Source organism: Macrotis lagotis, chromosome 6 (genome assembly GCF_037893015.1).
Source record: "Macrotis lagotis isolate mMagLag1 chromosome 6, bilby.v1.9.chrom.fasta, whole genome shotgun sequence".
Classification (NCBI taxonomy): Eukaryota; Metazoa; Chordata; class Mammalia; order Peramelemorphia; family Peramelidae; genus Macrotis; species Macrotis lagotis.
In genome coordinates, this window is record NC_133663.1 from 229873407 (window position 1) to 229945495 (window position 72089).

Consider the following 72089-nt stretch of genomic DNA (forward strand, 5'->3'; position numbering starts at 1 on the left):
CTCAACAATCACCTCCAGGTTCAAGTAAAAATCTTCAAGTTCAAAGTCCTTCCTTTTTTTTTCAGGGTTCTTACTTGGCCTCTTGGCTGTTCCATGAACACATTTTTGTCTTGGCTTCAGGTGTTCTTGCTGGTTGTCTCATCTCTGCCAGTTTTCTTCCCTGCTTTCCTTAAAGGCCGAACTCAAATCTCATTTTCTGTGTGTTCTCTCAACCACTCTTAATTCTAGTGCCTTCCCTCTTTTCATTTTTCTATATATCCTATATTTAACTTGTTTGTGCATTTTTGCTTATTGTCTTCCCCATTATATAAGGAGCTGCTTGAGGGACTAACCCATGGGCCCTTAATACTTGTTTAATGACTGACTGAAGGGGTATAAAGTGTAAGTAGACTGGGAAAGTAGTTTTCTAAGTCCATATGTTGTTCATGGGAACCCTTAAGTATGGATTAATGGCCCTTTGGTTTGACACTGCTGCCCTATAGTGACACCTATAGATGATTGGAGTTCAAGCTAATATGGAAATATTTTGCATGATTATAACATGTATAACCTATATCAAACTGCTTATTGTCTTGAGGAGGGAAGGGAGAGAGGGAGATAACTTGATCCAAAAAATTTTTTTAAGTTATTTTTACATGCAATTGGAAAAAAAGCTATTAAAAAACAAAACATGGAAATCTATGCTGGCAATAATAGTAGAAAATTCCAATTATAGGCAATTATAGGCATAAAAAGTACCGAATATATCCTGAATGAGTAATCAAGAACAAAAGAAAAGATCATTTGAGGATTTGGGGCATTATATGTAATGGTCAAGAGTTTTAGTAACCTAAATGTGGGCAGGTAAAACCTCAGGTCTGCAATCAGGATTTCCTTACACTTCAGATGTGACCAGCTCCTAAACTCCTGTGCTTCTTTATGCTTCATCCATTGTCTTCCAATCTTACTCCAGCATGATCCCAGTCCAAACTTGGCTACCTTTGATACTTCATCTCTCACACTTGGAACACTCTTGATCTATTTTTTGGCTCTATTCTTCTCAAAATTCAGTTTGTGTCACTTTTTTACACGAACCTCAGCTTCTATTGGTCGGTCTTATGATTCCCTTAACTTTTATTTATCTTGTTTATACTTATTTATGGACATTATTTCCTGAAATAGGGCATAAGTTTCTCAAGGGCAAAGATTTTTTCACTGTAGTCTTTTTACTTCTAGAGCCTGGCATAGCAGTCGCTTAAAAAATGCCTACTGAATTCTGATCACAATAGCCAAACAAATAGTAACTATCTTTATGAGAAACGATGATTTATATATTTTCTCTCATCAGGACACATTTTTCAGACCACAAGGGGTATCTTAAAATGATGAACGATCAGTATTAAACACAGAATACAAATTTAATCTGATTTAGCAAAATTCATATGCCTGGGAAAAAAACCATCTATTTAATCATTCAAATTTATGGTATTTAAAAACATTTTTTGATCACAAACTAAAACTGAACACAATGTAATTATAGTGACTGAGCTTGGCTTTTAAGATGAGCAAATCTCATTTTCAGAGATGGGATATTATAAGTGTGGAATAGTGTGTGTGTGTGTTTGAACTTGTTTGATGTGTGTTGGTAAATTTTGCTGAATTTTTTTCCCTTAAATACAAAGGAAAAGTTTAGTGGTTAGAAAAGGCAAACAATGATATATTCAGAAATTAAAGTGATTAAAAGAGATCAATTCATAATATTTTTTATTTGGCATGATAATCACGGTTGAGTGACTTGTCCAGATCACACAGCTAAGTGTCAAGTGTCTGAGGTTGGATTTGAATTCATGTCCCCCCTGACTCCAAAGCCAGTGCTATTAAACTATCTAGCTGCCATGTTATTCTTTTTCAAGAGTTAAATTGAGACTTAAAACAAACAAATATGGTTAACGGTAGGAATTGTTTTGTTTGAATATACTTGTTAAGACTTTTTTCCCAATTGGTGAAGGGAGGTAGGAAGAAAAGGATTTTTAACTGGAAAATTTAAGGTTGAAAAATAGTGAACTATACATTTGTCTCAATAATATAAAACCTAAACTCCAAGGGGAATAAAGAGGACTCATATATATTCAAATATTTATAGCTGCTCTTTTTTGTGGTAGGCAAAGACTAGGCAGGTAACTGAGGGGATAGCTATGAATTACTGAAAAAGTTAAAGTATATGAATATAATATAATACCTGCTGTGCTTTAGGAAATACTTTTCTCCAGAAAAACTTGGAAAGACATTTATGAAGTGATCCAGAGTGAAGTATCAACCATTACTATAATACCAAGCAATATGCAAAACAATTTTGGTCAATATCATGACTAACCACAATTCCAAAAAAAACCTGTTATTACCCACTTCCTGGACAGAGGTGACAGAAAAAACAGATGGAAATATCTTTTGGCCATGGCAATGCAGGAATTTATTTTACTGAACAATAGCGGTTTTGTTTTCTTTCTAATTGGAATAATGCCTCTAAAGTCACTAAACTGTATAAAACCTTTTAACTCAGCAATTACAGACTAGTCTATATTCCAAAGATATCAAAGAAATGAGAAAGGACTCATTAAAAAAAAAGCAATTCCTTTTTTTGGGGGAAGGAAAGTACCACAAAGATAAGTGTTTCCATTAACTGGGGATTACTAAAATAGACTGCAGTATATGAATATAATGGAATATTACTGTACTATAATAAAAAGAATTGATATAAGGGATAGCCTCAAAAAATGGGGAAAAATCATATGAACTTATTTAGAATGAAATGACCATGTAAACACAATTAAAAAGCACTTTCACCCAAATACAGTCAGATTTAAATAATTGGGAAAATGTCAATTGCTCATGGTCAAATTATAATAAAAATGACAATTCTGCCCAAATTAAATTACTTACTCAGTGCCATAACAATCAAATTACCAAATAACTACTTTGTTGAGCTAGATAAAATAGTTAACAAAATTCATCTGGAGCAACAAAAGGTCAAGAATAGCAGGGGAACTGATGAAACAAAATTTACAAGAAGGTAGTCTAACTACCATATCTAAAACTATACTACAAAGCAACAGTCATCAAAACTGCCTGGTACTGTTTAAGAAATAAGAATGGATCAGGGGGCAGCTAGGTGGCACAGTGAATAGAGCACTGGCCTTGGGGTCAGAAGTACCTCGGTTCAAATCTGACCTCACACACTTAATAATTACCTAGCCGTGTAGCCTTGGGCAAGCCACTTAACCCCATTTCCTTGAAAAATCTTAAAAAGAAAAAAAAGAAAGAAGAATAGATCAGTGTATTAGTTCAAAAGAAACAGTAGTAAATGATGACAATAATCTACTGTTTGACAAACCCAAAGAAAATAGCTTCTGGGTTAAGAACTCACTATTTGAAAAAATTGTTGGGGAAAACTGGAAAATAGTATGGTAAAAACTACAGACCCACATCTCACACCCTATACCAAAATAAAATCAAAATGGGTACATGATTTAGACATAAAAGGCAACAACATTTATAAATTAATAGACCAAGTAACAGTTCTATGGAAAGGGGCCAAATTTATGACCAAACAAGAAAGAGTATATTATAAAGTACAAAATGAATGATTTTGACTATATTAAAAAGTTTCTGCTCTAATAAAATAAATGCTGCCGAAATCAGAAGGAAAGCTGAGAGCTGGGAAATAATCTTCACAACTAGTTCTGATCTCTCATTTCTAAAATAGAGAATTGTTACAAGTCATTCCTAATTGATTCCAATTCTAGACCTATATCCAGAATAATTCATAAAAAATGGGAAAGCTCTTTTTTGTAGGGGTAATGAATTGGAAATTGTAATATTATTGTTCTTAAGAAACCATAAATGGCCAGGCTCTAGAGAAGTATGGAATGAATTATAGGATCTGATGCTGAATGAAGGGAGCAGAACCAAGAGAACATTGTATACATTAACAACAATACCATAAGATGATCAACCTTGGAAGAAGCAGCTCCTCTCAGCAGTTCAAAGAGCTAAGACAACCATTTTAGATTGGCTATGGGGTTAAGTGGCTTGCCCAAGGCCACACAACTAGGTAATTATTAAGTGTCTGAGACCAGATTTGAACCCAGGTACTCCTGACTCCAGGGCTGGTGCTTTATCCACTGCGCCACCTAGCCACCCCTAAAAATGATCTCTTATGTATCTCTTTCCCTTAATCCTAATTCCTCATACCAAAAATGACTAATCTTTAAACATGTTTATCAAAAATATTTATGTACAATGTTAACCTGACTGCTGCTGAGGGCATGGGGATGGGAAGGAAGGGTGGAAGGAAATTTTGTAACTTAAAAATATACATGTGCATATGGATGAATGTTGAAAAACTTTTATAACATAAATTTGTAAAAATAAAATGTCAATTAAAAAAAGAATGAAGTGATCAGAAGCAAACAATTTAACCAATATCATTTTAAGGATAAACAGGCTTGAAAGATCAATAAGAATTTTGTGGTAACAATCAGAGGAGGAGATGGCACCCAAGATGTTGAATGACACATACATAAACAATGTGGTCATTTGTTTTGCCTGAATATTCGTATTTGCTACAAAGGTTTGGTCCTCTTCCTATAGGACCAGAAAATTTTTGTCAACGAAAAAAGTTATAAAAAGTTACCTAATCTTGACCTCTATGGTTCTTCTAGCTCTAAAGACTATGGATCTGATCAATGTATTTTCACATTTAAATGGGAGGTACAACAAACTGACTTTTAGATTTCTACAATGGAATCAGAAAAGGTTAAGTTTACAAAGTTTACAAAGATGAAAACAAATCAGTGAGAACTAAACCGAAACTAAAGCAAATAAAAGGAAGGAAAATTAAGACAATTTCAAGGATACAAACCAAGTAGAGATAATGCAGAATAACAGCTTAACTATAAAAGAAGTTGAATTTGATTGTGCTGTGGAACTAGTTCATACACTAAATAAAAAGACTCAGCAGAGGAGATTAAGTCAAACAACAGTTTAAATTCTAGAGGCATATCACCATGTCAACTTAATTATTTGCAATGATATGGCTTTTCTTGGATGATTCCAAGGATGGGGTATGGGGGGGATGACAATCTCCAATGATCCTTTTAAATAATACATCTTTGCATTACAGACTCTTGTTGAAAGGACAAGTTTAGGGTAGGGTTGGGGAAAGGACAGTGCATTTTCAAAGCTTTAAATAAGACTCCAGAATATAATAATGTCTTATAAAAGGAGCAATTTTGCAACACAATTTTATTGAAAATACTTGAGTACAATATTAGAGGAAATAACAGGAAATTCTTTTTGTAACAGTGACCTGATCAACACAAGCACCACAAACAATACAATTCTTGGATATTAACAATATCTAATAAAGGAAAGATATGGTATAAATACTTAATGATTTATATATTTTGGGGGAAGCAACTTTGGTATGATCATGGTTCCCTATTTCAAAAGTGTTCTACATGCATTTAGCAAAACTGGATGTAAATGAAAGACTTGGCTAGTTTCATTTACTATGAGCCAATCTAAATAGACCCACAGGAAACAAAAAACTTTAAAAAATACCAGTATCTCCTCTTGAGACAACCTTTATTTGATCTTTCTTGTGTATCTGATCCTACTTGTATATAAACAGCCATATTTAACATCATAAATTTATTTATAAAATAGGCAAAACAAAAATAATGTTAAATAAATGATAAAATAATGATTTCTCATCAGAGCAGGCTGGCTAATGTAGATTTCATCCTGTTGTATGCTAGAGGATAAAATCAATTCTGGACATTTTCATTTCAATGGGTTTCAAGTATTCTGAATGGTAACTATACTATTCCCACTGCACTGCAACAATACAAACATAAATAACTGCACTAAGTCTTTTGGGATACCTTGTATAAGTAGCTAAAGCAGTGTATTTGGTCCCTTCTTTTAATATATTAAATGAACTTAAAAATCAGAAAGTCAATACTATCAAGCTATCTGTTAATGAATCTGCATTTCAACTATATTGCATAGTTTCTTGCCAGATTAGCATTATCTTTTAGAAACTATTTTACTGTGTAGAAGGATGCAGTAAGACTGATGTCAACAATTAAAATGTCAGATAAATTATTCTTTTTAGTCTATTAACTTGAAGAAAGATTCAATGCTGGAACACAAAATTCTAAATAATATTTGCATAAAAAAAGATAACAAAAGCTGATTATTTTCAACTAAAAGATTGGAGAATGGCATTCCCTACCATTAAGGTTGGTTTGTATAACTGTATGTTAACCTTTTTTTTGGTCTGAATCATACAGACTTATTATCTAGCCAAAGTGCATTAAGAAACAAGACCAAATAAATCAAGTTTCCTTCGACTTCTGAATTGAAAAAAAGCTATAAACAGTTATATTTCATGTAAAAAAAATTAGTGAGTTCTTCATGGACACTTGTGGGAATAATCAGGTATCATTCTAATCAAACATTTTAATTTTACCTACAAATACTTTTCCCCAGATTTCCTTTATTACTGCCTTCTAGGTAAATGTTTTAACTTAGGGATGATTTAAATGAATCAAATGGTAAAGACTTTTAACTATTTTAGACTACAAATAACACAAGTACACTAACCACAAAAAAGAGAAAGTGGAATTACATAAACGTACATTTAATAGTCCTGATGATTCCAGACTTTACTCATGTCAGGCTTAGTGGATTTAGACCCTAAATATTGCCTTTGTTTAGTATAAGCATACATTTTATTTACTGATTTGAAAGTTCAATGATTCAGGAGTCTAATCATTAAAATGTAATTTTTCTTAGCTGAGAAAAAAAGAAAAGCAAAAGTTGCAGCTAAACACCATATAAAAGAATACTAGACAGAATGGAGTGTGCATTTTTAAAGAGTTGGGATTTTCTGTGCAATTTCCCTTTTCAATTTGTAATGCGCTACAATAGTTAGAATTTGTCAGATCAGTTAATTTAGAGATTAGAGTCTGACAGATTATATCTAGAAATTTCTAAACAATTCTAATGCCAGAAATAATTTTGGAATTTTATGACATGAAAATATATTTCAGAAATGAGCAAAAATTTACAGCAATATGACAGACAACCGAGATGTGATACATAAAACTACAATCATTTACACTATATTGTCTTTACTGATTTGTCTACAAATTTCCATCAGCATCTTGGTCACTGACCATCATTAAGCTGATTAAAACTTTGTTTAAAGTAGATAAAGTCCAAGAAATTAATCTGAACTCCAATTAACAAAAAAGGTCAACATTCAAAGTATCCTAAAATTCTCTTAAAATAATGTTTATTCTGAATAAAAGGTCTAATTCTATATAGCAGGGGTTTTACCCAAATGCCCACAGGCAATTTTATTAAATAAAATACATGAAATGCATTAATACAGGGTTACTTTTGACAAAGTCAAAAACATAAAATTAAAAAAAAACTTCTGAAATGTAATTGCACTCTTACAATTGCAGGTCCAATGTAATGTAAGAGTACAGGAAAACTACTAAAACAAAAATGCAGACATTTCTTATACAAGCCAATTCATTAAAAAAGGAAAAAAAGGAGGTAAGGAGAGGGGGTTAAGAAGAAGGCTGAAAAGAAAGGAAAAAGGAATCTCAAAAGCACACACAACTGAAGCTTTAATAAACAGTAATGATCATACTGTTGAGTCCCAATAATTAAACAAAAACAGACGGGATGTACACAGCCACCTAGAGGAACATCATGATCTGGAGTTATAGGGGAACATGACTGAACAAGTAAGACACAGATTCACCATTGTGTGTTCTCCGTATTGCTTCAGCCAATATCATTGAAATGTCAATAACCTAAATGGCAAAGAAGAAGCAGAACAAAAAAGATAAGGGAAATCAAGAATCAAAAAATCAGGTTTACTTTATTATTTTTTGCAAGGCAATGAGATCAAGTGGCTTGCCTAAGGCCACACAGCTAGGTAATTATTAAGTGTCTGAGGCCGGATTTGAACTCAGGTACTCCTTCTGACTCCAGGGCCGGTGTGCTCTATCCACAGTGTCACCTAGCCACCCCACAAAATTAGGTTTACTTTAAAACCTATAATTATTAATATAGGTATATTTAAGAGGGGCATTATGAAATTCTTTTTTTTTGCAAGTCATAATCTTAATCAACACTAAAACTAAATTTGTATGGACCATAATAATAAGAATTTACTTATATTTAATAAAAGAGGGAATATTCTTCTCTCCTAGGTCAACTCAATATTATCATGAATATAAAGGTGAAAGTGTTCTTCCCCGCATAACATAAGGTAATGCTACAATCTAATGATTTATTGCTGTAGAAATAGTAATATTTTATTATTAGGTTTAATATTTTAGGTTTTAAATTGTCATAATTTAAAATGTCTCAACAAATCAATGATTTCTTTGTAAGAAAGGCTTAAAGAACTGGAGACGGACAGGATCAATTACCTTATTAAGACTAAGAGAATAAATGACAAGTCAAGGGAAGATATTTCAGTATAGGAGTAGGAATTGAACTGAGACCTTCTGATCCCAAACCAATACCCTTCCTACTATACCTGGATTTTAGAGCAGTGCTTCATTTTGTCTTCTTGTGGAATTGTATTTGTGACTACCACAGCCTCAAATGCAGCATTATTAATCCTTGAAATAGCTGGTCCAGAGAAGATTCCATGAGTCAAAATAGCATAAACTTTGGTAGCTCCAGCAGAAAGTAACCTATAGAATGTCAGGAGTAAAAAACAAAAACATAATAAAACATACATTGCTAGGAATCAATTTTCCAGGTGGTGTTTACCTTGCCAAAATAGAAAACAAAAACCAAACCCACACACACAGACACACACAAATAAAATAAAGGGTATGTCCTAACACTAAGGGGAAAATGTGCTGATTTCTTTTCCTTCTTAAAGACAACTGTATTACTATTTGGAAGATATTTCTTAAGGAAACACACACAAAACAACAAACAAAAACATGATCTTACCAATATGGGGAGGTATTGATGAGCAAGTTCCAACCTACCTAACTCTACAACTTGTAGTCTTAGAGATTTTCCAAGAACACTGAAAGCTTAAGTGATGTGCTCAGAGTCGATCATGTTGAAAGAAGAGAAACCTGAACCCAGAGGTCTTCTTGATTCTTAAGGGCAGCTCTCTAGTACTATTAAATGGCCTTAACTAATGTCATTAATTTTTAAAAAAATTAGACATAAAATACAAGTTGAACCTTCTAAAGAGGTAACAGTCTAAGATCTTTACAAGGAAAATATACTTGGAAAATGGAAGAGAAAGAGAAGATGAATGTTAAATACTTAGAAATAATGAATGCTTTTGGCTTACCAGACTGAACCAGGTTGGCTACTGAATGATACATTAGGATGGGGATGGGGAATGTCATGGAAACTCACAAAAATCATAAACAAAAGTACAGAGGAGCAATGTGTCTACACACTGGTGGAAGAAATAAAACCACAAATCCTTGAAATGGTTCAAGATTTACTGCATTCACAATCAAGTTTTGATTTTTATTATGTTTTTGAACTTGTGTTTTCTCCATGGGAATGAATCCTTAAATTTATAAGTCAAAGGGAAAATGGGATTTAATTTACATCAGTCCTTACTATCTTATCACTTTGTACTTCATTTTATTGTCTTCTTTAAAGTGTCTTATGGGTCATATCTTTTTAATAAAAATGTAAATTCCCTGAGAAGAGCAATTTTGAATACTCGCAAAAAGTTCAGTACTCTAAGCATGAAGACAAGTACTTAAATATTTGTTGATTAGCTGATTACCTCAATTAGGCTGCTTCTATTAGAAAACACAGTCATCACCATTATGGGTTGAGAGATGTGACCACCCTGCTTTCTTCCTTGAACTGCTCTTTCCACCAACAGTTAGAGCACTGGATATACTGTAACAGTGAAAGCCTTGCATCCTCCTCCCACAAATGGACTATAACAAGGGAGAGGCCTACCAATTTGAAAGTAACTGATTAGACAGAAGGTACAGTGCCACAGCACTATCATATTAAGATCAGATGTGGAAATCCGTAAGGCTAAGGGGTGATCATTTGAGTGAAAGTAAAAAGCGTGAGAATGATAGGAGAAGAGAGGGGAATGAATAGTAAATTCCTAATGCCATTGACCCAGGGGGCAGAGTTAGAGATCAAACCAATCAATCAATAAAGATTGATGATGAAGTGGCTGTGTGCCAGGCACTGGGAAGAGATGCAAAGACAAATGAAACAATTCCTGAGATTACATTCCCAAATAAACCACTTGTATCCATATAAGTGTTGAAATAAAATATATAAATATGAGGTAATTTTCTTTTTCTTCAGGGGTGGGGAGTTAAGGAACATGTGGGGAGCTCTCATGTAGGCATTCAGCTGAACTCTGAAGGAAATCTGGGAAGTGAGGAGGAAATGCATTCCAAAGATGGGGAGATAGGGCAAGGACAAAGAAATAAGAGCCGGAATATTAAAAATAAGAAATACTTAAATTTGGTTAGAACACAGTGCAAGAAGAGGAGGGATGCATACAATAAATCTGGATACACAGAGAGGAGACAGTCAATTGGAGGGCTTTAAACGCCAAGTAAGAAAGTCTGTATTTTATCCTAGAAACAACTGGAAGTCACTGGCACAAGGTTGTGAGATGAAGACGGTGTCTACAGCAGAAAAAGGTTTTGGGAAGAGGGCTGGCGTTTAGACAAAAGCTACTGAATTGCATTTTTGAATGGGGGAGGGATTTAAGATGCTTAATAGACATCCATTTGTAAACGTCTAACAAGCAATAGGTGATTTGGGACTATAGCTCAGGGCATTAGGCCTGAATATACAGTTCTGGGAATCACCTACATAGAGATCACTGAACCCATGGAAACTGACCAAGTCAGAAAGAGACTCATAAGTTTATTTATCATATATTTAAAAATAAGGTGACCATGATAAAGATTAAATTGAAGATGAGTGACGTCAAATTATAATCCACAAACTCAATCCCACAGAGGAGATGAAACAAGACACACCTTTAGCAAAAGAAGAGTTCTTCAGGTGTGGAACACTGCATATAATGTCAGATTTTTTTTTTGATGGAACAGATTTAAGTCTCTGAAAATGAACTGGATAGTCTTGGGAAGCAATGATTTTCAAGAATAAATTGGATAAATGCTAATCAAGGCTGATAAAGAAAATTCCCATTGCTGTGGGGAGTTGAAATATATAATATTTTCCAATTTTACTTTCATATGATAAATTTGGCAAAGAGGGAAAAGAAACGGAAGAGATTCAGTCTCAACTTTCCCCATATTGTAAGTAAGCAAAATAATTGTAATTAAGATCTATTGAAAGGTTATGTGTAGGGAAAGACAAAACACATGTAACAAAAATGAAACAGCCTAATGTTTTCTGCTGATTCAACACTGTTAAGCTATCAGCAAAGGAATAGTGTAAGAAATGGAGCTTTAAAAAATGCTAACATTTAAAGCTTTCCTGTTTCCCTATTCTATATTCTCAGTTTCTAAAATTCCCTACTCACTTGTCTGCTGCATGGCATATTGTGCCACATGTATCTGCCATGTCATCCACAAGAATGGCTACACGATCCTTCACGTCACCAACCAAAACCATTCTGTCTACCTCGTTTGCCTTCTTTCTTTCTTTGTGGATCAGAGCAAACTCCACATTCAGTCTGTCAGCAATTGATGTCACTCTATAGAAAGGGGAAAAAATAGATAGTTAAGAACATCCAAATAAAGGTTCTTTTAAAAACTCAGTTCATAGCTTTATTCAAATCAAGGAAGAATGGGAAAAAATATGGGTTGTACAAATATGCTAAAAATGTGTATGGTAGCAGTGGGTGTTAGACTGAGGAGACTTGGAACAACTTAGTATCTATTTATTCAGGAGTCAAGATAAAATATCACAGGCAGGCTTTTTGCCATAATTTAATGAATGCTTTTATACCAAATGGCTTATTGATGCCTTTTTATTTTACATCATATTCATTTCTGATATATCCCCTTCTTCCTAGCTCCCCCCAAAAAATGGTTCAGGAAAACCACTGACAAACTGATCATGCTGCATATGCAACATTTTCTGCTCATCCTCTGATGAAAGAAGTTTTATTGTTGTTTTCTGACTTAAATCTATTTTCTATATTATGTCTCCTCTCCTTTTTTTTTCCATTGTTAATTTTCATTCTTGCCTCTCTTCAGTAGCATTTTCACTTTCTCAAACACACTCTCCCCACACAACCCCCCTCTCTGTGCTGTTTCTAACCTATCATGGTCTGGAAAACTATAATCAAACTTGTTAGAAAGAGATCTCAAATTTAAAGATAAACCATTTTAGTAAAAGTTTCTATTTTTGAGCAAAGTACATGAGTTTTTAGAACATGTACTTTGTGACAACTATTTCAATTATTTATTTATCTATTTAATTTATTTATTTATAGTTTTTGCAAGGCAATGGGGTTCAGTGGCTTGCCCAAGGCCACACGATTAGGTAATTATTAAGTGTCTGAGGCCGGATTTGAACTCAGGTACTCCTGATTCCAAGGCCAGTGCTCTATCCACTGTGCCACCTAGCCGCCCGACAACTATTTTAGATAATTAGAGGCTTTAAAAAATTCAACTTATTTTTCTGATCTGAGCAGTGTTCAGATTCCCAGATAAGGAAGGTGCTAGGCTGATTTTGTTTTTTTAAAGGTTTTTGCAAGGCAAACGGGGTTAAGTGGCTTGCCCAAGGCCACACAGCTAGGTAATTATTAAGTGTCTGAGACTGGATTTGAACCCAGGTACTCCTGACTACACAGGGCCAGTGCTTTATCCACTACACCACCTAGCTGCTCCCTGGAGCTCTTAATAAAATCCAAGTCTATCATTGTTCCTAAAACTCCTTATAGATAAACTGTTTCCCTTTGGCATTAGCCATCTATATAGTTTCCAAAGGAATGCAGGGACCCAAACTGAATCACACTGATTGACCTTATCCTAAGAGAGGCAAGGAAAAAAACTCCTTTAATGGGCTACAAATTTACACTTAAAGGTTTGGTCTCTCTGGCTATCCCAAGAATGAGACCTGTATATTTACACTACTCTGAGTGTTGGAGTAAGGATTCAAATTCAGGTCTTTCCAAATTTCAAGTCCCCTCCTTGTATCAATTATACTGTTTTCCATCCTTTGTGGTCTCTTGATTGACCATGGTCTACGTCTGTTTTTTTAGTTTGTTTGTTTTTAATTTTCTTTATTTAAGGCAATGGGGCTAAGTGACTTGCTTAAGGTCACACAGCTGGGCAATTATTAAGTATCTGTAGTCACATATGAACTCAGGTCTCCTGACTCCAGGGCTAGTACTCCATCCACTACATTTGTTTTTCATAATGGCAGTCATTGTGTACAGCATTATTAAACAAAGATAATAAGATAATCCTAATGAAGAATTATGGGTAACTAGGTGGTGCAGTGGATAGAGAATTGGACCTGGAGTCACTTAACCCTATTTTTTCAGGTTCCTCCTTCATAAAATGAATAGAGAAGGAAATGGAAAACCAGTAGTGTCTTTGCCAAGAAAATCCCATTGTAGAGTCAACACAACTGAAAACAACTAAGCAACAACAATGAATTAGATTTAAAAACCAACCATCTGTCACAGGCTATAACAGAACCTGACACAAATACTAAGCTATTTGAGGGCAAGAGATATATCTGTTGCCTTTATAATCTCTCAGGATATATCCAGGAATACTTAGATTCATACAACTTTAGTCCTACCAAAGACCTTGGAGATCATTAAGCTAAACTATTCATTCTGCAAAGGAAAATTAAAATCTAGAAAAGTGTGATTTGCCCAGTTCTTCTTGGTGCTCTGAGATCAGAATGAAAGTCCTTTGATTCTCAGATCAGTGTCCTTTCCAATGTCCCACATTACAGAGTGACTGAGGCAGAATCACAGAGTGGATAAAATGATTGAAGAACTTGAAGTCAGGAAACTGGTCTGAATACTGCCTTAGACACTTCTTATCTTTGGGACCTTGGTTACTCAACCTCTGAGCCTCAGTTTCCTCATCTGTAAGATGGGATGATTATGTCACCCATACCTTCAAAATCCTGCTATTGTTTATGCATGTAAAGAGTTTTTATAACCTTAACATGGTCTGAAAATGGCATCTATTACTGAGTAACGAAAATAAGTTCTATCAGTTTGCTTTCTGAAGTTCACTTTCAAGACACTTCTCTTCATTTCCAAAACTCAACTAGAACTAAAAAGGAACATCACTCAGATCATTTATGATCTGCATGTAGGTTCCTTTAGATTCCATTGTAGTTGAATTCCCTGAAATTACCAAATGAAGCAATCAATCGATCAATAGTCACCAGAGCCATCCATTAGCATTTAGATTCCATTGTTGTTCTTGAATTCTTTGAAATTACCAAATGAAGTAAACAAATCAATCAATCAATAACCAACCAATCAACATCTATTTAGTACCTACTATGTGCCAGGCCCTGTGTGCTAAGCATTGGATTTCAAATCCAACTAAGTCCTGTTTAAGTGTGATCACATATATTCTAACCCATACTATTTGTAAAATATGATCATTAGTTCCAGCCCAATGGAAATGTAGAGTATAAATTTGAGATGATCACTTAATATTCATTATTTGTACTAATGGGGACTCAATTCTTTTTTTAAATTTTATTTTTTTTGATTTATTTATTTATTCTTATTTTGTACAATTTTTTATACATTAATAAAATATTCTTGTTTAAGAGTAAACATAATACCCCCCAAAAAAATATAGACCTGCATGAGCGATAAAGTAAAGGGGAGAGAAAAAAATTAAAATTAAAATTTATAAAAAAATAATAATCATAGGTATGGCCAGGTGGCTCAATGAATGCCGCACTGGCCCTGGAGCCAGGAGCACCCAAGCCCAGATCCAGCTCCTACACCCAACAATCACCCAGCTGTATGACCCCATGCAAGCCACCCCAACCCCATTGTCCTGCAAAAACCAAAAAAAAAGACCCAAAATAAAATGAAATAGTAATAATAATAGTAGGGGTGGCTGGGTGTGGCAGACAGAGCACTGGCCCTTGAGCCAGGAGTACCCGACCCGGGTCCAAATCTGTCCTCAGACATCCAACAATCACCCAGCTATGCAGCCCGAGGCAGGCCACCCAGCCCCATTTGCCCAAGGCCACACGGCTAGGTAATTATTAAGTGTCTGAGGACGGATTTGAACCCAGGTACTCCTGACTCCAAGGCCGGTGCTCTATCCGCTGAGTCACCTAGCCGCCCCAAGGCTGGTTTTTAAAAGAAAAATTCATACCAATCATGAATTATCTAGAATTTAATTATATTTGCTTGCCTCCTTTACTAATTAAATGACTGGGGAGGTGATGCCATGATGAGCACATGAATTGTATTTGAGTGAGGGGGATGCTGCACAAAGTCACCAGTCTCATTTTCTCCTCCAGAGCCATCTGGGTCCAGTGGTCAGATATGAATTAGGATGACTGGAGAAAGTCTTGGATGTGAGGTAGTCAGAGTTAAGTGACTTGTCCAAGGTCACACATCTTGAAACTAGCAGGTGTCTAAGGGGGAGTCAAACTCCTGTCCTCCTGAATCTAAGACCAGTGCTCTATCCACTGCACCACCTATGTCTGATAAGACTATGGGGAAGGAAGAGGCTAAAATGAAAGAAATACTACTGCCTTTATGGAGATACAGTTTTGCTCTAATAGCTAAGCTAACCCTGCTTTCACTTCTTTCCCAGTTAAAAACTTTGTTAGTATAATAAAAGGACTTAGAGTAATAGCAATAGGGATCAATCAATAAACATTTATTAAACACCTACTGTGTATAGGCCTATTTGCTAAATTGTGGGATCCAAGGTCAAAAATCAAGATTTTCCTTTACCTCCGGGTGCTTATATTCAACTTGACATGTTTAAAATGGGTAAGTGCAGGTTCTATAAGTTAATTCGAAGTTTTTGAGGGATGACTGCATCAACAAATGAAGGAAGTACCTGAGGCTAAGCCATAAAAGGAATAAGAGGTTTCAAGACAGGGAGATAAGGACAAAGGATATGCCAGAAAGAGGGACTGCCTGAAGGAAGTGAAATATTAGTAAATGAGTCTGTGTGGTTGGAGTATAGAGTGGAAGGAGGGCCAGAGGGAGAATAAATTGATGGTAAAGGGCTTTACAGGACAGAGATGAGTTTTTATTTTATCTCACTGGCAACTGGGAACCACTGATGTTGGGCAGGGAAACAGAATAAGACCTATGCTTCAGGAACATCACAAAAACAGGAATTTAAGAATTGCAAGACTCTTAGAAACCATCTCTATATATCTCTTCATTATGGAGTTGAGGAACTTGGTCCTAGAAAGGATCAAGGCTGTCAAAATAGTAGCTATGTGAAAGATATATCATGTTGGATGTTAGCAGTTGTTCACTAATCTTCCTGATTTAAATGTGATGTGATTAAGCAAACAGGTGTCTTAAAGAAATATGGAAACAAAATGGCAACAGAGTATTTCCACAAAAGCAAATTGTCAAAAGAACCAAATAGCAAAAAGATACAGGATTTTTTTCCTTGCTCTCATTTCTCTTCCCAATTTTTCTTCTACCTCCCTTACTTGATTTTCAGAATCGCTTTTGAGCTCTTCCATAGCCTGAGAACAATTTATGTTTTTCTTGGAGGCTTTGGACATAGAAGCTTTTGACTCTTATCTTCTGAGTATGTACTTTGATCCTCCATAGGACCAAATTAATTGTCTACAGTCAGATTATTTTTCTTCTGTTGTTTACTTTATTTCCCCAACCTATGAGCTGATTTTAACTCTTTGTTGAAGTGGGGCTCTGCTTCCAGAATGGAGGCACTGTTCCAAGCTTTTGAGGGTTTTTGTAGCTGTTTTCAGGGATATCCCCCAGGAACCTGCAAGTTCTCACTTCTTATGAGAGGCTCTGGCTGCCCTCCTGGCCTGTGCTCTGGTCTGTGGATGACCACAAGCACTCCTTTCTGACTTGTAACTGTGAGAAGAGTCCCTGCTCCACTGCAGGCTGTAAGCGCTATGTGCTTTTTCTGTTTGCTCCTTTTCCTGAGACTGGGACTCCAGACTGTGACCTGGATATGACTATGGGCAAAATCACAGACTGCTGCCTCAGGGATGGAGAAGAGACCTCTGTCATCTTCCCTGACACCTTTACCTCAGTGGGCTGAGTGCACTGGAAGTAGCTGCCAGGTGACTCCCCAGGTCTGCTCCTGGTTTCTGGGGCCAGGTCAGTGCTGAGGCCTGCACTGGACTGGACTGCCCTCTCACTCTGGTGTGACAGAATTTATCTGCTGAGCTTCCTAAATGTCCCTGGCAATCCTCTGGCTGAGAGGTCTGGAAACCGCTTCCACTGTCATTGATCCAGGTGTGATTTATTCCTGGATGGTTGGGGATGGTTTGCTCTGGCACAGTTCAGGTTGTGCTGTGGGTCCTTTCTAATCTTGGTGCAACAGACCCTTCCTGCGGATCTTCCAAGTTGTCTTGGGCTGAAAAATTGTTTCACTTACGTCTTTTTATGGGTTCTGCCACTCTGAAAATTGGTTAAAGTCGTTAATTAATGGTTTTTGGAATGGTTTGGGGTGAGCTCATGGGAATCCCTGCCTTTATTCTGCCATCTTGGCTCTGCCCCCCCCCCCCCCAGTTAGGTTTTCTCAGGGAGCATATTATTTTTTTAATGTTATATAAATATTTTGTTACTCCAACTACACACAATGGTAGTTTTTAACAAATCACTTTTTTTAAACAAGGTTTTGAGTTTTACAATTTTTCTCTCTCCTTCCTTTCCCTTTCCTGACAGAAAGCAATCTGATATGGGCTTTACATCTGTAACCATCCTAAACAAAGATCGACACTGAACATGTTGTGAGAGAAGAATCAGATCCAATCCAAAAGAAAGCAAACATTAAGAGAAAACAAAGTGTCATAATACATAAAACAACTTTTAAAAATTGAAGGTAATAAGTTTTGGTGTTCATTTAAACTCTACAGTTCCTTCTCTGGATATGGATGTTATTTTCCATCACAAATCCTTAAAATTGTCTTTGATTATTGTACTGCTGAAATGAACAAGTCCATCATGGTTAATCATCACCCATGTTGTTGTTAATGTGTATAATGTTCTTCTGGTTCTGCACATTTCACTCAGCAACAATTTATGCAAGTCTTTCCAGGCTTTTCTGAAATCCTGTTTCTCTTGACTTCCTATAGAACAATAGTGGTCCATCACACACACACACACACACACACACACACACACACACACACACACCCATACCACAATTTGTTCAGCCATATCCCAATTGATGGGCATCCCCTCAGTTTCCAATTCTTTGCCACAACAAAAAAAAGCTGCTATGAATATTTTTGTTCATGTGGGATTTTTACTGTTTGTCATGATCTCTTCAAGCTACAGACCCAGTAGTGGAACTGCTGGATCAAAGAATATGCATATTTTTATTGTCCTTTGGGCATAATTTAAGAAAGCATATTACTATTTTTAAAGTATTCAACTGATTTGATCTCTGTGCTATGCAAAGGACTCTCAAAAGTCTTCTCCAGTAGCACAATTTGAAAACATTGGTTCTCTGGTATTCAGCTGTTCTCCTAGTCCAGCTCTCAGTCATATATTGCCACTCCACCAAAAATAGACTTATGACTTCTAAAAGTAATATTTTAATGTCTCTATCACATATATTCTAGAACAAAAAAGTTGGTTGTGTCATTTCCAACTTCCTTCATATTATGAAGTCTTTAATCAGAAAAATCAATGTTTACAGAGTCTATATGAAACTTTAAAGATTAAAAAATTTCCATTGCAAAAATTTTAAAATATGGCATAGAACAAAAAAAGCACCCCAAAACACAAACAATGCTTTTCTCCTATCTCAACACAATTGCTGAATATTTAGAAAATTGAATACTAACAAAAAGAGAAAAAAAATTGTAATTTAAAAGCAATTCATATATTTAGAAATGAAAAGTGTCCTCAGGGATCATTTAATTCAATTGCCTTATTTTATAGCTGAGGAACTGAATCCCAGAGTTTTAAAAGTCCAAGGTCTTGACTCCAAATTGAAATTTTTTTAAAGTCACCTTAAATGTGTAACTTAAGCAAGATCTTAACTAAATAATAAGAAATGTTTTCAGAGGATGGAAGTAGAAGGGGGGGAAAACAGGCAAATCCAAAAAGAAATTGAAAGTCTAAAACTAAGAAGACAAAGAATCAGCTAAGAATGAAATTTAAAATGAGCAATTACCCAATAAAGAAATAACTTTTTAAGTAAGGAACTGCAACTCAAACATCAAGAATTTCTCAAAAGAGAAACGAGGACTCTCAATTCATCCCTTCATGGTGATGAGAAGTCTACAGATATTGTATATGGTTTCAAAATTTTCCAATGTATTGGGGATCATAGTTATCTTCTTGTTCTTTTTATTGACTATAAAAAAAAAAGAGCCACCAGAATGGCTCTTTGTAAGAGATAGAAGTCACAAAAAATTATGATAAAGTAAAAAAATTCTAAACTACAGAAGTCTATTTATATATATCACAGTGATACTTAATTTGAAAAATAGTTGCAAAGTCCATTGAAGATTATAACCAAACTCCAGGAAGTTGTGCATGCCCATTTCACAGTACCTTTTAGCTCCACCAGCATCTGGGGACACAATAATACAATTCCTCCATTCTGCAATATTTTCTCGAATCCACTGCAAGACTGCAGGTTCTGCATACAAATTATCCACTGGAATATCAAAAAACCCCTATGATGACAAGTAAAAATGATTAAAGCAATTAATAAGGCCCAAGAGTCTCTATAACACAGTCTTAAAGACAGGAAGGCCTAGAGTTCAAAATACCGGACTGGCAACATGACCATGGGCAAATCACTTACACTTTTAATATCCAAAGCAATTCTCTGAGGCTATAGGAGCAGTAGGGTGCCATATTTGCGCAAGGAATTCCCACCACTGATGAAGTCACATTTTTGGATAAAAAAGATAGCTAGAATGAATCTTCCACTCTTCTAATCCTTCATCTTCAGTGGCTGCAGAAGTGGCCCTAGCTTCATGAACATTAAACACTTCTTATTGATATCTGTGCAAGGTCCTAAACAAAGTCAGAATGACTTACTCAAGTCAGTCTCATGATAAATAATGTGCCTTTAGTAGGCAGACTAACGTAGAAGTTCAAAAAGCCCTATCATCAAAAATTTGGTGATTAATTAGAGAGGCTTATAGTTTCTGGCAGAGTAAATAATACTAATAATGAAAATCACATTGGAAATTATATAGATGAACTGTGGTTCTAAGTTTGTGATTAACAAGCTATTCACATTCATCCTAACTGATGAAGATGAAAGAAGTTAACTTTCAAAGTTAAAAATTCCAATTTTCAAGAAGACTGACAGAATGTCTGAGATAAAAGGAATATTAGAGAAAAATCTCAAAGTAGAGTCCCATGCACTCATCTTCCTTATATAGCAACTATCATTTTAAAAAAATTAACTGAACTTACAAAAGCTCCCCAGGGAGTTATTCATGTTTATTTTATTTATTTGTTTGTTTGTTTGTTTATTTATTTAGATTTTGCAAGGCAATGGGGTTAAGTGGCTTGCCCAAAGCCACATGGCTAGGTAATTATTAAGTGTCTGAGGTAGGATTTGAACCCAGGTACTCCTGACTCCAAGGCCGGTGCTCTATCCACTGTGCCACCTAGCCGCCCCATTATTTATTTATTTTTGTTATTCATGTTAATACATGTAATTGCAGTGAATGGAATGTGAATGCATAGACTGTACCTGTATCTGAGAAGCATGGAGATCCATTGTAATGATATGATCAGCCCCAGCCACTGAAAGCATATTAGCAACAAGTTTTGCAGAAATTGGAGCACGACTCTAATTTAAAAAAAAAGTATATTTCACAACAGTGAAAAGAAATCATAAATTTTACTTATTTTTTTAATGGCAAAGACTAAAATCTGATATTTAAAATACCAGGCTAGAAAAAGCAAACAAAATAAGTTACAAGAGACTGGATACACAGTATTTATTAAAAGGGTATATAGCACCCTCATTCCGTTAGCCAAAATTTCTATTAGGAATTGTTCCCGTTATTTTAAATATTTTATTATGAAACCCTAAGACATTGTAGTTAAAAAAAAAACACTTCTGCTTAATCCAACTTATCTAATTTCTAAAGTTCATAACCGTATATTATTTAAGCAACTTTAACTTGACACCAAAGGGTACAGATCATAGAGAAATCACTTTAGTCTAATCTTCTCATTGCAAAGATGAGGAAAAGGTTATCTGTTGATCACTTTTAGGAAAAATATTAAACTCTTGGTTCATCTGGTCATTTATTCTGTCCCAGATGATAAAAGAAATAAAGAGGCCGAATTAAAGAGGTTTCATAAAGGTTGTATAGAACTTTCAAAAGACATGAAGATAATGAAGGAGGGGAGTAACAGATGGAAAGGGGATGAATAAAAAGAATCAGCCTTGAGTAAAAGGTGATGTTTAAGCTGCCTTGGAAGCAATATGAGATTCTAAAAGGCAGGTAAGAAAAGAAAATTCAAGGTGTGAGAGAAGACCTGTGCAAAGGAACAAAATCAGGATTTTGGAAAGCCAGTTTGCCTAGACCACTGAGTTCAAGAAAGAGAATAATATAAAATGAATCTGAAAGGTAGGTTGGCACAAGATGAAAAGCCAAGCAGAGGAATTTATAAAACACTTTAGAGCCAACAAGGAGTTATTGGCTAGAGAAGGGAGCTGTATTTAAAGAAAACCATCTTGTGGCTATATAGAAAATAGACTGAAGTAGGCAGAGCTTAGGGCCAAGATCTGGCAACTAATTGGATATATGGGTTGAAAATGGATAAGAAAATAAAGGATAAAATTACAAACCAGAGATGCTGGAAGAATAGCTATACTCTGAACAGATATGGGGAAAGTTTTGGTGAAAAGAACTGAAATGCCTAGTTTGAAATATCTAAGGAAACTGGTGACAGGGGACTGAAGAACCTAGAGACTGAGACTAAGACCATATTTCCCCATGTATAAGACGTATCTTTCCCAAAATATTTAGGGTCTAAAAATGGACCTTACCAAGACATTTGACAGCACTGACATTCTTAAACAAGATCTGGGCTTATTTTGACACAGAGAAATGTGTTTTTCGACTCCCAGCATTCTACAGCAAAAAGTCTTTATTTCCTGCCTCCCAGGGAGTGTTTGAAGAAACACTGTGCTGTCCTGTATTGACCCCAAAGAACTATTCTTTCATGCAACTAATATAGGAGTTTATAAAGGAAGATTCAGGTCACCTAAGAAGAGAGAAACAGTTTTCTTATAGTTGTTATTGTCTAACTTCATAGGGAAAAAAACCCTACATAATCAGTTCCCTAATTGTTTGGGATATATATATATATATATGTATATATATATATAGACCCTCATCCTACTGAAAAGATGATTCACATTTTGCCTCAGGTCCTGAAGAGGGAGCATCCAGTGGCCCCCAGGGATGTTTCACTGATCTTGTTTTGGGGTAGTTACTGTACTTCCCCAAGCATAAGACATACCCCTTTTCAAAAGATTTGGGCTTGAAAAACTGGGAGCACCTTATACAGTGGTTGAAGATTTTTTTTTTACATTTCTCTTTTTCAAGGTTGTTGTCTTTGTACTCATTGTTTTGCATTTGTTACTGGTATAATAGGTTATTTTTTGCCAATCTCTGCCCTGAAATGACTCAGAAAAGATTTTTGTACAGTGTTGAATTCAAGTTAAAAGTGATCCAGTTTACAAAAGTGAATGGAAATTGTGCTGATGAAGATCAGTTTGCTCCTCCTCCAACTGCGAAAACAATTTGAGACTGGGTGGGGAAGAAGAAACCCTACTGAAAATGCCATAGCAGAAGAAGGTCATGAGAATGCAAGTCAGCAAAATGGACTGAGTTAGAGAGGGAATTGAAGAGATGGATTGAAGAGCAAAGGGCAAGTAGAATTCCTGTGTCCACAAAGATGGTTCAACATGAGGCAAGAAGAATTGCTGATGAAAAAGAAGTTAACTGATTTCAAAGGAGGACAACCACTTGTGCTTCAGGTTCATGAAATGAAATGGACTGAGTAACCATGCATCCATGCCCCAGACTTGCCCAAAAGGTGCCTGAAAGCTAACGAGCAGAAGGTCCTTGAATTTCATGATGAATAAAATTTGAGTTCAATAACTTTATGTAATTTTTTTTTCAAATTTTGGGTCCCCAAATTAAGGTGCATCCTATACATGAGAGCATTTTATAAATGGGGAAATACAGTAGATCTGGATATGACTTAGAAGATGATAATTAAATCCATGGGAATGGTCACTAAGAACAGGAGTACAGAAAAGGGTCTAAGAAAGAAACTTAAACCAACAGGTTTGTGGGTAGTCAGGTAGGAGGAAAACCAGGGGAGCAAGATCACAAAAACCTGGAAAAGAGAATATTTTGGAGAACTTGGTCACTGTCAAATGTAGCAGGATAGGTCAAAAAGTATAAGGTCTGAAAAAGGTCACCAGAATTGACAATTAACTTTGAAGAGAGCAGTTTCAAATTGAGGATGAAGTCAAAAGTCAAATGACAAAAGACTGAAAAGAAAGCAAAATGACTTGCATGAATAGTTTTCTAAAGGAGATTAGTTTCTGTTTGAAAAATAATCTGAGAGAAAGAAAGGTTCCATAATTATTGTAAAATACAGAGGAGCAAAGCACAATAAAATAATACTTCTACCTGTTATAATATATAGCTAATCACACTATGGCACACAAATGTAAAGGTGTATCCCTTTGTCCTAAGAAAGAATTATTTAGGATTTGGAAAACACCAAAATATATAAGTGGAAGCAAACTAAGTACAAACAGGAAAACAATATGTGAAATTATACAATAATGTAAAAAAGAAAGGACAATTCAACCCCCAATTGAATACTTTGCAATTACAACAAAAAAGATACTCCTGGAAAAGAGCTGAGTAAATATAGTTCCTTTTCTTCTTTGCAGAAGTGAGGAACTGGATTCTTTTTTTTAAATATTTTATTTCTTGAGTTTTACAATTTTACCCCGTTCTTTCTTCCCTTACCCCCCCCCCCAAAAGGCATTGTTGTACTGATACTCTTAAGATTTGCTTAATATGTAGTTTGGTTTTTACTTAAGTGCTGTCTTTTTATTACATTTTAAAAGAATATTCTTGTTAAAAATAAAGGTGAGTTTGGTGGGGGGAGAAGTGGACTTATAAAAACAAGACAGAAATTTCTAAAAGAAAAAAAAGAATGTGAGCAGAGTTGGAAAATACTGAAGTAAGGAAATGATAACATTTATAAAAGTGATTCTATAGATTGATATAAGGGTTATAATTGTGAAGAATTCAACTTGAACCTTGTTGGCAGTGCTATGGCTCAAAGAGCAGATGGGAAATATTTTAGGAAACTAGTACGTTTATAAAATTTGTATTTTTCTTACAGTCCCTACTCCATTCTTCTATTTCATAAAAATCTGGATTTCAGTAATTAGATTAAGTGGTTAATATTAGTGCTGGAGATTTTCTGTAGTCACTGTTTTTCTATTCTCAAATCTGAAGGTTGAGTCTGAATAAAACATTCTAGATTGGATATGACAATAATGGATTTGATCCATGCCAGTCATAAAAAAAAACCATAAGCAGCATAAACTGGTATTTATGAGTTCTCTTGTTATTTCATGGGACTACATATCTAAATGTCAATTGAGGGGCCAAGGAAGAAAGTTGACCAAAAAATTGTATTAATTTTGTATTTACTTATATGTGTACAAGCAAAAGTTTCTTTATAGCCCCAGCACCTGGCACAAAATAAGTGTTTAGCAGATGCTTACAGTGAAGCATATCTACCTTTTAACCCAGATTGGACCTTCTTCTCTTGTTCTCTATAACCCTGCCAAACGGGAAGTGGGAGTATGGGCTTACACAAGGATCATGAGAAATCAGGAGGCAAGAGGGGAAGGAAGAATGTGAAAGATGATTCCCAGGCAGAATGGATAGAATCTGGCATCTAACTGATAAAAGGAGAGCTAAAGATGACCCTCTTTTTAAAAATAAGGAAGATTAGATGAATGGTTGTGCTATACACAGGAGCTAGTAAGGATAAAGTTTTAAGGGAGAGAAAATAAACCTAGGTGGGAGGATGCTGATATATAAGTGGTGTTGATCTGGATCCAGATGAAGATATCAACTTAGAAAAGAAGCCAGGGCTGGAGATAAAGATTTAGAGGTGATTGTCATCGAAGTGGAAATGAGCTTGCCCACAGACAAAGGAGGGTCAGACAGACCTTAGGAAAGATCAGAATTAAGAAATCAGTAATAGAGTGAGGGGACAGAGAAGCAGTAATCAGAGAGTTGAGAGAACCCATAAAGTTTATTATCTTTAAAGCCTAGAGAGAAGAAAGTATCCTGGAGAGAACAAATAATGGATTATGTCTGAAGCAATAGAAAGAGGATCAAGGAAAATAGTATGGGAGGGGGGGTTTAGAATCCATTAAGGAAATCAGGATTAAGTAATTTAAGTAAAGCAAAGATTATTAAACATGGGTACTTGAAGTTTTTTGCTCTTTTCATATACAATAATTTTTTTTAAATTTAAGGCAATGGGATTAAGTGACTTGCCCAAGGTCACATAGCAAGGCAATGATGAAGTGTCTGAGGCTGGATTTGAAGTCAGATCTTTTTGACTTCCAGGGCTGGTCCTCTATTCACATTTAGTTAAAATTAAATAAAAATTTTGCTATTTAAAAGAAGTTTGCTTTCCTTTGTAATCTTATGTTTCCCTGTATTTTAAATATTATTCTGAAAAGGATCTATAGGTTTCGGGGGGGGAGGTTATATGTGTCATCACACAGATTAACTGGACATTAACTGGCAAGAGAAAAGTTGAAAGAGGTTAAAGAGACAATATAAAGGAAATCAAGTCACACTTGTCCACCTCTTTTCTGTGTTGACTTACAAATGAAACTTCCCTGAAGGTAGGAATCTTCTAATCTTTTTGCTTGTATTCCCACAGCCCTCAGCATATATCAGGAGTTTTACAACTAGTTGCTAATTGCTAGCTTGCTTTCAAGAGGCATAACTGGATAGGATAGAAGAAAGAATGAGAACACTGGAAGAGAAAGGATGACTGCTGAAGTAAGGTCACAGAGGAGACAGGAAGAACTGAGATCAAGACTGCAGAGAGAGGGATCAAGCCATAATTCTTTTTCTACAAGGGGAGAAAGAAGAGAAGGGTTTGTAACAATGCTCAGAGTACAGAGGGATCATGTCAGATGGTGACAATCTTTCCACAAAAGTTCAAGGTCAAATTATCTGTCCCAAGCGAAAGGATGGTGAAAAAAGGAGAATCAAGATCTGCAGCAGGAGTTGTGGAATATGAGATTTGGAATTCATGGAAGATCAGACTGTGGAGCAGCATCTAGAGCCAAGCTGGTCATGTAATGAATTGAGAATGGGTGAAGTCAGTTCAGTTTCAAGATTTTATCCACTGATGATTGGAAGCTTTGCAGTAGGAGCAGAGACAGTGGATGGTGGGGAATTACCCTGGGATTCTGCAAGTGGTAATAAATGGGTGTGGAGAAGGAATTCTAGAGCTATCTCTCTCAGATCTAAGTTCCTATGCACTAAATTGAGATGTATGTTTATAATGGAGTCTTTATAAGACTCAGGCAAAAGACTGTATTTAAAAATTGTCTAAGTTTTTAAAAACTGATTTAGGACAAACTATTTTAAAATATAAGAATTTTAGATCTTAGAAAAAAGTTATAGGTAATATCAAAATCAGAAAAGGACTATTATCAGCTCTTTAAAAAAAGGGTCTCTCTGACAAAATACTATAAATGAGAACATATTACAACAAAGTTTTCAATAGTTGTCCTTGTGAAATTAAATAAGAATATTATCAGAATATAATCAGATTAAAAGGATTATTTAAAATGACTAGGCTTTTCCATTTTCTACAGAATTAAGTTTAGAAATACTATTGAAAAGTACCTTATATTTTCAAATTCCTTCAAGAACCAAAGTCTTAAATGAAATTGTTTTGCTCACAAACAAATCAAATCTTGTTCTCAGAAAAAAACCTAGTTCTAGAACAGAAATGTGAGATTGACTTTCTCCCTCCCTGCCAACAGTTAAAAATGGTTAGTTGGCTTAAAATTCACACAAGCACCACCTTGTGGCGGGCAAAAGACAGAAACAATGGAGTAAATGGATTCAGATAATATGGGCAAGGACTCAAACTTGAACAGTAGGCTCAAAAGTGTAAGAATAAAATCTATTTCAAGATCCACAGATAGAATTAGAAATAATCTGATTAAAAAAACTGAAGTTGTAGAACTACAGTGACAGAAAAATGTAAAGGCTATAAAAAGTAAGGGTAAATTGGGTTTAAGAAAATAACGAAGCTTTTAAAAACCTTTGTGTATATTAATTACAGCTTTAGAATCATAAAAATTTAAGGGGTGGAAGTGGTCTTGTAGATAATTTATTCCAAATTCCTCCTTTTTTACAGATGAAGAAACTGAGAAAATGTCACATGGTCAAATAATTACTTTACCAGGAAATCAATTCTTGTGATTCTCAGTTCTATATCTTTTCCTCCGGAGGGATAAGGAGAAGGGTTAAAGAGGCCATGTTTAAGTTAGGGCTTTTTACTTTTAAAGAAACATTGCAATCTTCCCTAAAACATTAACTTGATAACACTGTCTCTATCAGATGTTAGACACTGCCCAAGATAAGATTCAAAACTCCTCACCCTAAAATCCAAAGTATACTTGGTGATGCTTCAGCCCCCTCCTCCCCACTATCCTTATTTCTAAACATTCCACTTATTTGTTAATGGACAATGTCTTCTGGTTTGTTCTTTTTTTTACACCTTTTTACTCATGCCATTTGCCAGTCAAAAATGTCTAATATTGATACCCATGCCCTCACCCCCAAACAAAAACTCAAATCTTATTTCCTTTTTGAAGGAAATGATCTTTCTTTCTCCTTTGAACTAAACAACATTAACTATCACTCACTGGACAATTATAATTAACTTCTTTTTTCTGACCTTTCTTGACCTGTTATCTCATCTATTTCATATATAGGAGAAGGCTCTCAATTATGTAGGGGTAAAGAGGACTTAATTTATCTCTTTGTTCCTTCTATAGAATCTAGCACAATGTCTTGCACAGGCAGGCTAAAAAATAATCTGTTGATTGAGACATGGTTTTTAGATAACTAAATGATAAGCCTCAATCAAAAACCCATGGAATTTTGAACCAGTGTCATGAAACCACAGCACAATCAAAGACTGTGAACGGGCCTTGGAAATCCAGTATAATGGAATTTATAGCATTAACATAATCTTATAATTGATGATGCAATACACTTAGTATTTCCCTGGTGACATGCTGACCTTGAATTTTTCCTTGCTTTGTACAATTTCCTCATTCCAAATTTAAATTAGGACTCAAAAATTGGACTTCTTTCTTCTTTACCAGACTTTATTTTAAAATTTAGTTTTATAGAATAAAGTGGATAACAAAATTAAAGTGTTTTAATGATCTAGGAATAATAAAATTGAAAGCATTCAAACACAAAACTCTAAGTAAAAATTCTAAAATTCAAAGTATAATTAAGAGTCAAAATAAGCATTAAGGCTTACCCTCCAAAAAAAAGTTTGAAAAGGAAACTTATTTTGAAATTCATCCAAATAATGGCAGGATTTCTGATCATAATCTTTAATCATATACCATGCCGAACACATGCATATTTGACTAGTGAATTCTTTAAAAATATGCCACATTCATAGATTTGTTCTTGTGTTACACAAAACAACAAAAAAACAGGTTAAGTAGTTGTATTCTGTGATAAAATATTTCTTTCTTTTTTTTTTTTTAAAGTTTTTGCAAGGCAATGGGGTTAAGTGGCTTGCCCAAGGCCACACAGCTAGGTAATTATTAAGTGTCTGAGGCCGGATCTGAACTCAGGTACTCCTGAGTCCAGGGCCAGTGCTCTATCCACTTCACCATCTAGCCACCCTAAAATATTTCTTAAAAAGACAGCAATCACCAAACACAAATACCCAATTATTTTAGATAATTTCAAATAGACTTAAAGATATCCTGTATGATTAAATAAGCTTCCCAAAAACCAAATCAAGATGAACACTGTTTTTATATGGTTTAAAACAAGCTAATCATGGAATAGCTGTCTTCAGACATCCATCTTAATCAGGATGCAATATACAGAAGTTACTAAGGTCTGGCCCAGACCCAGAGTACCTCAGAAGGCATTTCCTAAGGTGATGATTCTGAGATAATTGCGATGTTACAGGCATTCAAGAACTGGTTCTGGAATCAACGGCTCTAGGAACAAGGAATGAGTAACAGCAGAGAACTTATAGACATCTTAAAACTAAAAAGCATGGTTAATACAATAGGTATCAGAAACTACACTGGATATAATCTCTATAGTTTTAGGCTGACTGGATAAAAACTGAGATGAAATTTAGAAGGGATAAATATAGGGTACTTAATTTAGATTTTTAACAAAACCACATGAAAGGAGATACTAATCACTTCACGTTCATGCCAGAGTGTGTGGAAGGAACATTGGTACCTTCTAAGAGGGAGGGATCTGGGCAAATAAAAGATGTTCACTGGACGGTGACTTGGAAGGTCTCAAACAAATGAAATATTTTAAAGATCTAAGGATGTTTATTTAGCCCAGAGAAGGGAAGGCAAGTGGTAACATGTTTGCAATTATTTTCATAAATTTAAAAGATTAACATATGGATGAGAGCAGATCCAATTTCTTTTGAAGGAAAGAATTAGAACCAATGGGTGGAAATTATAGAGAAATGAGTTCAACTTATAATATATAATAGTAAGTTCTCTGTTAATTTGTTATTCATTCATTTTTCAGTTTCCTTTTAGGGGAATAAAAAGAGGTCAAGAGAGTTTTTAAAAATGCCCTCTAAAAAAATTCATTTTTGAATACAGATAAGTGGCCTATCTTTTCTCTTTCCAAAAATATTAATATAACATTCAATGAGACAATAATGCAAAGACAAATGTTTGAAAAAGGCAAGGAAAAAAAAACCTAAAAAAAAAAGAAAAGAAAAAGGGGCGGCTAGGTATGGTGCAGTGGATAGAGCACCGGCCTTGCAGTCAGGAGTAACTGGGTTTAACTCCCGGTCTCAGATACTTAATAATTACTTAGCTGTGTGACCTTGGGCAAGCCACTTAACCCCATTTGCCTTGCAAAAAAAAAACCAAAAAACAAAAACTGAAAAAGGCAAGAAAAAAAACCCAAAATAATCCATCTGTTCTACAAAATAGTTTTCAGTGGTTAGATTTGATGAAATTTGTTCAAGAGAAAATTTGGAAAACAGTGGTTTGGAACGTACCACATCTCTCACCTACCTTGTCTTTTTTATCTTGTCGGGCATAAGGAAAACATGGGATCACTGCAGTCACCCTGGATGATGAGGCAATTTTGCAAGCATTGATCATAATGAGAAGCTCCATCAAGTTATCATTAATTTCCCCACAGCCACTCTGGATGATGTAGACATCTTCTCCTCTCACACTTTCACCAATTTCTACACTAAAAAGAAAGATCAATGTCATTTTAATAATAAAACTTTTTGAGATTAGGGATTCAAATGATCTTAATAAAAATTTATGAAATTAAGGACAAATGAATTCAATGTGGTTTCAGAATAACCAATCAAAAACTTCTATCTCTATAAATATGATCTTTCTCCTAGTTCTAGAGTTAATATCGCTATTTATTTATATTTAATAAGTTTACTAGGAAAGCACGGATCAGTATACATGGCTGTGACACAGGCATAGAAGTTGGGAAGACGTGGCACCAGTTTTATTTCAAGACACATTGATTATATGACCCTGGCAAATCACTTAACTGCACTGAACCCTAATTATTGTTTTAAACACTGGGGGATACAAAGAAAAGCAAAAGAACTTAGTCTAATGAACAAATGGAATGTGGAGCCCCCGGTACCCAGCTGAGCTGGTCATAGAAACAAATGAGGTAAAAAGTATGCAAAGCTCTTGGTAGAACTTAAAGTATTATAACATACCATTAGCTGTGTACTAAAGAGACCTATTGGGTACCCAGTGTACCACAAACCAAAAGTAAGCTAGAGACATGATAATGTATTTCTGCTTGATGTACCATATTAAGCTAATTTCAGTTCCTTTGAGAACATACATATTAATCCTGGAATGAAGTAAATTTAGACATTGTGGAGCATACTGGTCAATCACCTACAATAAGATTTCCCAAATCAATTAAAGGTGGAATCCCTAGTTTATTTATAAGAACTCTAATGTCATTAATTTAGGGAAGAAAAGACATTATCCTCATAACTATCATGACCATTTTTTAATAAAAAAAAAACAAATATAAATGATCAGTCACACATGGAATCTTATTTTGATCTAGATATAAAAGAATCATGGGTGAAAAATGGCATACAACTTTGGATGGTATGGGAAGAGTGGAGTTCAGTTTCCCTATGTATAAATAATAAGAAGGAAGGTCCAGTGGGTTTTAAAAATCCCTTCTCATTTTAAGGCTGCAAGTCCATAATAAACAGCTTTATCCTTTTATTTCTTAAAAAAATCTTCATGAATTTTGCAAGATTCCAGTAATTATTATGCATTTATTTATGCCTACTATGTGACAGGCAGGCATTGGTGCTAAAAGATGGGAAAACAAAGATTCACAAAAGACAGTCCCTGCCTTCAAGGACTCCTATACTTGGCAAAGTACCTGGAAAGGGAATTTATAGCTTGGCACAAGAGGTACAAAATTTTGCTCAAGCATCAAATTCCCTAGAAATTAGAATGAAACAAAGAAAAGCTGATGACTTCCTGCGAGGATAAGTAATATTAACACAAAATGAAAATGCTGAAACATTAGAAGAAAATTTGAGGTATCTCAGAGAGAAAATAAGTGATCAGGAAAATAAATCTGCAGGAAAATTTAAGGATCACTGGACTATCTGAAAAATTAAGACTCCCCCTCCCAAAAATTTAGACATTCTTTTCAAGAAATCATAAAAATGCCTAGATCATTTAAATCCAGCGAGCAAAGTAGAAAGAGTCCACCAGTCACCTCCTGAAAGAATCACCAAATAAAATCTTTTAGCAATGAGTCAAAATCCAGAACTTCTAGGTGAAAGATTCCTATAAGTAGGCAGAAAAAAAGAATTCAAATTCTGTAGGACGATAATAAGAAACATGTGATTTAGTAGCTGTAGCTTAAAAGGAATAGATAATCTGGAAAAAAAATTATTCCAGAAAGCAAATGATATAGCCTTACAAACAAAAAAATAACTGGCAAAACAGAATGTAATCTTTTTTTTTTTTTTAGGTTTTTGCAAGGCAAATGGGGTTAAGTGGCTTGCCTAAGGCCACACAGCTAGGTAATTATTAAGTGTCTGAGACCGGATTTGAACCCAGGTACCCTGACTCCAAGGCTGAAGCTTTATCCACTATGCCACCTAGCTGCCCCTTAACAGAAAGTAATCTTATGAGAAAAAAACCCCATAACCATCCATTTGTGATGGGGGAGGGGTCCAAAGTTCAAGAAAGTGGTGTTTGAACTAAATCCTGAACTTAGAGAATGCAAGAGGTAAAAATAAGAGGAAGGAGTCCGGTTACAGATGGGAGAGAGAGCAAAGCAACGAAGTAAAACAAACAATATCTCTAATGTCACTGTTTCCACAAGCATTAAAGCTATTTCATATAATCCATAATTACCTGAAACTCAAAGCCAACATTTTCTTTAACAATTTTTTTCAAATTCAATTTTCAGAAGGCATTTTGATATATATATTGATATGTCAAATACATTTGATATATATTTTGATATAGTCTTAAATATGTATGGAGATGTGCATATTTTAAAAGAATATCCATCCATTATTGTTTTCTAGAGTAACTGATTTGATTCAAAATGAGAAAGAAACTTTTCTTTTTTATAGAGATTTTATTTATTTTGAGTTTTATGATTTTCCCCTGATCTTACTTCCCTCCCCCCACAGAAGGCAATTTGCCAGTCTTTACATTGTTTCCATGGTATATAGATATTGATCCAAATTGAATGGGACCAGAGAGAAATCATATCCTTAATAAAGAAACAAAGTATAAGAGATAACAAAATCAGACAATAAGATATCAGGTTTTTTTTTTTCTAAATTAAAGGTAATAGTCCTTGGTCTTTGTTCAAACTCCACAGTTCTTTATCTGGATACAGATGGTATTCTCCATCACAGACAGCCCCAAATTGTCCCTGATTGTTGCACTAATGAAATGAGCGAGTCCATCAAGGTTGATCATTGCCCCTATGTTGCTGTACAGTGCTTTTCTGGGAAGAAAACTTTTCTTAATAATTCAGAAGAGTATCCTTTGATGCAGGAATACCACTGTCAACAACAAACTGACTCTCCCACCTCCCAAATTATCTAATCTACTTTGTATTCATTTCTATGTGTACATATGTCCCTACAAAAAGAATACAAGGGAAAGTACTATTCTCTTCTCAGAATCCTCAGCACTTGGCAAAGTACCTGGCATTTAATACATAAACACTTGATGAACTGTACTGACTTCCAAAACTAGAAAGCTGCCCCTTTGGCATGAGCCAAATCTGGTGAGCAGGGATTATTTCAATTTCATTATGAAATACATTCAAACTCTTAAATCTTAAGTCTAGAAAAAATGTCTAGCCTAATCTTTCCCCTTTAAAATAATCAATGTTACAATTTAACTTAAATGGCTTATCTGAAAAAGCAAACCTTTAAAGAAGCATAATTAATAACACCACACTGATTACCAGGTCTCCTTTTCTGAATTAAGACAAAAACTATCTTAAACTGTTAAGCATTTTGGGACTGCTCTTTTTATGAGTCAAGAGACCAGAAGAGTTGGGCAGTTAACTTGGTTAAGGATACCACAAATCTAGAAATATAAGCCAATAGAGGGAAGAAAAAAGAGAAAGTAGATGGTTGGAAACATGACCAAAGCATAAGAAATGAGGGGAACTGAATGCATTTTATACCTGGAAAATGACATCCTGAATAGTACCTTGCCTTGTATTCTTTTTGTGGAGATCTATTTTACACACAGAGAAGGGAATACCAGATAGATTAAATCATTTCGAGGTTGGGGGGAGGGTCAGTTTGTTGTTAACAAAGGTTAACACAGGGAACCATGGACGGATAGGGAAGAGTGATAGGGAAGAGTGAGAAAAGGGCGTTAGGGGACTGGACTAGAAGAACAGTTCAAAAAGTTCAGGATGTATGAACCAGGGGAAATAAGTCTGGTTGTTCAGGTGAAAAGCAGTTTCATGATGAACTCCATGTAAAAAAACAAGCTGGCTATTTTCAATGCCCTAGGACAGACTAGACTCCTGTTTCAAGCCATATAGGCTTGAGTTTTGCTATTCAGTGGATACCAATGTTACAATTGTTTCTTCTAATACAAAAAAAAAAGTCAGCAAGCTGTTAGAAGGGTTCTAGTTTTTCTTTTTTTTTTAATAGGAGTTTGGGAAAGTGGAATAGAAAGAAAAAGTGTTAGCTAAATTTTAAAAAATAAATAGCACAACATGCAAACCTGATCCAAATGACTATGCAATACTATCATTAGTACATTATAATCAAGGTTCACTTTAATGTAACTATTGTCATATTGAGCAATCACCCAAGATACAAATGAATCATTTCCAAAAATAATCTGTTAAGCAATTGGAAGCATGGAAGGTCCCTATGTTGATTACATTTACTCGTATGTGTACATGTTTTAGGGTATGCTTGAAGTTTGCACTTTGGTTCTCTAGGACATCAGAGAGATGACCTCAAGACAATCAAGTGAATTGGATTTGAATAAGGGGACACTGCAAAGTCACCAGTCTCTTTCTTCTCTGAGTCATCTGGTTCCAGTGGCCAGATATAGATCAGGATGACTGGAGATAGCCCTGGTTTCCTTGGCTTTTAAAGCTAGGTCTTTCCCAGGTCACAGTTTGATTGAAATAATGCCTACTAAGCCATTAAGGTTAGTTGAGAGAGATGAGAAGATTCCAAGAAAGATCACTTCCAAAAAAATGAAAAATTCAGTTGGGAGGGTAAAGACCCTCAGTTTCTCAGTGTTCAAAGAAAAGCTTCTTTAGCATAGTACCTGGTACTTTAAAAAAAAGCATCTGGGAAAAGACCCTCAGGATTTCTAGTCAAAACAGAAACAATTGCTATTTACATTCACTCTGAACCAATCAGGGCTTAGACAGAGATCCACTGTTGAGCAACAAAGAAGAAAGAGTCAGTGTTTTGGGAACAGTCATCTAAGACAGTGAAAAAGCAGACAGGTAGATGAAGAATCTTGCTTAAGCAACTGTAGCTGGTAGTAGTATAGCTCGCGGTGCAAAGGCTAGAGCCCTGAACCCAAAATCAGGACTGACCTTAGTCACTAACTGTTCCATCCTTGGCAAGTCATTTCAGCTTTCTCTGCCTAAGTTTCCTCAATTGTGAAAGGAATAACAACAGCAAATACCTAGCTTCGTTTTGGGGAGGATTAAATGATACTTCTGAAAAGTGCTTAGCACAGTACCTGGTACCTAGTAATAAGCCAGATAAGAATATTCACTCATTCTTCCAGTAGATCAATGTCAGATTGTAGGGTACATGGAACAGAGTAAAGTGTAAGAAGACTGAAAAGTTAGGAAGGGTAATAATGAGTTTTAAATGCCAAATGGAACAGGAAGTTGCTGGAGCTCAGGAATCAAGGTTAGGCTTGGGGACATGGTCAAATCTATGCTTAAGAAAGGTCAAACTTAGGTGGTGCAGTGAATAGAGCACTGGCCTTAGAGTCAGGAGTGTACCTGGGTTCAAATCCAACCTCAGACACTTAATAATTACCTAGCTGTGTGGCCTTGGGTAAGGCCACTTAACCCGATTGCCTTGAAAAATCTAAAAAAAAAAAAAAAGGTCAACCTTGGCAACTGAAGGATGTTTTGGAATGATGGGAGACTTGAAGAGGGAAGTGAGGATGATCTATAGTAGAGTTTTAGGAGTGAACATATCATGAAAACTTGGATATGTGGGGTGAACTAGAGTTAAGTGTCAAAATAAGGGCTGAGGCAGAGGGAAGAAGGGAGGGTTTGGGGAGGAAGTTCTGTTTTGAAGAGTTGAGCTTGAGGTGTCCTATTGGCAGTTGGACATGGTGGTCAATGGAGAGATAAATATACATCTAAGGACTATCTACAAAGATGAAAACTGAACCCTGAGGCAGCTGGTAAGATCACAAACAAGATAGAACAGTTTAAGAGGAGAGGGTCCAGGATAGAGCCTTAGGGGTCACCCAAGGTATGATAAGACTGAAGAAGGGTCAGACAGAATTAGAAGCATTTAATGTCATGATATTTTTAGAATAATTGGAGGTGAACAACAGTGGCAAATGCTAGAGAGAATAGGGGACTTTGTAGAGTTTGTAACATGTGGACAAAACCTAAATGGATAAAGAGTTTAGAAGAGCTAACACAACAACCTGGATTATACTTTTAAGAAAAACAACTTATTACGATAATTCAAAGATTGGAGATAATAGCAGCACCTATCTCCTGGGGTTATATTGATATCTATGTAAAGTACTCTGAAAACCTTAAAACACTATAAAAACTATTTTTAAGAGATGGTTCATTAAACCACTATAACAAGTCAAAGATAAAGTCTAAAGCAGGGATTCACTACTAGTCCACACTCCAGAGATCAAAGAGAAGCAGGACCCATATGTACAAAAAAACATTTATAGCAGCTCTTTCTATAGTCAAACTAGTGGAAACTAAGTGCCTATTAAATGGGGAAGGGCAGACCAAATTATCACATAAATGCGGAGGAATATTATTTTATGCGCCCCAAAACAGAGGGTTTTAGAAATGTAGGAAAACTAATATAGAGAATATCTGTGAAGAGAGTCAGAAGAATAATTTATACAATAAAAAAACTGCAAAGATAAACCGGATTTGGTTGTCCCCCAAGCCTGGAATGCTTTCTTTGTTTTGTTTTAAGGTCGTCATTAAAATTCAACTTGCAAGGAGCCTTTCCCAGTTCTAAGATTACCTACAAGTTATTCGGCACAGGGGATATCAAATAACTCAAAAGTGTACTAAGACTTCTGGAACACTCCGTCCTTTTTGTTTGGCTTCCCACAATGAACTGTGAACTCGGAAGGGCAGGAGGAAAATGAGGAGAATCACAAGAATTCGGGGGGCTCCACAGGTCATCCAGTGCCAAATGCCTTTGCAGTTCTGGGCTTTCTTGGTCCTCCCAAGAACGTACAGCACTTTGTGCGCAACGAGGTCCGCTTCTCCGAGGGTTACCGACACGCCGCCCCCCCGGGGCCTGGGCCACGGGCACTTTAATGACCGCTCGGGGCCGGAGCATGAGCCGGGCCGCCGCGAATCCGCGCGCCCGGCCCGGCGCCGCTTCTGACGTCAGCCACGAGGGACGCGCCGCAGCGCGGGCTCCGGGGCCGGCCGCCCCGCGGCTTCCGCCCCGGCCCCGTCGCCCCTCGCCCAGGGCGGGAGGCAGATCCGGGGTCGGAGGCGCGGGCCCTCGGGGCGGCGTGGGGGGGGGGGGCTGCCGCCCGGCCGCGACGTCACGCGCACGCGCCCCCGCCCGCCGCCGGGAGAAGGCGGCGATGTCCCGCCCCCCGGCGGCGACTCCTCCAACCCAGGCCGGAGGGAGGGCCGCGCGCGGCGGCCGGGCCGCGGGCCACGCTGCGCCCCGGGCTTCCCGCGCGCAGGGCCTCCGCCGGCCGCCTCGCCCCTCCCCCAGGCCCGCCGCCGTGTCCTCCCCCGGCCCGCGTAGCCCCCGCCCGCGCCCACCTGGTCTCCTGGTTACTGAACTTCTTGGTGACCACCTTGCCCAGCTCCAGCCCCAGCCTGTCCGCCACTTTCTGGGACAGGTCCTGGTGCGAGCTGCCGCTGAAGAGCACGATGTTGGGCATGGCGGGCCGCGGGGGACGTCGGCGAGGACGGCGGAGGAAGCTGCTGAGGCGGCGGCGGCGGCGGCGGCGCTGGCGGGAGACGGGCCTGCAGGGGCGGGGCCGCGCCGGGCTCCGCCTCGGCCGCGGAGCCGGGAAAATGGCCCCGCAGCCGGCGGGGGGAGGGGCCGTGCCCGCCCCGCCCCCACCGAGCCTGCGGGCGGCGCTCCGCCCTCGGGGCGGGGCCTTCCGGGTCACACCCCCTTCCGGCCCCGCCCCGAGGGCTGGCTTAGGTCACGTGGAGCCGGGAGTGCGGTTAAACACCCGGCCCCTCCCCGGCCCAAGGGGAGACTTGGCCGGACCGCACCTAGCAGGAAGCTAGGGGGCGCGGCGCCAGACCCGAGTTCTAATCCCATCCCAGGCGCGTGGTTTGTGGCCCCGGCCCACTCTTACCTCGGTTTTCTCCTCTGTGAAATGAGTTGGGCAAACAAATGAGAGACCACTCCGATTTCTTTGTGAAGGTTGCCAAACGGGGCCAAAGTTTATTCAATTCGGGGACCCCCAGATTAAGGGCGAATCTGTCCATAAGCATTAAGGGCCCGTAAACTGCGCGTCATCACTTCCGGTAACAAACACTCTGGGCTCCAAGCAGTCTTTGCCTGGAGCCTGGAAGGCGGGAAGGGCCGGGCGTGTTTATGCGAGATAGAGAAGGTGCTGAGTTTGTGGCGGGATTACTGGCCACCCATGCAGCCGAGCACCCCTGGGGGAGCCAGGGACCTAGACCTGTGCTCTGTAATACCTTAAATTTTACCTTAATTACTAATCTTTGTTACCTGCTCCTTTTGAGCATTTTTATCATCTAACATCTAGATGCCTGCAAATAGTTCAAAGATCTTTCTTTCTTGGAAATGATCTTTTAAGCAGCATGGACCAAGATCAATCTTGAATAAGGCATTGATAACCTAAGTAGTATTATGACATTGGTCGAGTTACAGATTTAAGGATCTGAACCTGACTCCCATTCCATTGACTGGGCAACAAAGGCCATCAAGCCCTCCCTCCCTTCGGAAGGTGCTCATCTGTCTTTCAGGATCGAACATTTAACTGCTGTTCACGTGACATCCTCCATTTCGACCTGAGTTCTTTTTTCTTCGTGAAAGGCCGGGCCACCCTGGAAGAGGTTTGTCCTAAGAAAGGGGCCTGTGCCTTGGAAAGCACTGAAGTTTTAGAACTTGGAGTAAAGTAGAACTATTTGCAGAGTAGCATAGATCTCACAATAGAAGGTTGGCATTGGCCCACTCTTGAAGACTTGTCACCAATTGTACTATCATGAGACAGGGTTGAATATACCGTGTTGTCACCCACATCACAAGACAGGTTACAATCACCATGAAATCAGTGTACTGACAGAATATTGTGAGACAGGTTTGGATATGCTGTGTTGTCAACAACTTTTCACCTGAAAATCAAATAGCGGTGCTTTGCTCTGAGCTGCTTGATGATACGAGAGGGACCCACATCCATAAAGCCAAAGCCTCCTACAGCATTCAGATCTGTTTCCTATTAAATCAGGCCATGGGGTGATAATGATTCTGGAAAAGCCAGTGAGAAGGATATCTTTGTACAACATTGCCCTCATTATAATAAACCTAATGTGCAAGTCTTGCCACCCTGTATATGAACAACTACTACTAGACTAGTTTTATGATAAAACACTTGAGAGCATCGTATTCTGACTTGATCCTCTAAGGAACAAAAGATACTTCTAATTAGTAGCAGTTGAAATTTATATAGTACTTTAAGGATAACAAAACACCTTCCTCATAATAATCCTAAGGAAGAGGCAGCTATGGAAACTGAGGAGCAGATTGGTGAAGGTTCTTGCATGTTCACATAGCTAGTGACCCAGGCTGAATGCTCCAGTCTCCAACTCTACCTCTCTGTCTTTTTTATTGTACTGCCTTTAAAAACTAGGTCCCACAATAGGGATTCTTAGCTTTTTGTATTGAGTCAGGTGAAGCCTTGCAACCCTTCTCAGAATGATGTTTTTAAAAGGATAAAATAAAGAACATAGGATTACAAAGGAAACCAATTCTGTTGAAAGTTATAAGGCAGTTAGGCACAATGGATAGAGTGATTGCTGGGCCCCCAGTCAAGGAGAACTGAATTCAAATTCAGCTTCAGAATCTTTGACAAGTGTAAACTTGGATAAATCACTTAGTCTCCTTTTGTCTATGAATCTGTGATCCACTGGAGAAGGAAATAAGTCACTCCTGTATCCTTGCCAAGAAAACTCCATGGACAAAAATCCACAGGGTCACAGAGTCAGATATAACTGAACAGCAAGACCACACACACACATATATGTATACACTTGTACATAATGCACATAGAGATAGATATTAATGTTCAGATTCCAGGTTAAAAAATCCATCCATCCAACTCTCTCTCTCTCTCTCTCTCTCTCTCTCTCTCTCTCCCTCTCTCATATTATCTACCATACACACAAATACACATTTTAAAAATTTTTTAAATTTTTATTTTTTTATTTTTGCATCTTCCCCTTACCTTGGGGAAGATAACTTCATTTTGAATCACCACAGAAATATCCAACCTTTTGTGAAGCATTTGGTCTATATGATAGAAGCAAATAGAAGCAAGAAATACAGTGTATTACTTTCTCCCTTTTATTAGTAAAATTGTTGTGACACTATTTTACCAAACTGCTATCAAATGGAAATGGCCTTAGGCACTGAAGTGCATTTCAGTGCCCCATTATCTTCTGAGTCATATAATTTCCTTAAATTGAATCACAGAATTGACAAGTTGGAAGGGACCTCAGAAATCATTCTAGTACAACCCCTACCTGATTCATTAATTGTCTTTAATATTCCTGACAAATCTTTCAGCCTCTGAACACCAGTAATAGAGCAACTTTTTACCAACTTAGGCAACTCATTTCCCCTTTTTTGTTTGGCTGTAGTTGCTAGGACACTTTTCCTTATATTAAGCCAAAATCTGAGTAGTTTCAAAAACTGTCCATGAAGGACAAGCCCTAGTTCTGTCCTTTATGGCTAGCTTAAAGTAATTTAAATCTTCAGTCAATTCACAGGTATTTTTTAATATAATCCTAACTGTCAAGTCCTAGTGATCTCATCAACTCCCATGGATTTATCTCCCATATCTCTATGCAGATGATTTTCTTTCTTTCTTTCTTTTTTTCCTTTTCCTGAGGCAACTGGGGTTAAGTCATTTGCCTGGGATCACACAGTAAATTTCAAGGGTCTGAGTTCACATTTGAACTCGGGTCTTCCTGACTACCCACTGCACCTAGCTACCCCTAACGCCAGTGATTCTGAGATGGATTTATCCAACCCTAACTTCTCTGCTGAGCTCCAGTACGATTGCCTATTAGATGTTCCAAACAGAACTTATTATTAATCCCTTCACACCTTCTATTCTTCCTAACTTGCCTATTATTATTGATAACACTATCACATTCCCCATCACTCAGCTTCACAATGTAGGTGTCATCCTTGACTTCTCATTCTTATCCCATATTTCTCATATGTTGCCAAGTCCTGTGGATTCTACCTTTGCAACATTTCTTGTATGTGTCTTTCTCATATGACTTCCACCTAGTGCAGATCTTTATCTCATGCCTGGATTATTGTAGTAGTTTGCAGGTTTGTTTCTCTACCCTAAGTCTCTTTCCCAATCCAGGTCATTCTCTACTCAGATATCAAAGAGATCAACCTAAAGTACAAGTCTTCTCAGTAAACTCCAGTGACTCCCTATTTTTCTCTTGGATAAAAATAGAAAAATCCTCTTTTAAAACTCTTCTTCAAAAGTTGGATCCTTCCTACCTTTCTAGTCTTCCTATGCTTTACTTTCTTCCTACTACTCTATGATCCTATGACTCTGATCTTGCTCTTCCCAGCACATCATAGTGTAATTCCAAACTCCTAAAATATTTACTGCAATGCTCTTCTTCACCTACACCTCTAGCTTCTTTGGCTTCCTTCAAGACCCACTTTGACCTAGCAATACTACTAATAGATCTATTTCTAAAGATAATTAGGAAAAAAGGAAAAGACCTTATATGTTGTAAAATATTTATAGCAGCTTTCTTTGTGTTGTCAAAGAATTGGAAATTACAGGGATGCCTGTCAATTGGGGAATGGCTGAAAAAGATGTAGCTTATAATTATGATGGAATACTACTGTCCTATAAGAAATGATGAGGGGCAGCTAGGTGGCGCAGTGGATAGAGCACTGGCCCTGGAGTCAGGAGTACCTGAGTTCAAATCCAGCCTCAGACACTTAATAGTTACCTAGCTTGTGTGGCCTTGGGCAAGCCACTTAACCCCATTTGCCTTGCAAAAAAACCCTAAAAAAAAAAAAATGATGAGCTCAATGATCTTACAAAAACATGGTTAGACTTTCATGAAATAATGAAGAGCAAAATGAGTAGAACCAAGAATACTATAACAGCACTATTATTTTAAGAACTCAGTGAATAAGCAATTTTGACTTATAAATACTCAAATACAAGGGACATATGTCAGAGAAAAAATGACAAAAGTATGTATAGAATACTTTTACATATATATGTATACATAAACATATATACATATTTGTGTCTAATGGTAGTCATCTTTTGGTTGGGGCAAGGGAAGAAAAAAGGAAAAAATTACATGACAACTTTTTATATATTAAAAAGAAATAGCAATTTGTGTATAATAGATTTGCTGTTTGATGCACAATAAGATATTTTTTAAATCGTACTCTGTTATGGAAATGTTTGTTTTATTCTATAAATTAAAAACAATGCATTTTAAAAAGAGATTCCGCTTAAGTTGCTTGATCAACCTTCTTCAAGAAACCTTTTCTCATTCTTTCAGCTGTGGTGCCTTCCCTCTGAGATTGTGGCCTATTTACCCTGAATATATCTTATAGACACTATCAATGCAAAAAAATCAGAATCCCCTGAAGTGGTTTTGTTTATTTAAATTTGTACTATCTAAGGTTATGATTATGTAAAATATGGTAATTGGTTGCAGCCCAATGGAAGTATGCAATGAGAATTAGAATAATGAGGCCACTACCAGCTCCATAAAAACGCAAGACACCTTTAAGCATATTCTGCATTATAAAGATTTTTTTCCACAGCTTTAAGTTTAGGCAATCAACAAAACAATACACGAAGCGCTAATTTGCAGCAGTCAAGATGTAAATGTTCTCACCCTAAAGATTTACCAATCCACATGGTTTATTTGAGCAGGTTCTTGAGGATTGTTTATTTGCACTGATCTGGACCTTGCTTTATCCCTTGTCTTTCCTGTCAGAATGCAATCTCCATGAGGCAGGGACCTTTTTCTTTTTCTTTTTTATCTGTGTTTGGGTGTGGGTGTGGTTGTGTGAGATCTTGGTGCTTAGCACAGCTCTCTTACTACATAGGCTGACTAGTGCCCACCATGTGGGCATTGGGGAAATAAATAGAAATAGTTTCTTCTCTTAAGGAACTTATATTCTATCAGTAGAGATAACATACACATTAAATAAAGACATATAAAATAGATACAAAATATATAATAAAACTAACTTCCTTGGGGAGTTAAGCAAGTGGTACAGAGGATAGAGTGCTGGGTCTGGAGTTGCGAAGACTACTTTGTGAGTATAAATCTTCCCTTAAACATTTTACGACCGGAAAGACCTGGGCAAGTCTCTTTATCCTATTTGCCTTAGTTTCCACATCTATAAAATGAGTTGGAAAAGGAAATGGCAAACCATTCCAATGTCTTTATCAACAAAACCCCAAATGGGGTCACAAAGAGTTCATGACTGAACAACAAAAGTTAGTTATGAAGATGAAGAGGATGGAAAGGAGAGCAAGATCTGTAACTAGAAAGAGCCTCTCCCAGACCATCTAATTCTACTCCTTCATTTTCCAGGTGAAAAAATTTAAGACCCAAAGAGATGAAATAACTTATTCAAAAATCACAAATCATTTGCATCTGAAACGACTGAACAACCATAAAAACATATAAGAATCTTAATGTCAAAAAGAAATTGATAGAGGTGAACACACACACACACACACACACACACACACATAACTATTTGGGAGAGGATTTGTTTTGCTTTATTTTATTTTAAAAGTCATGTAGAGGTGGCTAGGTGGCGTAGTGAATAGAGCACCGGCCTTGGAGTCAGGAGTACCTGGGTTCAAATCCGACCTCAGTCACTTAATAATTACCTAGCTGTGGGGCCTTGGGCAAGCCATTTAACCCCACTGCCTTGAAAAATCTAAAAAAAAAAAAAAATTGGAATTCAGATTCCTGATTCTATGCCTGACATCCTATTCACTAAACCTCCTAGCTGTGTGCCACCACTGTAAATTCTGGGGGCGGCTAGGTGGCACAGTGGATCGTGTGGCCTTGGGTAAGCCACTTAACCCCATTTCCTTGCAAAAACTAAAAAAAATAAATAATAAAAATAAAAATGAAAGTCATGTAGAGGGTTCCACTTAATTTAGACTTTGAAGAAGAGTAGGAATTCTTAGAGATGCAGGTGAAGGAGGGAAATACATTTCAGACAGAGAGAACAGATGGTAAATGGAATAACATATATCAGGATCAGTGTAAAAGTTAGTTTGGCTTTGTTGAAGAGGAAATAAAGGGAGCAAACCAAAAAGGTTGATTGAAGCCAGATGGTAAAGGACTTTACCTAACAAATAAAGGAAATTTTGATTCTAGAGGCAGTAGGGAACTACAATTGGTTTTTTTTTTGTTGTTGTTGTTGTTGGTTTGTTTGTTTTGAGCAAGGAAGTGACATGATCAGAATTTAGGAATATCATTTGTGATATAGGATTGGATTGGAAACAGAAGAATGGATTGGAGATCGGAAAGATTGCATTACAATAATACTGGAAAGAAATGTTAGTGTATTCAGTTGTTTTTTCAATCATATCCAGTTCTTCTTGACCTCATTTAGTGTTTTATTGGCAATGTAAACCCCTTGAGGGTAGGGATTGTTTCAATTTTATCTTGATAACTCCACTTAGTACAGTGCCTTGTAAATAGCAGGCACTTGATAAATGCTTATGGATTAAATTTCAGATCTATTCTAAATTCTTTCTGGCATTTATGATCTTCCATTAACTGATCCCACCCAACCCTCACTCATGACCAATCCTCTTGCTATATAGTGAGCCCTCAATAAATGCTTATTTTGACTGATTATAACCAAGCCAGTCTTGCTACCCTTACATAATGTCAAGCGAAGTCAAGATAGTTCTGACATCTGACCTCTATCATGACTTTTAGATCTTTTGGGAAGTCATTTCCACATTTGCCCCTTCTCTATTCAATTTCTATATATCCTTTAATGCTATTGGAAGTAGGACTGGAAGTAGATATGTGTAGGAACCTTTTAGAGTCTAGAGCCAATTGTTAAATTTTTTTCAGGGTGAATTTAGTTCTTAGAAATCATCAAAGGCAGGACCGCTAGGTGGTGCAAAGGATAGAACACTGGTCATGGAGTCATGGAGGACTGGAATTCAAATAACACCTCAAACAACTATATGACCCTGGGCAAATCACTTAACCCTGATTACATCCTTAAAAAAAATCATCAACTGTTAGAAATCAGGACTTGATCTATTATTCTACTGATTGTCCAAACTTAAGAAAATGATAGAGGAAATGTTAATGTTGAAGATCAAACTTTAAAACATCCACTGCTTTTCAGAGAGCTGGTTATCAAACATTTACCATCAAATTCCTGGATGGGAGGCACCTTCGGAGTAACTTAGTCTAAGGGATGTCAAATTCAAATAGAAACCACAAATTAATATGATCTATTGTTCTACCATGTTATCTATTGTGTTTTTAATTATCTTGGTTAATGATTCTCAGTGATATTTGACATCACTTCTATCAAGTCTTATTCCATTTTATAGATAAAGGGATAGTCTCATAAAGTAAGTGATTTGGTCAAAGTTAGAAAAGTAAGTAGCAGAGAAAAGGATTTGCACTCTGAATCCAAATCTAGTACTCTTTCCATTATAATCATGTAAATATAATTATAATATAATGCATTATAAAATTATAGATATAATTTAACCATGACCATAATAAATTACATAAATTATATGTCATAGCATAAAATTAAATATGATTATAGATTATATAATTTCCACTATATTCAATAAAAAATCAACCTCTTCAATATTACCACAATAATTCCCCTTCCAAGATTTTTCCCTTTACTCTGAATTCTTCAAACAATTATGTTGATTATTAGCAGGGATTAGAAATCCATCCATTCATTCAATAAATTTTTTGGTTCACCTACCATGTGTATAGCATTATGTTAGGGGATACAAAGATATATTAAACATGTTCCCTACCCTTCAAGAATCTATCGTACTGTTTTTTCTTTTCTTTCTCTTATGGAAATTTTCTATTTCCTTTTACTAATTTTTATTTTTGGTGGTTGGGTTATTTCTCCTAGTTAAAAAGTAATTAAATTGGCTGAAATCTGACTCACTAGACATGAAAATTTACTTAAGTCTTCAAACATTCCTCAGATAAGAAGTCAAAGGGGGTTTTAAGGTTTTCCAAGTAATCTGACTTGAGGAAGGGTTCTAGACTGACTCTTTAGGCATAGAAATCTCTCTTAACCCATTGTTAACCTTCTACATGTAGTTTAATCTGAAACCTTACTTTTTTTTTAATCTATCTGTTTAAGTAGGTTTTTTTTCTTAGGTCTCCACTGGACTGTTTGTTCACCTTTCTTGACTTTGAAGAAAGAATGAAATTATTGAATCTCTTTTAACTTTTATAAAAGAAAGTGTAAAATAGTATGCAAAAGACCTCTTTAGAATCTTAGCTGGGGTTCAGATTTAGTATTTTTTTTAAAAGCCTAAACCTATGCTTAAATATAATAAAACCTAGGTTTTTGGCTCTATAATTTCTCTCATTGTGGCAGATTTGATCAGCATCAGCTACCTATCACATGAGCTCAAAGAGAAGACATTCCTCCTATTCTATGTCTTTAACCCAAGACAGTGAATGCAGGAGTCATCACGTCTATAAAAATAAAACAAATTCAACAGGCATTGCCTATCATGCCAGGTACTATACTAGTCACCAAAGATACTGAGGCAAAAAATCAGTCTTTACCTTTGATTTATCTAGACTTGTGTTTTAGGAAAATTGTTTAGGGAACTTTGAGGAGGATAGGGGTGGAATAGATACAGACTTGAAGCCATTATGAACCCATCTACCAGAGTGGTAATAAACAATTGGGAGTTTTTCCTCTTCTTATCCAGGCTAACATTTCTTGGCCTTATTTTGGACAATATTCATTCTTTCTCAGACAACGAGGTGGCACAATGTATAGACTTCTGGACCTGGAATCAGGATAATCTGAGTTCAAATCCAGCCTTAGATACTTGCTAGCAATGTGACCTTGGGAAAGGTGATTAAGCGCTGTTTGCCTCAGTTTCCTCATCTGTAAAATGGGGATAATAATGGCATCCATCTCCTGGATTTCTTGTGAACACCAAATAATATTAATAAAAAGCACTTATCAGCACAGTGCCTGATACATAATAATCAATTATAAATGTTAGTCATCACGATTGTTATTAAATTTGACCTCAGACGCTTACTAGCTGTGTAATCCTGAGCAAATCATTTAATTTCTGGCTGCCACAGGTTCCTCAATTATAAAATGGGGATAATAATACCCATTTCCCAGGATTATTGTGTGGATCAAATAAGACAATATTCAGGAAAAGGTTTAGCACAGTGCCTGCTACCTAAGGATTATACAAATGTTAATTGTTATTACTACTACTACTACTACTACTACTACTACTACTTTTGTTATTGTTGTTAAATCTTGGGAAAGTCATTTAACTTGGCCTACCTTGGTGTCCTAAACTTTAAAATGAGGATAATACCTCATCACATTTTGGAGATCAAATGAAATAATATTTGTAGAGCTTAGTTCACATTCATCTTCCCTATCTTATTCATCTTCTGCCTCTCTGACCATTATGGAAAAAAATATCCATTTTTGGATTTGAACTTCCTAGTTTGATTTTCTTCAAGGAATAATTGACAAATCTTTTCATTTCATATTTGTTCTTATAGTCAGTACCACAAAGTTCCCAACTCTAAAATGGTAATTAAGGGATGGCCCCTTCAATTTCATCAAAAATGTAAAATAAAATCATTCCATACTGACTGGTAGTAATTTTAGTATTTAGAACAAAGTCCTTCCAAAAATAATAGTCATTCAATTATTTTCTGAAAGCTTTGCCCTTGGACTTTCCCTTTTCATTCTGAACTGCCTCATTTCTTTTTCCCTCATTGAGAAACTTGTAGGGTTTTTTTTTCTGGGTTAAGCTGATAGAGTATCAGGGAGCAGCAGGTTCTTGTGATATCTGATTTCTTGTTCCCTTTGCTGAATTTTTAAAATTCTCCAAGACACAATTTTTTTTTTTCTTCCTATCATTCTCAAGTTATCTGAAACAGGTTAGGATATTCTTCTTTTTCCTTTCTTAAGGAACTTGGACTAAATGTGCTGCAGTGCCTGAAGTGGTCACAGAAAAAGATTTCCATAAAAAGTAAAGGAAGTTTTACATAGTAGATTAATGTGCAATCCTTTCCTTATGTTCTACAGAGTACTTAGAAATGCTCACTTTATGGGGTGTAAAATTCAGAATAAAATAAAAAAGAAAAATCTCTAAACTCTGTAGCCTACCTAATTAATTTTGCAAAGGTACAAGAGAGGCAGTAAAAGTTTTGGGACAAGTGTTTGCCTAATGGATTTCAATTAAATGAAATTAGATATTAAAATGAATTTATTTAGAACTATTATTTTTTCCTAAACAATAATGTGGGAGGTGAAAAAGATAGTACAACTTCTTTAAAATGTTTCTTATGCTGTAAAAATCATAATTTGCATTCCAAATCTTTCCTGCCTCTCTTTTTTTTAGTGATCACTTATCTGAATGTCTACTTAAGAGAACAGACAAATGTTTATTCATTCAATACAAATATACTGCTAAAATCATTCTATGCTCTGTTGAACCTATTAAAATTATATTAATTATGGTTACTGTATCATTTTGGTTTTTTATGACCTAACACTTAATTTTTTTATTTTTTCCAATTACAAGCAAAGAGTTTTCAACACTCATCCTTTTGCAAGCTTTTGAATTCCACAATTTTCTACTACACTCCTTTCCCTCTCCCCTTCCCATGACAACAACCAATATGATATAGGTTGTAAATGTAAAATTGCTAACACCTTTTATTTTTTTGAAAGGTATTTAAGTTTATTTGGGGCAAAAGTCATGCTTCATCAATCATTAACTTCAGTTACACTCCTTCAAAGGCACTTGTTTAACCTTAATAAAAGAGAATGACTATTAGCATAAGAGAATGAGAATTTCATTAATAAGTGCTCTTTTGAATACCAAAGTCCTAAAATTCTGATACCTTTTAAATCAACTAATTATCTTAAATGTATTTTGTAAGTTTTTAAATCCATATCTTCAATTAAAAAGATTATTTGTGAAGGGAGGGCTCTTCTGTTTTGCCTAATGTGGCAAGTTCAGCAGTTTTTACCTACATTTGAACAGTGTAGATAACCAAACTAGATGCTGCTGACAAAAAGATGGATTTGTGAAAGATCTAACTTTGCTGTATATTGATGCTGCATAGTATCTATATCTATATCTATATCTATATCTATATCTATATCTATATCTATATCTATATCTATATCTATATCTATATCTATATCTATATCTATATCTATATCTATATCTATATCTATATCTATATCTATCTATATATATATGGGTAATATAGACATTGTCATTATCAGTCCAAGATAACAAAGCTCACATTTTATACAAAAATGGAAGTGTGACTCCAGATAGTAAACAGAGTGTTTTAAATGAGAGGCATATCCAGTTTTCGCTGGGCTAACAGTTTAAGGATAGAACAAGAGTATCTTTTTTTCCCTTAGAGTTAAGTTTCTTTAATTTCATTTTAGAACTTTATGCTTACATTTCTTTTGCACACTTAGTACCTAAGGTATTAAAAACATGGATGAAAATCAGTCCAAATGGGAACTGAATAATGTATAATTAGTGAAGAAAATAAATGCTAATATAACACAAAGCAAAACTGACAGAAGTTAAATGAAGGGAAAAATCAATGATTAGGAAATTTTGCCAAAGGCAATATGTACTAAAGCGCATACCCTATTGATTTTCCTTTTTAAGAATACATAAGTCTGAGGAAGTACTGTTAATAAACACTAAGCTTTTTAAAAATAAAGTTATAGGATCATAGATTTCTAAAGCTAGGAGACATTTTAGAGGTCATCTATAAAGGATGCATTACCTCCACAGCTGCTCAAAAGTCCTTTTCACTTCTCATAAGTTCACTAAGTCTAACCAGAAGTTTTTTTGATACTCACCTGGTGGCAACTGTGGCAAGGAAACACAGAGGGATTTTCTTGTAGATCTTTCTCAGAACTTTTTAGTTAATATCTCCATATTCTCTGACTGTTCTGCTTGGTTTTGACTGGCTTGGCTGGCTACATTCTACATTTTCAGAACTCCCTCCCAGGTGTTGTCTTCTCCTATTAGATTGTAAGCCCCTTTGAGGGCAAGAGACTTTTTTTTCTTTTCCTATTTACATTCCCAGCTCTTAGCCCAGTAACTAGCTCAAAGTAAATGCTTAATATATCTTTGTTGACTATTGAATGAAGAAGAAACAATCTAGTCCTAAGTTAACAGCTATAGTGTAAAATACATTTTGTTATTTTTTTTGTGGCCCCATTTGAAGTTAAATGACTTGCCCAGGGTCACATAGCTAATAAATATCTGTGGCCAAATTTGCACTCATATCTTCTGAATTCTAGGGCTGGCTCTCTGTCTACTGTGCTACCTAGAACTCCACCCAAAACCATTTTCTGAGAAATATAGATGCTAAATGACTGGAAATTTAAAGGATTCTTTGGGAGAGGGTTGCTTATCAGAACATTTCTTATTTTTCTTGTTCTTTCAAGAATGTATATACTCTTTCTCCTGTAATACCGTAAATTGGTCCTTGAAAACAAGTGGGAATTGGTTCTCATTATGCTGGGTTGTAGTTAATTATGCAGCATTTCCCCAGGTTTCCCATGTGGTATGAAGGTTAAGAGTAGTAAGAAAATCACTCAAGGTAATCATACCCAGGACTTTTGTGATCTGAGTCTATGACCCAAGGTTACTGCTTTACATAATGTCACTAATATGTGACTAGGTTATCCTAGAAACATCTAGGATGTTAGGATGCTTATTCCTCAGATTTCTATCTAAAAAAGCACTGCACTTTAAATAAAATGGAAATATGAGGACATTGAACCTTTATATAGATAGAATATATATACTTATGCTCCTGTTTTGTCTTCCTATCTCTTTTAATCATTTCTCCCCTAAGACCCTGCTTGAAAGTCAGAAAGGCAGGGATGGAGAGGCAGGAGATGCACTGGCACAGAGGTTTCTGAATCTGGCTCATGGGAGGGTTGTTTCCCTTCTGCCCCTCATGTGGGCAAGTGGAGTGGTAAGTACCCTCTCAATTGTAATGAAGCAAAAGATTCAGGATCAGAGAAAGGGGGATATGGTCTCCACTCCAGAGTGTTCAAATTCCTTTTCTGTTGTCCTTCTGTTGACCCTGACTTCCATTAGTGAGCTGTGAGCAATTAGTGCTGTGGCTGTAGTTGTGGATGAAGCTGCTAGACACAAGGAATGGGGAACTGAGTCCAGCAGGAGACGTTCAGAGACCATGGCCATTGGTTTCCTGCTCTGAGACAGAGATGATTGTGGACCAGTGCAGTTAGAGAAGTCCTGATCCTGGAGCACCTTGGAGGAGAAAGGATTTTGTGTTGTCTAGACTATTAACTATTGTGGGTACCATTGGTTTGATGAGCTGGGGGGAACAAATTTAACTTCCCCATCTTCTTCACTGTTCCTTGTTTCAAGTTCATAATCCTGAGATGGGGTTGGATGTCCCCCTGCCCTTATTGCTTTCCCACAAACCAAGAATGTGTGTTGAGTTGTGGGTACATGCTCCAGGACCAGGCTGGGAGTATGTATAAGATCCTCTTTTGGATAAAGGAAATATTACACTTCTTTGATGATTAATAATACTATGCATTCTTCTTCTAGGCAATGTAGCCCCATGACCTAAAAGTTGTTCATTTTTTTTGTTCATTTCCAGTTTTATCTGAATTGATTTGGCATATATAACTTTGGATAATTGTTGTTATTTTCTCTCAATTCACTGGAATTCCCCCATTTCATTTTTATTTTGGTGATCTGAAGTTTCCTTTTGGTAACTTTAGTGAAAGGTTTATCAGTTAGGTGAGTCTTTTTTTCATTATATAAATATTTGATTTGTTTCCTAATTACATACAATGGCAATTTTTACCAATCTTTTAAAAATGTTTTTCTCCCTCCCTTTCCTCTTCCCCCTACAGAAGACAATCTGATAGTCTTTATATTTGCATCCAATCTGATAGTCTTTATATTTGCATCCATGATATGCATAGATCAAAATTGCATGTATTGTGAGAGAAGAAACTGATCCAAAAGGAAGAAAGAAAATATTAGAGATAACAAAATTATGTAATACATAAGACAACTTTAAAAATTGAAGACAATAAATTTTGGTCTTTGTTTGTACTCCACAGTTCCTTCTCTGGAATGGTTTTCTCTGTCACAGATTGCCTAAAATTGTCTCTGATTATTGCACTGATGGAATGTTCATCAAGGTTGAGCATCATTCCCATGTTGTTGTTAGGGTGTACAATGTTCTTCTCATTCTTCTCACTCATCATCAATTCATGCAAGTCTTTCCAAGCTTCTCTGAAATCCTATCCCTCCTGGTTTCTAATAGAACAATAGTGTTCCATAACATACATATATATCACAATTTGTTTAACCATTCCTTAATTGATAGACATTCCCTTAATTTCCAATTCTTTGCTACCACAGAGCTACTATAAATATATTTGTACAAGTGATGTTTTTACCCTTTTTTATGATCTCTTTAAGGTATAGACTGGGTAAGTGGTATTGCTGGATCAGAGGGTATGCACATTTTTCTTGCCCTTTGGGCATGATTTCAAATTGTTTTACAGAAAGGTTGGATCAATTCACAACTTCGCCAACAATGCATTAGTGTCTCAGATTTCCCACATCTAGATGGATCTTTTTTTTAAAAAAAGATTTTTTGTTCATTCAATTATTTCTTCTTCCTATTCTATATATTTCACTTTTGATTTTCAAAATTTTTACTTTTGCACTTGTTTTGGTATAATTAATTTGTAGATTTTCTAATTGTTTCATTGTTATGACCAGATCATTGACTTTTTCAACTTCTCTTTTGTTAATTTAAGTGTTCAGGGACATAAATTTTTCTCTAGTTACAGTCCATAAATATTGCTGTTTCTCTTATCAATAATTTTTAATTGATCTTATGATTTGGTCTTTATACACATTATCTAGGATCTCATTTTTTCCTTATGTCTGTTTTAGTCACTGGGATCTATTCCTTTTGTTAATTTTCCTTTATTGATGTTATTGATGAATTTTTATTGTGTTATGGTCTATAAAGGATCTGTTTAAATTTCTACCTTCATGAATTTATCTCTGAATTCTTTATATCCTTGATTAAAGTGAATTTTTGTCAAAGGACTATGAGTTCTAGAATCATAAGTTTCTCATAGCCTTTTTACTCATATAGTATTGTAAAAGTATGCTGACCCTACCCTTTTCTTTTTAGACTACATATCACAAAATAATATTAGGATAATACTTCAGTCTAAAGTCCTCAGTATACCTGGATAAGAAACACTTATCTGTTTTTCTTTAGCCATCAAGTCTTCTTTATTTTCCTATTGAATATAATGATAATTTTAAACATTTATTCTCTTAAAAATTTTGAATTCCAAATTCTCTCCACCCTTCTCTGCATCCCTTGATAAGACAAGCAGTTTAATATAGATTATACATGTACAGGCATAGAAAAAATATTTTTATATTAACTATGTTGAGAAAAAAAATCACAGAATCCTCCCCCCCCAAAAAAAAAATCCAAGAAAAATTTTAAAAAGTAAAAAGAAGTATGCTTTGGTCTATATTCAGACTCTTATCAGTTCTTTCTCTGAAAGTGGATAACATTTTCCATCATGAGTCTTTTAAAATTGTCTTGAATTGCTGAGAGAGCAAAGTCATTCTCATTCATAATGTTGCCCTGGTTCTGATCACTTCACTTTGCAGCAGTTCATATAAGTCTTCCCATGTAACCATCGATTCTGAAGTAATGTCCTGCAATAAATCATTTTACTCCTTTAACAAAGATTCCACCACTTGCTTTGAAGAAACATAAAAAGTTCAAGGAAAAATTTTATTCTCTCTGGAGATGGATTGGGCAGGGACAAAGACAAAGGGTAAGGGCCTCTTGATTGATTCATTTAAAAAAAAAGAACCAACTCTCCTCCTACCTTGACTAAGCTACTATAAAATTTGGACTAAATGAAGGAAGGGGATTTTAATTATTGCCCTTTGACCACATTGAAAGGAAAACTGTCCCACCCCACCCCTATACCCAGAGGGATAGTCACAGAACTATTAAACAGTTTTAGGAAAATGCTTCTCCATGTTACTGTTGTTTTGAGACTGTTATCTAAACTTTAACTATTGATCAATCTGGAGTTTAGAATTTTGTGTATTATTATTGAATATTAGAGGCAACTGGGTGGTTTAGTAGATAGAGCACTGACCCTGGAGTCTGGAGGACCTGAGTTCAAAGGTGGTCTCAGATATTTGACATTCACTACCTGTATGATTGTGTGACCAAGGGCAAGTCACTTAACTCTATTATTGCCTAGGAGAGAGAGAGAGAGAGAGAGAGAGAGAGAGAGAGAGAGAGAGAGTTATTTAGTTATTCTTTGTTTAAAAGTCTTGATAAAGTTATGAACCTTCCATGTTGAGATTGATTTGTATATCAAAAACCCTTTCCAAAGCTGTTTTTTTTTGTAAGGCAATGGGATTAAATGACTTGCCCAAGATCACACAGCTAAGGAAATATTAAATGTCTGAGACTGGATTTGAACTCAAGTCTTTCTGACTTCCAGGTGGTGCTCTATCCATAGCATCACCTAACTGTCCCCAAACTGGTTTCTTTTGAAGAAGATATGAGGATATTTTGGTGTTTTAAAAATCCACATTGAATCCCTAAGATATATATATATTTGGCCAGTTTGTAGTGCTTTTCAATTTATCACATATTCACTTCTTAATTTGAGGTGAAACTTTTTGATATGTAGTTTGCTTCTTTGGCAGTTTTGTTTTTGTTTTTTTCTTCTGTCACAGACTTTTGGACTTTGTATTTTTTTTATCAGTTAAATTCAGAGTTCTCTTTGAAAGCATCTGTTGACCTAAAAAAAAAAAGTAAGCAATGTTGTTGATATTAAGAAGACCTGGATTCAGATCCTACCTCAGACATTTACTAAGTGGGTGACCTTGGGTAAATTTCTCATCCTTTCTGTTCTCTTTCCCATCTGAAAAATGAGAGAATTGAATTTGTTGACTTCCAAGGTCCCTTCCAGCTCCAAAATTACAAACCTGTGATCTACATTTTGTTCTCTGAATTCAATATCTAAGGAAATTTTTCTTTCATGATTTCTTGAAATATGGTATTTATTTTTCTTATTTCTTCATATTTTTGTGTAATAACAACTCCTTTCAGGTTGTTTTGTTGAAATTTGTATACTAGCTCCAATAGTTTCATTTGCATATATCTTAAATCTTTCTATTAGGATGTTTTGTTTTTATATTTCATTTGACTTGTTCTGCTCTCTCTGAATTTTAGCCATGATTCAAATAGCCTTCTGTGATGTGACTTTCCATAGTAGGTTAGATTGGTCCTCAGTTAGCAGATCCTGTTTATTGCTGAGTCCCCTTCAAAACCTTTTCAGTATGACAAATTCTGCAAGAGCCTATACTCCACTGACATTGCTTTTGAGATCACAGGGATGCCTCAACAATCACAGCGAGGTGTCACGGGGAGACCTTATGGAGGTGACTAAGAAAAAAAATCTTTCACTACCTATCTCTATATTTATTTTCCCATCTATTAAAAAATTCTTTAAAGAAATTATCTGGAGCAGCTAGATGGCATAGTGGACAGAGCACCCTGGACCAGGAGGACCTGTGTTCAAATCTGACTGTAGACATTTACTAATTACCTATCTGTGTGACCTTTTGCCTTGCAAAAAATTTTTTTTTAATTATTTATACATTAGTCATGGGTATCATTGAAAAAGATAGGAGTAGGGAAGAAGCAGGCTTTCATAAATAATTTTCAACTATTGTTTTATAAGAAACAATGAAGCAGGAAGATTTCTAAAAAACCGGAAAGACTTACATGAACTGATGCTGAGTGAAGTGAGCAGAACCTGGAGAACATTGTACATAGAAATACCAATATTGTGCTATGATCAACTATGATTGACTTAGCTCTTCTCAGCAATATAGTGATCAAGATAATTCCAAAAGACTTTTTCCATATTTAGAGAAAAAAACTATGGAGTCTGAATGTAGACCAAAACATATGATTTTCACTTTTTGGGGGATGGTTTTCTTTTGATTTGTTTCTTTTTTCACAATAAGACTAATGCAGAAATATGTCTTAACATGATTACACATGTATAATCTATATCAGGTTCTTTATCATCTTAGGGAGGGGAGAAGGGAAGGAGAAAAATTTGGAACTCGAGATCTTTTAAAAATAATGTTTAAAAATTAAAATAGATAAATAATATTTAACAGTAGACCACATCTTTATCATTAAGAAAGAATTAGAGGGGCAGCTAGGTGGCACAGTGGATAGAGCACTGACCCTGGAGTCAGGAGTACCTGAGTTCAAATCCAACCTCAGACACTTAATACTTACCTAGCTGTGTGGCCTTGGGCAAGCCACTTAACCCCATTGCCTTACAAAAACTAAAAAAAAAAAAAAAAAAAATTAGAGAATGAAATCCTGTTTAGCATGTTGTTTTTGATTACAAAAAGGTTCTTGATTCTGTAGAACTAACCATTCACAACATTGTTCAAGGTTCTTTAGAAGATACATAACAAAAGAAATAGCACTGTTCAAAGGATAGTGATATTGATACAACACTGAGCCTGGAGTTAGGAAGACCTGCATTCAAATGTTACTTCAGACATTTCCTAGCTGTATGATACTGACTCTATTTGCCTCAACTGTGTATATTAGATACTATTTATAAAGTACTTGGCACTTAGTAAGTGCTTAATAAAAGCTTCCTCCCTTCCTTTCTTTCCTCTGATAATGACTATCAGACACTGAATAAAATAGGGAGATGTATACCCCCTAAAGGTGAAGGAGAAAATTCAACATAGGGTTCATGGCAAAGAGGGATCTCCTATGTATGGTGAGATCCTTCAGATGCTCTTGGTTGCAGATGACATTGTACTGATTGCATCAAGCCACAGATCTACAGTTGAAAATCTCATTGTAGAAAATGAAACTTATTAAATGCTTAAATAGTCCTTTGCAGAAATTTGATAACTCTACACAGTTTTATCAATAAAAAAGACACAGATCAGTGAATTAGCTGATAACTATAGCTATAGCCATAGCTGTAGCTATGGTGGGGGGTAACTTTACAAATCAACAAATTAAAACTCAAATGAAAAATTTTTTGAAATCAAAGTTGACATTAACAATATCAAAAAGCCTATGAAATTGATAAATAAAACTTGAAGCTGTTTTACCAAGTTAATAAACAGTTGTAGTAGATTTTTTTTTAAGTTTTGCAAGGCAAATGGGGGTTAAGTGGCTTGCCCAAGGCCACACAACAAGGTACTTATTAAGTTTCTGAGGCCGGATTTGAACCCAGGTACTCCTGACTCCAGGGCTGGTGCTCTATTCACTGGCCACCTAGCCGCCCCTGTAGTAGAATTTTTAAAAATTTATGATTGAAGATAAAACAAAAGAATTCCTTAGAAACTATTTTACTCAATTCTATACCAACAAAACAAATAACTTAGATGAAATGAATATTTACAAAAAAATCAGATTAATGGAACAATATATTTAAATAACCCAATTTCAGAAAAAGAAATTGAATAAGCCATAAATGAATGTCTAAGGGGGGAAGGGATCCCAAATTACAGGGCTAGATGTTTTTATAAATGAATTTTGTTAAGCATTCAAAAAATAATTAGTTCCAATATTATAAAAACTGTATGTAAAATAGATCAAGAAGTAATCATTCCAAACTTTCCATACATATATATATATATATATATATATATATGATGTGGTGAGCAAAATTGCAACAAAAAAAAGGCTGAAACATGGTATTCTCCAGCGCAAAATAACAGTTTATCAACAATGATGCATAAACTGTTAATAAAATGGATCACTCTTGCTGTCTCAGCAAAGTCTAGGGACCCTGAAGGGATGAGAAAGCCCACCTTTACTGAGATAGGGAAGGAGTTCTGAGTGGTTGAGCATTGTCACAATTGATTACATCTAGGAAAGATGGGTTGGCCTTCAGGTATAGATGATTGAACCCCTCTAGCAATCAAGGAATGTTAATTGATTCATGACATCTTGACTAGAATATGAGAACCATTCCAAAAAGGATTCCCCCACCTTCCACTTCTGTAAATCACCCCTAATTTTCATAAGGAGAGATAGGCCCTAGGAAGGGCCCCGTTCAAGTTAGTTCTCTGTTTACCTATGAAAAGAAGTAAGGATCTCACTTAAATTGGCTTAGTGAGTGCCCCAGAGGCTAGGAGTGATCACATTACTCAGACCATAATTTGTAAGCTAGACTGAGAAATGAGGTCTGTTCAAATGGAGAAAATGATTAATTATGCAATAAGATTAATTACTAAATGATACAGCAGAATATTATTTTTCCTCTTTCAATGAATCACTAGCTAAAGTGCCAATTATAAAATGGCATCCAACACAGTCACCTCTCTGGATTGATTCATCAAGATACAAAAAGATCTGGAGACACTAAGCACTTCACCAATAATTGTTCATTATGAGGCTTAAATATTTTACCATGATGAGGGGAAGAGAGATATTGATCATACATTGACAAGAACTATTGGGGCAGTCCCCATCTGTAAGCTGGCCTTACAAAAAACATTGACAAAAGAGGAAGAAGAGAGAGGAAAGGATGAACATTCAGTCTCTTTCTTAATAACCAATTTCCACTGTCCACCTCATCAGTTCATCTTATCTTAGGGCTCAACCTGAGGCTACTGTCTGGTTTCTGAGAACATCTATCTCCTAATGCAGTCATCTGGTCTTCTTACCTTTAAGGCATTGTGGAATGGGTCTGTTCTCTGAGCATTTTCTCCCAGCAGTCATGCTTCTCTGGTTCTGTTACATTCCTTTACCAAAGAGATCTCAATATTATTTAATGCAATTGCTTTAATTTTTCTTTACTTTAATTTTTCTTAGGTTATGTGGTGAAAACCAGTTCAAACCTTATGGCTCTTAGTAATCCATAATTCACTTGAAAATTTGAAGAATTTAAGTTTTTATTATCTATAACTGCGGTGAAAATTGGCAAATTCAAATATCAATTGAGAAATCAGAACCCTAACTAACCCTCCTGAACTGCCCAGTTTGTGAAGTGGGTAAATAATACAATTGCATAGGTAAAATTTGGAACCCAATTCTGGGGAGTGATTTCTTCCAACTATGTCTAAAGGGGGGGGTATAAATTCATGCATACCCTTTGAACAAGCAAAACCACTACTGTTCTATATCTCAAAGAAATAAAAAGCAAAAGAGAAAAGAACTTTCGTGTACAAAAATATTTGTAGTAGCTCTTTCATTGTTGGTAAGAAACTGGAAATTGAGAGATTATCCAGTCATGGGGAAGTGGCTGAACAACCTATTGTACATGATTGTGATGTAATACTATAATAGTACAGAGAGGTGATGAGCATGATATTCTCAGAAAGGCATGGAAAGACTTATAAGAATTGAGGGTGAAGTGATCAGGATCAGAAAAATATTGTACAAAATAACAGCAATAGTGTATGATGATGTATTTTGAATAACTTAGCTATTCTCAGCAATGCAATGATCCAAGACAATACTGTAAAATTTATGAAGATGCTATCTCCAAAGGAAAAAATTGTTGAAGCCTGAAGGCAGATCAAAGATACTTTTTCTTAATTTTTCTTGTTTTTTTTGAGGGGGGAGAGGGGTTTTATTTCCCAGAATGACTTTCATGGAAGTGTAAGTGGTATGAATGCCCATGTGTAACCTATATCAGATTGCTTGTCTTTTTAGTTTGTGAACTGGGGGAGAGGGAGAGGGAGAAGGAGAGGAAGAAAACTTGGAACTCAAGTTAAAAAAACATTTCAAAATTGTTTTTACCTGTAATTATAAAAAACAGTTAAATAAGGTTTTCTTTTTTAGGTTTTTTTAACAAGGCAAATAGGGTTAAGTAGCTTGCCCAAGTCCACACAGCTAGGCATTTATTAAGTGTCTGAGACCACTCCTGACTCCAGGGCTAGTGCTTTATCCACTACACCACCTAGCTGCCCCCTGAATAAAATTAAAAAAAAAAGAGGAACATGACATCAAGGAGATGACATCATGATGTGCAAGTGAATAGAATTTAAGTGACAGAGAGCTGTGTAAACTCTGGAGCCATCTGGATCTAGTGGTCAGATATGGATCAAGGCAAATGGAGATGACCCTGGATGCAGTGGGAGACCTTGACCTTTTTATGCTAAAGTCTTTAATTGATCTCAGTTTGACTGAGTTAATGCCTATTCAGTGATTAAAACCAATAATTAAAAGGTGTAGTAAAGAATAGTCTCTTTTACCTACAAATTATCATGTACATTAAAAAATTTATTTTCCTTTTTTTCTTCCCTATCCTTCCCCACCTTATCCTAGAAATGGCTACCATCAGACACCCCCCCACCCCCCACAGACACACACACACAGATGGCTATATCTATATATGTGAAATTATTCTACATATATACTTCTATTTATCAGGTTTTCTCTGGATGCAGAAATCATTCTTCATATGTCTTTCATAATTAATTTGGTATTTATAATAGTCAAAATAATTTATTCATTTAAAGTCATTCTTAAAACAATATTGTTATTGCCGAATACAATGTTTCCTTAGTTCTGCTCATTTCACTCTTCTTTATTTTGTACAAATCTTCCCAAGTTTTTCTAATATCACTGAACTCATCATTTTTTATAGTGCAGAAGTATTCCATCACAATCATATGTCACAACTTCTTCAGCTATTTCCCATTTGATGGGCATCCCAGAAATTTCCAATTGTTTACATCATTTTACAGATCAATGAAGATTTGATACTATGTTTATATCCTTAACTGATCACCTGCCATAGTTATAGAAATTTTCCACAAAAGGAAAAAAGGGACATAGCTATAGTATAGTGAAAATATCACCCTAGTTTGATGTCAGTTTCAGACAAGAATCATATTGGCAGGCAATTAGCCAGGATCAGAAAGACAATTGAGAAAATTTTCTTTTCAAGATGAAGTACCACCTGGGAAAATTGAGTCAGGAGAAGACTACTTCAACCAATGCCAAAAGTCACTTTCCCAACTTTTTCCAGAGGAAGAAATCCACCTGGAGCAATTCACAGATGTCACCCCATGGGGCTGCTGGCATCCTAGGTCACTTCCCAACAATCATACCTGGAATCAGACTCAGAATAATATCAATTACAATCCCATAAGATTTTTTTTCTTAAATAGCAAATTTCACTAATCATAATGTAGGGCTAGATTTATATTCTGATGTTATACTTTCATGTTATTGAGGATGAGTATTGTAGATTGACCTCTTAATTAAGTCACTTAGAGTAGAATCTGTTAAGGCTAGGTTAACTCAAGATGTAACTTCAATATATACTGCCCTAGGTATAACTTCATAAATTTCATAATCATAAATCATAAATCATCCAAAATACTGCCTATATAATATAAATTTTATAAAATACAAGAAATGATCTAATTTTCTTAGGAACCATATTCTGGAGTTTCACAAAATATAAGGGAAGCCCTGCATCAACAGAGTCACTCCAGGCAGAATTGGCTGGAATTGGTATAGGAGCGGGATCAAACACCAGAGGTAGCCTTTCCCCTTTGTTCTTAAAATGAAAAGCTTGGAGTACATGAGGTATATGTGGAGGATTAGCACTTATGGAATAGGGGCTAGCAGAGCTGCTCATCTGTCTTTGGTATCCACCCAATTTTTACCTGTGACTCCAAGAAACTATAACTGTGACCTTATCCAATAAAACTGTCTTGTCAAGTAGGCTTGACCAGGTTGAGAATAACCAATAGGTCTCAGACCCATCAATGAGTTAAGGAGATATCTACACAAGTATGTGAAGATTCCCCTCTGTCTCCCCATCCCTTCCCAGCAGACTCATTGGGTGAGAACAATTTATTTCAGTGGCCATGAAGATGACTAAAGAAGGGGCTGTGAGTACTTAGGTGGAAGATGCATTAAGTATTATGATTTTTTTGCCTAGGTAAATGGCTCTAAGAAATTTGGTTTGATGCTAGTAGGTCTTGGTCCTTCCTCCACAGGCTCAGTCCTTGAGAATTTTCTCAGAACACAAAGAGTCAACACAATAATTCCCAATTTGCATATGATAAAGAAACACTTGATTGGGTGGATCACAGCAAAATGTGGATTAGGTGGATCACAACAAAAGAGATGGGAGTACCAGTCCATCTTACCTATCTCTTGAACATGGAACAACTGATTGGTTTAAGTATGGAAAAAGAGTAGACAAGGCTATATATTCTCACTTATTTCTTTAACTTGTATGAAAAGTACATCATACAAAATACAAGGCTGGATGAATCAAAAACTAGAATTAAGATTGTTAGTCCCTTGTACAAGGAGATCAAATCAGTAAATAATTAATTCAAGCTCTTCACATGAAGATAAAATACTGAAGCTGAAGATTAAATACTTTGAACACACAATGAGAATACAGTACTCATTGGAAAAGACACTGAAGCTGGAAAAGTTGATGGTAGAATAAAGGGATGACTGAGAATAAGAGTGATAGTGTTATAAATGGCTCATAATTATAAAAACTTAGTCTGAAGTGATTAAATGACTTTTATCAACTTTCCTGCAGGCTATTTCCCCTAGTGGAAAAAAGACCTGAATTGTGACAATATTCAGTCTTATATACAATTTGAAAGGCTTTCTCCTCCCCTCCAAGCCAACCATTGGTCTGAATGGTCAGGGGCACAATCTTACTGATAAAACCACTCAATACTCTTTAATATATTTTTCCTACCCTGGCCATATAGCATATGTTATGCTGATGAGCCTGAATCATCATGGGGGAGCGTATAGTAATATGTATGGACCTCATTAAGCAAGTACACTTGCAGAGGTCAGAGACCTGAGGTCAACCTAGTACTAGTTGGAACAGACCTCAGTCTATCTCAGATCTGGCATCTTGAGGACAGGTTGGAAGACCTCTGCCAGTTCAGTGATTGATGGGGTCAATTCCTTTATCATCTCCCCTTTTGTCTTAATCTCACATTTCACATCCAATCACAATAGCAAACATTTATATAGTGCTTGATGCAATATATGGCCAAGGCCCAATTCTAAGTACTCTACAAACAAGAGTTTCTCATAAGTGACTATGAAAGGTAGAATTGACCACTAGACTTATCTAACTTCATTTCAACCTGAGTGACTTCAAAAACACTTAAGTGTGGTATAACTGGTAGGGATGTGAATTGAATCTTTTTGTAATTTATAGTTCTCAACTAAAATTAAATTACCTTCTTTTGAAGGACTGGTAAGATCTTAGAATTTTACAGGTGAGGACATTTTAAGAGAGTCTTGCTATACCAAATTCTCAGACAATTATCACCCTTATTTATTATATTTCTAAATAAGTAGTTTTCAAACATAACTTGTATCAGTCTTTTAGCAATTAAATATTTAAAAACAATTAAATTAAACAACCCAAAAGGATTCACTTTTTAACAATATTTCTAATAAGATGAATTTATATATTAAGCACTATCTTTATCCATGTTACAGATTAGTAAACTGAGGTAATACAACCTGCTTTTTGATCATGTAGCTAATCAAATTTCCTGAAATTGGAGTGTAACTTGGTTTTTCTGATCCATGCATTTCCCCAACATTTTGTCTTAATACCAAAATAGTAGAGTAGATTTTGATTGATTTATTACCTTTTTCCTACCAGGTTACATCTCCCTTTGAATAAGGGCTCTATTTATGCAAATAGCATCATCTCAAATCTTTATTTTTTTTAATGTTGTTTACCAGCTCAAAGGTTTAAAAGTGGCAATCTTATATTGCGTTCTAGTCCACCACAATTCTCCTTAATACAGGAACACACTTAGACCACATCCTGACTTAGTTTATGGAAATATTTCGACCAAATCAAATCTGGATTTTTATAGTTACTAATGGCAAAATTTTAAATCTCAAAAAAATTTCCAGCAGAGCTTCAAGATTCAGAATTCATTGCTGTCAGTTCCCTCTTAGCTCCCTATAACTTTTCTGTATTTAATTTCTTTTTTTGCTTTTTTTTTGTTTTATTTTTACAAAGCAATGGGGTTAAGTGAATTGCTCAAGGTCACAAAGCTAGGTAATTATTAAGTGTTTGAGGCTGGATTTGAATTCTTTTCCCTGTTAAATGCTGTCTGTCTTTATAGTTCAATAACATTGAGCTGAATTTCTCCTTTAGTACAAAAAATTGTTAGTCAAGAATAAAAATGGCTTTCTAAACTTTTAGACTGTATGGGTTATTTTAATTCAGGTATCTTTAACAACTAAACTCTGTTGAATTAATTGCTTTATTGGTTACAATTCTGATATTCTTGGAGATGAGAGCATCTTGGATCTTACTCTCTCCCAAAAGGGAAGAGGCACACACAAGCAAAACTTTAAAAGATGGAGGCAGGTGGTGGCTTATTCTCAGGTTGAGGCACAGGAAGTGGGGTGGAGGGTGGGGGAGGTTGGGGTGGATTCCAAGTTCTCTTCAACTTGAGTTAACAGTTTACAATAAGCTTCATCTACTCAAACAACAATTAAGGTCTTTCAGATGAATAATGATAACGCAATTTCCAAATTAAATTGTTCTTACTCTCTTTTCTGTTTCACTCTTGGGATTTTCAGAATCTGGAGAAAGTTAATATTCAGTAATTTTCAAATCAACAGGGTTACATTTTTCAATTTTTTTACATTTCTTATACAAAGTTTTTACAATGAAAACCCATTTTGGGTTTTTTTTAAAGTTTTTTTTTTTTTTTGCAAGGCAAATGGGGTTAAGTGGCTTGCCCAAGGCCACACGCAGCTAGGTAATTAGTGTCTGAGATCGGATTTGAACCCATGTACATCTGACTCCAGGGCCAGTGCTCTATCCACTGTGCCACCTAGCCACCCCCAGGAAACATATTTTTAAACAGTAATTACTGACATTCTGAACTGATTGCATTTGAGTTTAATGTAGAGAAAACTTGATCAAAGTATACCTCAAAGGACACAAACTTGCTTTTGCAGTTTTTAAATACATTAAACACAAAATAATAGTAATTTTCTTCATTGGTCTTATATGTAAATCAAGATGAGACAAAAGAAGAGAAAATCTACAATCAACAAACCCTAATGAATATGAATACAAAATATTGACAAAAAAGTTATAACAACTTATGCAGAAGATTTTTATACTGTTATTCTTTGTATTTATAATAGGAATTAAGGTTTGGTTAATATAAAAAAACATTATAAGCCTTAATAGCATGTTTAGTAATAATATACTAGCTATACATATTAATAACAAAAATAATAAAATCCTCATGCTAACTTCAGACTTCTCCTCCTCTTACCTGCCTTTGAGACATTCTATTTCCATGACTTCCTTCTGGGATTACCATTTTAGGAAGGACCTGAGCCATGTGTCACCTCACTCACACTGGGATGCTCTCTTTAGTGGCTTCCTACTCCTCTTGCAGTTCAGATATACTTTTTTCCCCCTCTTTTTTTCTCTTCCCCTTCCTCTTTTCTAGCTCCTATTTGATGTGATTTTTTCTCTCAATGTTAAGTACAACAAATTAATCACTTAATAAGAATTTTTAATCTTCTCTGTCTTGGTCTTCAAAAGGTATTATCACAAATACACAAATTTACTCCTTTCCCACATATAGCAGGCATAATTCCTCTACCCTTTTACATCATGTCAGTCTCTGAGAGGGGGAAGATTAGGTTCATACTTTAGCTCATTTTTCATAGAACACAATCCTAGTCTCAAATCCAAAAAAGTCTCTGTCTCTTTCTCCCTCTCTTTTGAAAAAGGTTTTGGATAAAATTCAACTCCTACATCTGTTAGAAAGCAATGGGGGGAAATAGTATAAATCCAAAGCCACTATTAGATTTGTAACTCAAGCTTGTCTTCTGATTGTGCCCAGTTTGGCCAACATGTAGCCCAGTATAACCCCATGTGGATGTCATGAACTGAACCAGTAAGCAGGGAAGGAAAATCCTTTCTGTTAACTTCTCTTTTACCCTATCCCAGAGAAATAGATTTGGTGGTATTTGTTTCTGTTCTCAGTTGTTTGTCCTCAGTTTCAGGTGCCAGTGATAATCCCCATGGAACCAGAAGTTCAAGTCATGGTGACCTTGAAATCAGGATTACAGAGTAGTGCAACCATCCAAGCTGGCATGGGAACCCTGTAAAGCTAGATGCCTGGGACTTCAGCCCAAGGCTTTTTAGATTGGGAAATGGAACTGTTCTCCATGGGAACAGTGCTAAACTATAAATCTAATTTTCCCCTCCTTAGTGACAGAGGTGGCACAAAAAGATAAGGGGATTATGCCTACTGTATGTTGGGGGGGGAATATATATGTATATTTGTGATTATATCTTTTGAAATAAATATACATCTTTGTAAGAGTCCCACAAGTATTATGGATAAAAATATTCCTAATAATTATCACATCTATCTCTTGATATAGTTCCAAAAATGCTAACTATATCATCACAAGAAAAAGAAATTGAGAAAATAAGCATAGGCAAGTAGGGAACAGAAGCTATCATTTTTAAAGATATGAAAGTTTACCAATAGAATGAGAGTCAACTAAAATCAATTGAAACAATAATTCCAACAGTCACAGAATATGAAATAAACTCAGATCAATAAGCATTTCTACATATTAGCAATAACATCTAGAAGAAATAGAAAGAGATATCCTGTTCAAAACTATGTTAGTATGTATAAATATTTGGGATCCTATTTATCTAACAGTCAGAAACTATATAAATACAACTACAAATGAAAATGTCAATACTAAATTAATTTACTCATTCAGTTCCACGGCAATTAGATTCCAAAAGATTACTCTATGTGGCTAGAAAAAAATTTCTGGAGGGAAAAAGTCACCAATTTCAGGGCACATAATATTTAAAAAAATGATGGGAGAGAAATAGACCAAGCAGAGCCATGATCTTAAACTATACTACAAAACAGTGATGCTCAAAACCATTTGGCACTGGTTAAATAAACAAATTGTTCAAAGGAATAAACTAGATATACAACACAGAGAAACAAACAAAGCCTAATTTTTTTTGCAAGGCAATAGGGTTAAGTGACTTGCTCAAGATCACACAGCTAAGTAAGAACTAAGTGTCTGTGGCTGGATTTGAGCTCAGGTCCTATTGACTCCAGGACTGATGTGCTATCTCCTGAGCTACCTAGTTGCCCCTAGCCCCCTATCTTTGATAAACTCAAAGATCCCAGCCATTGTGATCAAGACTTAATTTAACAAAACTGCTGGGAAAATTGCAAAAGTCCAGCAAAAATTATCTATAGACTGGCATCTCATACCATACACAAAATAAGTTCCAATTGGATAAATGATTGAGGTAAAAGTTCATATAATAAACATATCAGAAAATCAAGGAAGGAAATCACTTTCACAACTTTGGGGGAAAGACTTTCATGACTAAATAATAGAAAGAAAAAGGGGAAGCAAATAGGCATTTATTTAGCACCAACTATGTATCAGTCAGTGTGCTAAGTGCTTTATGAATATTATTGCATTTAAGCTTCACAATAACTCTATAGAGTAGGTGCTATGATTATTCCCATTTTTCAACGTATAGGACTTGTCCAGCTTAACATAACTATTCATCTTAGGGTCTTTCTGACGATAGAGCTAGTGCTCCATATACAGAATAAAAAAGGGATTATTTTGATTCCATAAAATTAAAAGGATTTACACAAAAACAACCAATGTGATTAAAATTAGAAGGAAAGTAATTAACTAGAATTTTTTGTTTTGCAGCATTTGAAATTGGATCCAAAAAAGCATTAAATTACACATATCTCTTGTTGTAGTGATTCCTTCTATACTCAAAACATCACAAAGAAAGCAGAAAAGGACCCTTATGTACAAAAAATATTTACAACTCATGTCTCAAAGTCCCTTTTCATAGGCTTATGAATTGAAAAATAAAATAAAATGAAAAAATTGTTCTGTTTTATAGATCAAATGAAATGTGTTGTACAGATGTTATAAACTACTATTTTATATCTTTCTGTCATCCTCATAAAGAATTCTTTTAGGAAATAAAAATTTTTTCCAGCAAATTTCTCTGATAGAGATATTATATCCACAATATAAGGAACTGATTTAAATTTATAAAAATGAGCTATTCTCCAATAGATATAAGGTTAAAAGACTTTGAATAGTCAATTATCAAAGGAAAAAATTTAAGTATCAACAACTGTATGAAAAAATTCCTTAAATCACTAATAATGGATGAAATGTAAATTAAAGGAACTCTGAGCTTCTACCTTGAAAAAAAATGACAAAAATGGAATATGATTATTGTTGGAAGGGTTGTAGGAAAATAGATATACTAATAAACTGTTGGTGGAACTGTGAATTAGTCAAACCATTCTGGAAAACAGTTTGAAACTCTGCACCCAACATCACTAAAATATGTATAATATTTGACCCAAAGATACCACTATTAGTCTACTTCTACAAAGTGATCAAAGAAAGAGAGAAAAGACCCATATGCACAAAAATGCTCATAGTAGTTCTTTTTATTATAAAGACAAATTTGAAACTAAGGGGAAGAGGTTTCTCAAATAAGGAATTATTAGAGAAATTATTATTAAAATATGTTATTATTGAAATGTTATTGGGTTATAAGAAATGGTGAAAGGGATGGTTGCAACAATAACAGCAACATCATTAAAAAAACAAAACAAAAGGCTTTGACTTAAGAACTATGCTCCATGTAATGATCAACTAAGAATAGAGAGAATCATTGATAAAGCACAATACTGACAAAGTAGTGATGGACTCAGGGTAAAGATTTAGATATGGATATAACCAATGTAGTTATATTTTGTTTATTTACAATTATTGCTTCCCTTCCTTCTTTCTCTCCTTCCTTCCTTTTTGCAATTTGGAGTAGGAGGAAAAAGCAATAATAATAGGTTTCCAAAAAAAAAAAAGAAAAAAAGAAAGGGGTTATGAAAAAGTGAACAGAAGCATGGCCAGAAGGAAAAAGATGTGAAATAGTTTTGAAATTTACATGTTGAATTTATTATATACTTATATAGTATATTATATACTATACAGATAGTATTTAGCATATAATATATACTTAAAAGGAAAGCAAGATATAGAGATTTAAAGTTTCAAGTAAAATTTTCTTTTTCTATTTATTCTGCTTTGAATATGGAAATTTTTATTTGGTGTTTATTAGAGGTCAGGTTAGACAAAATATTTAAAAAATTGATTGAGGTAGTCCTACTTCTATGATGACTTCATTATCTCCTATTTTTATTATATAAATTGACTGAGCAAATGAAAAGAGAAATGAAATTAGGTGGATTTGATTTGTGGTTACTCCTCTGAGATGAAAAGGTCAGCATATATATTGATTTTGTTCTTGCATGATTTGACAGGTTCTCTCTATCTCATGTGCACACGTGTGTGTATGTATGTGTATGTTTGATGTTGTTATTGAATGGAGCACCTTCTAAAATTCGGAGACATTAGAAACAAGTCAAAGTGTCATGAATACACTTATTTTTGTGTGTGTATCTAGAACAACTATTTCCGGATGTATTTGATATTGCCTATTCAAGGATACTGCTCTAGTAGTCACATTACTCATCTATAATCAGAAATTGCTTCTCTGGGCTATAATTTGCCTCCAGTAGAAATAGAGTTAGATAATCTTGGGACAGTCATTCAATTTCTCTAGGCCTCCATATTTTCATCTTTAAATGGGAGCAATATCTTCCCTGAAAGAATATGATAATTAGTATGTGAAAGTGTTTTGAAAATTTTGCAAAATTATATATATATAAATATTAAGAATGATAGTTATTTATCTTGCTCTATTTGAATCCTGATAAAATAATTATATTTGAAGGTCAAAGCCCTAGGTTCAATTTCTGGCTCTGTTTACTTAATAGATGTCACAGTGGATAGGGTATTAGACCGGGGAATCAGGAAGGTCTGCATTCAGATCTAACTCCTGACAGTACCCTGGAAAAGTCATTTAACTTCTGGCTGCCTCAATTTTCTCATCTGAAAAATGGAAATAATGATAATATTTACCTTCTAGGGTTGTGAGAATGATTGGAAAGGTCTTAACACAGTATCCAGCATGGAATAAGCATAACATAAATATTTATTACTATTATTAATGACTTTGAGCAAATTTATTTAACTCAGTTTCTTCATATGTCAAATGCTATTTATTAATCAACAAGCATTTTTTAAGCATCTTCTATGTTCTTGGTGCCATAGAAAAAGATAAAAATTTAACTATCTTTCCTCAGGGAACTTACATTTCTTTGGGGAAACAACATATACATATACATATACATATACACATACACATACACATACACACACATACATACACATACACATACACATATACATATACACATACACATACATATACACACATATACACACACATACACATACACACATACACATATACATATACATATACATATGAGCCTATATAAAATTTTTTGTCATATAAATACAAGCTAATTTAGAGGAGAGTACTAGGAGCTGGGAAGATCAGAAAAGGTTCTATATAGAAAATGTCACTTATGATTCTAAAGTTCTTATGGAAGGAACATCTCATGCTTTAGTATTCTTAATGCAACATCTAAATGTGCATTTTAAAAATAATTTAATCATAGTCTCTACATTTTCCCTCACTTTGTTAGTATAACCAGAAGCAATGCATTAAAAAAAAAAGATGTTTCTTGGAGAGTAGTCTGTCCAAAAATAGTTTTATATGTATTTGTGATGTAAGTATTTCATTTAATAAGAAGAAATTATGTGAAGAAAATTGGTTTGTTCTAGGAAACTGTTTTTAAGTGTAAATTATCACATATCTTCATCTCTTCATACCCTGTAGAACTGTGTTTATGTTTTCTTTTGGTAGTTTGACTGGCTTCCTGGAATTTTTCAGCAATAGGTGTAAACTAATGGTTTTTAGTTTTGTTTTTATTGTTCAAATAAAATTATATGAAATAAAATTTTCATTGAAAATGACTTAAAAAAAAAGAAAAGAAAATGACTTTGTAGAACCAGAAGAACTTATACACACTAACAGAAACATTGGGTCATGATCAACCATGATGGACTTTTTCACTTCAGTAGTACAATAATCAAAGACAATTTTAAGGTACTTGTGATGGAAA

The 72089-nt window shown here is 35.5% G+C and overlaps 1 protein-coding gene across 5 annotated transcripts; it reads right to left on the minus strand.

The window, feature by feature from the left end:
* Window positions 1-7325: 7325 nt before the first annotated feature.
* On the minus strand, window positions 7326-38739 carry PRPS2 (phosphoribosyl pyrophosphate synthetase 2). Of its 5 annotated transcripts, none has more exons than XM_074192450.1 (7): window positions 38628-38739; window positions 30591-30774; window positions 20919-21017; window positions 19757-19881; window positions 11591-11764; window positions 8609-8768; window positions 7326-7874 (listed from the first exon to the last, which is right to left on the minus strand). In XM_074192450.1, the coding sequence occupies exons 2-7, from the start codon at window positions 30693-30695 to the stop codon at window positions 7782-7784; spliced, it is 756 nt and encodes a 251-aa protein (XP_074048551.1). In that variant the 5' UTR covers window positions 30696-30774; window positions 38628-38739; the 3' UTR covers window positions 7326-7781. The 5 variants fall into 5 exon arrangements, with proteins under 5 accessions (XP_074048551.1, XP_074048553.1, XP_074048550.1 ...); XM_074192452.1 differs by lacking the exon at window positions 38628-38739 and adding an exon at window positions 38077-38365; XM_074192449.1 differs by lacking the exon at window positions 38628-38739 and adding an exon at window positions 38077-38160 and having other exon boundaries at window positions 30591-30769.
* Window positions 38740-72089: the final 33350 nt, after the last annotated feature.

Excerpts from the sequence above, each read along its gene's own strand:
- PRPS2 (XM_074192448.1), bottom strand. The coding sequence starts at position 37,633 with ATGCTCCGGCCCCGAGCGGTCATTAAAGTGCCCGTGGCCCAGGCCCCG. Across the intron at positions 30,775-37,313 it reads TCCCCTGTGCCGAATAACTT|TGTAGAAATTGGTGAAAGTG; the intron begins GTAGGTAATCTT and ends CTTTCTTTTTAG. Across the intron at positions 8,769-11,590 it reads ATATGCCATGCAGCAGACAA|GTTACTTTCTGCTGGAGCTA; the intron begins GTGAGTAGGGAA and ends GACATTCTATAG.